This window comes from Oncorhynchus tshawytscha, linkage group LG30 (genome assembly GCF_018296145.1).
Source record: "Oncorhynchus tshawytscha isolate Ot180627B linkage group LG30, Otsh_v2.0, whole genome shotgun sequence".
NCBI classification, from domain to species: domain Eukaryota; kingdom Metazoa; phylum Chordata; class Actinopteri; order Salmoniformes; family Salmonidae; genus Oncorhynchus; species Oncorhynchus tshawytscha.
In genome coordinates, this window is record NC_056458.1 from 8,608,202 (window position 1) to 8,680,290 (window position 72,089).

The 72,089-nt window shown below is 42.9% G+C and overlaps 3 protein-coding genes and 1 pseudogene across 5 annotated transcripts; 1 reads left to right on the forward strand and 3 right to left on the reverse strand.

Moving 5' to 3' along the window:
* The first annotated feature begins 3,056 nt into the window (after positions 1 to 3,056).
* LOC112228136 (insulinoma-associated protein 1a-like) lies at positions 3,057 to 5,047 on the forward strand. Its single transcript, XM_042309762.1, has one exon. It carries the CDS (start codon positions 3,160 to 3,162, stop codon positions 4,603 to 4,605), a length of 1,446 nt encoding a protein of 481 aa, XP_042165696.1. The 5' UTR covers positions 3,057 to 3,159; the 3' UTR covers positions 4,606 to 5,047.
* An 8,366-nt stretch (positions 5,048 to 13,413) lies between these two features.
* On the reverse strand, positions 13,414 to 21,078 carry LOC112228838 (histone acetyltransferase KAT5). 2 transcript variants are annotated; one of them, XM_024394517.2, is made up of 15 exons: positions 21,004 to 21,078; positions 20,830 to 20,896; positions 20,371 to 20,439; positions 19,910 to 20,172; positions 18,635 to 18,703; positions 18,065 to 18,247; positions 17,874 to 17,954; positions 17,052 to 17,117; positions 16,549 to 16,797; positions 16,313 to 16,402; positions 16,075 to 16,215; positions 15,826 to 15,919; positions 14,857 to 15,016; positions 14,676 to 14,757; positions 13,414 to 14,559 (listed from the first exon to the last, which is right to left on the reverse strand). In XM_024394517.2, the coding sequence occupies exons 1-15, from the start codon at positions 21,025 to 21,027 to the stop codon at positions 14,425 to 14,427; spliced, it is 1,773 nt and encodes a 590-aa protein (XP_024250285.1). In that variant the 5' UTR covers positions 21,028 to 21,078; the 3' UTR covers positions 13,414 to 14,424. The 2 variants fall into 2 exon arrangements, with proteins under 2 accessions (XP_024250285.1, XP_024250286.1); XM_024394518.2 differs by lacking the exon at positions 17,052 to 17,117.
* Positions 21,079 to 24,822: 3,744 nt separating this feature from the next.
* Positions 24,823 to 43,962, reverse strand: LOC112228171 (annotated as a pseudogene).
* Positions 43,963 to 46,972: 3,010 nt separating this feature from the next.
* Positions 46,973 to 68,928, reverse strand: LOC112228837 (stress-induced-phosphoprotein 1). Of its 2 annotated transcripts, none has more exons than XM_042309570.1 (14): positions 68,673 to 68,928; positions 67,464 to 67,673; positions 67,219 to 67,360; positions 66,959 to 67,100; positions 66,562 to 66,727; positions 66,133 to 66,259; positions 65,459 to 65,561; positions 65,058 to 65,178; positions 64,833 to 64,929; positions 56,748 to 56,872; positions 56,562 to 56,598; positions 54,847 to 54,950; positions 47,880 to 48,055; positions 46,973 to 47,745 (listed from the first exon to the last, which is right to left on the reverse strand). In XM_042309570.1, the coding sequence occupies exons 1-14, from the start codon at positions 68,679 to 68,681 to the stop codon at positions 47,673 to 47,675; spliced, it is 1,632 nt and encodes a 543-aa protein (XP_042165504.1). In that variant the 5' UTR covers positions 68,682 to 68,928; the 3' UTR covers positions 46,973 to 47,672. The 2 variants fall into 2 exon arrangements, with proteins under 2 accessions (XP_042165504.1, XP_042165503.1); XM_042309569.1 differs by lacking the exon at positions 68,673 to 68,928 and adding an exon at positions 68,378 to 68,505.
* Positions 68,929 to 72,089: the final 3,161 nt, after the last annotated feature.

Consider the following 72,089-nt stretch of genomic DNA (forward strand, 5'->3'; position numbering starts at 1 on the left):
GCTCAGGACGGTTTGTGTTTGAAGAGTCCTCTGTGTTTAATATTATAATTTTTATGTATAGTGTAGTAGAGTTCTTTAGTTATTTAGAATTGTATCATTTTGGGTGTTAAGACAATGAGATGCTTCTGCGTAAGGTGTTCCGGAAAACGACTTTTCAGAAAGTGTCCCACTTTACCAATACTCACCCTATATACACCCCGCGTTTACCCAATTGAATCTGGTTGAAAAGGGATTGGATGGAGAACCATGGCGCTGTAGCTGCATGTTTGTTTATTCTATTGTTATTGGGGACTGGGAGGCTGTGTATTCATGTCCTCAGCAAATACTGTACAGCTGTATGTAAATAAGACAGCACGAACTGCACATGGCTGAGGAACGAGCGATATGGGCCAATCGCTGGCGTTCCTGCATCCTTCCCGGTAGCAACAAGATTACACATTCCGAATTCCTCCTGCCCAGGCTGCGCACTGAACAAAGGGAGGGTAGTCCTATAGGGTGACGTGTCTCTCTTGTAGGCTACTGTAGGCCAGGCAATGGATTTTCTTCGAAATACGTTTCCATGCAATTGCTAAGATTAGTATGTCGAATCATCAGTGATGTGCGTGAGCATGATGCTAGGTGGCATTTATTGGGACGACTCATGTAGGTAGCCCTGCAATGTGGTCACTAGCTGGCGCAGCCACAAAGGCATACAATCTGATTTTTTTAACCTAACCTTAACCACACTGCTAACCCTAATGCCTAAACCTAACCTTAAATTAAGACTAAAAAGTACATTTTTGTTTTCATGAATTTTTGACGGAATAGCCTATTTTGACTTGCAGCTGGCCCATCAAGTGGAAATCGCTCAGATCTGCCCTCAGGGCAAGATTCATGACAATAAACGTCAACCTGCTATTACAGGTCTAGTCGGTAGCCTAATATGGAGCAAGTTCTGACCACGATTAACATTCCAGAGGTGGTTAGCCATTATCTTCATGACTTCTCTTTCTCAAAATGTGCTGCTCTCATCTCTTTGCGACTCATGTCTGAGACGTTTAATTCCCTGGTTGTGATTGTGTTCTTATTAACCTGAATGTTCAAACAAGTTTCTAATTATTCTTATAACCTTTACCTACTGGGGCTGAATTCATGTGTCTAATGTAGCTCAAGATATGGCTCATAAACACAACCTGAGGGGCCATGCAGCGCATTGCTCTTTTTGATTAGGCTACATGTTCAAAACAACATTGGAACAGTGGAACATTGTCTAGTTGTATCAGAAGTATTTAATTTAAATTAACGGAATTAGTTTGAACAGGTTGACGAGTCTATAGGCTATATTGTGCGTGACCATGGCGCCTTTTTAAAACGTGTTATTCTTCATATGCCTCAGTGGAGATAGGTATTCCGTTAGTTTAAAAGCGCCACATTTGTGATTCCGTTTAATTATGCCGCTGCTGAATTGTGCGTCTGAGCCTCCAGTAATGGGGTAAGTCAGGCAGGTCACGTCAAAGAATAGGACCGAAATCAATTCTCCAGCTTTATGCAAATGGAGTGTCACAGAGGTCAGGGCGGGCGCGTGGCTTGTGCCTCCAAAGGCACACGCTTCAAACTTCCAATTCCAACAAAGGCGGAAAGTAAAAGAATTGGGAATGTCCCCCTTCGACCCCCAACACATATACAAATACACGCCCCTCGCCCCTCCATACCGCAATCCTTCTCGCGCTCTAACTTTTTTTTTGTCTCCTATCCCCAAAGGACGAAAAAAAATCCAATAACAATCAACGCTCCCCGGAGACAACAGACCGGTTGGGCGACACCGCACAACTGCTGGGGGATGTGTGTGTTCGTGCGTGCGTGCGTGCGTTTGTGGGTGTGCGCCTTGAGCATATTCCAAATGAGTTTGATGCGGAGTACAAGACAATGTCTGTTTCTGCATGGGACATGCTTATTTTTAATAACGATATTATCTGATATCTATTTATTTTAAATCAGTGGTGACAAGTTATAGGCTAAAGAAAAGAAGACCTATAAGAAAACAGGTAAAAATGTATTATTTTGCCTGAGTTGACAGGCCTAATATCTATCAAAACAGGAAATGGGGATGTTGCAATAACAAATCCTATTGACTTTTATTTCAGGAACTTATAGAATTGTGACAATATGCATACACAAAATGTTGGTGTTAAGCCCAAAAGAGGCTACAAAACATTAATCAATGCAACTGACTTCTTAGATTTATGTGCATTGTTTAAGAGCCAACCTTACCTCTCTCCATAGTTTACAGGAAGATGTTTGGTCTGTGACCGCTACTGTTGATTGATTTCAACCGTTTTGTTGGCCTTTACAATATAACCCTGATGCAGATAGCCCTGCTGCTATTCCCAATGTATCACTAATAATATTTAGTTTAAGAAGGGTGGGGGTTGGGTGGGTCTGTATATGTGATGTGCTTTTGCGCCAGATTGTGGGCATGTGATGGAAATTGTTAATTTCGCTGACAGTGACACGACAGACTGTTTCTATTGTTGAGTCGAGACGTTTGATAGTGGGGGTATTGGTTCTGGGCAGTTTGCCACAACGATGAAGCAGAGTTGATGACGACTATTAAAGTAATTAGGATACCCTTCACACCAGGGACTGAACAAATCATATGGAGTTATTTTGTGTGGAGTTATTTTGCGTTTTCTTCTCTAACATGTTCAAATAGTTGAATGCCCCTGGACCCTGTGTAGGCTAAGGTGCATTTGAGCAGAGCATTGAACACTGATCTGCTTAGATTCACTGGTGCTGTGCCTCGTCTGCTCTGCTTCTTTGCCTCCAAACTGACACAAACCTGACTCCCCGCAGGCACTTTTCCCCTCCTTTTGATTTGTGCGTTTCGATGAATGGACGGACGGCTGTGGCACGTGTGTGTTGAATAGAGTCTCAGAGGACATGGGAAGATAAAGGCTGGATAAGGGTGGTATGGCTCTGTGTAATCTACATAATGGCTAGGAACCGTCAAGGACGGGGCAAGTGGTCGGGGTGGGAGTGGGGCGGGGGAAGACAGGGGCCTAGGCAATGGGGGAGGCTGACATCTGCCGCTGTGCTCCTCAGAGACTCCCGGTGGATCATGTTGCCGGGCCTTTCTATTGACGGCTGGACTGCTGCCATCTGCGTCCTAACTGACGCACAATGACAGCTTGGGGGCTTTATAAAGACCGAGACAAACGAAAGAGGGCCAGTGTGGACAAGTACTGCAGAGAGAACAGGACGCATTACGATTACGCACGCCTCTTTACAATCCCTGGCCTCGACTTTAACAGTGAAGACGGATTGAGGTTGAAGATAACGCATCGTGTGTGCTTTCTGACAGTCACCATGCCAAAGGGTTTCCTTATAAAACGTTCTAAAAAGGCTGGTCCTGTTTCATACAGGATGCGCGAGGAGGACTTGGCGCTGGTCGCCAACTGTTCACCGCTAGTCGAGAATGCCCCGGCTCATGCACAGCCCTCGGTGTGCCACAACTTTATCAGAGTTCAGAGCCGGGTTATTTTCGGTGGAATGTCAGAGTCTCACTGCGCGCCCTCGCTGAGCCCGACCCGACCTGACAGCGAGGGATATCAGTACCCACCAGCGGACTCCGCTCATCAAATGCTCAGCTCTATTTCTCCTGCTCCAGCAGATACCTTTCCAGAGGCAAATTTGGGAAGCTTTGCCATTGATGGCTCCCCAGTGTCGCCGTCTCTTCCGGAGATGACCACCAGACTGGACACCATGTGCGGGAATGCTAAATATGCAGCAGTGAAGCGGCCTGCCTTCTCCAACGCCAGATCTCCCCATACTAATTCTAAAAAGCGCAAGTCCTCAAGCTCCCCAAACCAAGAGAAGAAGTCCAGCGTCCGACATGAGGTAACCACATCTCCCGTCCTCGGGTTGCGCATTACGGAGGAGGCAGAGGATGAGGTGAAGCAGCGCTCCAACACCAGTAGTCCGCTCGGAGAGTTTATCTGTCAGCTTTGCAAGGAGCGGTACGCGGACCCTCTAACTTTGGCCTTCCACAAGTGCTCTCGCATCGTCCGAGTCGAATATCGCTGCGACGAGTGTGACAAAGTGTTTAGTTGTCCCGCTAACCTGGCCTCCCACCGACGTTGGCACAAGCCAAAGGGTTTCCAAGTGGAGAGAGTCTCGTCACAAAGAGAGGAGAGCCGACCTCATACACCAACAGCCAGATATACGCTCCCACCATCCACGCCACCCTCAGACTCGGGCTCGGATGAAGAAATGATGTTCAGCTGCCCTCAGTGCTCAAAGAAATTCAGAAAACAAGCATACCTGAGGAAACACCTGGCCTTGCACAACAGGAAAGCAGCTAGTCATCCCCAGAATCAGACTCCTTCCTCTCCTTTGGCCATAGTCACAGACCAACAACACAGCTGCCCGCTCCAGTCCGGCCAGGAATCACCCCAGCCCTCCGCAACATATGCAGGGACCGAGCGTATCACAAAGGTGACAGGAGAGGTGTTTCCGTGTCGATTTTGTGGGGATAATTTATTCTCCTCCCCTGGCCTCACCAGACACATCAACAAGTATCACCCAACGGAGCGCAGACAGGTGATAGTTTTGTCCCAAACTATTTAATGACCTCAGGCTTTTGCTTCGGCATTAATGACTTCATTCTGTTTGGACAGAGTTATTGTAAACATTTGTTTCACCGCGCAAACGGACAAACCTCTTTGATGTGAAATCACACATGTTCCTCCTGAATAGTCCACTTTTGTGTAAATGTCTTCTCTTTTTTTACATTCTTTTTACATTTTTTTACAAATGTATATTTATCTATAGTCGATTATTTATTTGATATTTATTGATTTGTTAATTTAATAATGTGTTTGTTTATTTATTTATCTGCCCAGATTTGTATTAATCATGTTGCTTTTGACTGGGTTGATGTGAGCAATGACATAAAAAACAATTACGCATTGCCTCAAATGACCTCTGACCAAATGTGTATACTTTTCCTTGAAACACAATACTATCATGCCAACTTCTTCCTAAAATAATAAAGTATAAATCTACTCTGCAATTGTCTATTTATTATATAAAATATCTTATTGTGTTTACTTTTTGTTAGGCTACATCCATTTCTGCAACATCTACTTTCCATACATGCCAACACCAAATATGCCCTTTATTTAGAGTTGATGGATCAGGTCTACTTGTGATATAATAGACAATTGAATAACATGGTCAATGCCATGTCCCCATTTGATATAGAATGGGCCCAACCGACAAATCAATTTCCAACTTTAAGCATCGACCTTGACAGTGGTCATTAGGTTTAAGTTCAGGGGAAGCGGGGCAAGGTGCAATATGATAAAGGTTTGTCTTTAGTTCAGCCTAGTCTTATAGACTAGAAACAACATAGTAAACGTAATCCTGGACACTAAAATGTATATGATACTGTATCATATTAAATGGAGTGTCTCGTATTTACGAACAGTTGCAGCGTTCTACAGACAGAAGGGGCATTCTTATGGTAAAAAAAGAAGTCAGGAATAAGTATTTTGGCTATATTTACGAAAATACGCATGTTTTCATAAAACGTAGTGATTAGCCTATTATCCATTTGAAAATGTAGCCATATTACCATTTCAAATATGTTGGAAATCTGGCACATAAGTAGGTCCTACTTTTTTAACGCTATTCCAAAATAAGTGTAAATGGTTGGAATTAAAATGACTTCTAATAAAAAGCCAGGGAAGAGTCCTTCATCCATTTTGGCCACAAGAGATCCTCTCATATCAACTGAAAACAATTGTTGTAAGCTACACTGGTATCATCCCGCTCCCTTGTGGTACAACAAATAATTGCTGCCGCTTGCTTTACTCCCCAGAAAAGGGAATTCCCCCTCTCCCTGTGTAGCCTGGATACCAGTCTTTTTAGCTAACATTCCACTCCTATCATTTGCCAAAGGCAAAGACTACTCCTTGAGCATAGTGGAGTAGAATTGAATGCATGGAATAGAATGAATGGTCAAAGAAGTGTTGAGCATAAATACATCCTGATGAAGCACTGATGTTTTCCAGTGGCTTTCTGTACCATTACCTCCATGCTGAAGGTTTCATTTCTTTCCAGAGACAATCGGGTAAATGCTTAGCTACTTGTTTGTATTCATGAATATTTGACAGATGCCTTAATTACAAGTGTTTGTAATGAAACTGGTAATTGTTGTGAAGATAAAGTAGTAATGGCATGAAGTAAAGTCTAGCAATACAATATATAATTGTGCCGCCATCAGAAAGTGCTCAAGGTTCCCCACTATGACCCTTTTGGTGGCCACGGCATCAGTAGCATTAGAGGTTGTTACAATAAGAGATTACTGGTTTGATCATGTTTTTATGATACTCTGGTACTCTTCTCTGTGGTGTGTGTGTGTGTGTGTTTAGCCTCGAGTGCAAGATGGAACGTCAACCATCACTAACATACAGGCAGTGACTGGAAAGGTCAAGACTCCCCATAACGCTATGAGCAGTCACTTAGACTACATACAATATTTTACTTTTACATGGAAGAATGACTTCAGAATCCAGTATTTACAATCCACACGGTCATAAAACCTCTCACACTGTTGTGTTTGCATGTCTACTGTACGACCATCATCATTCATGATCTGTTATGCAGGCTCAACAAGCCAGTTCCTGCTTTCCTGGTAATCTATTTCATGGAATGTGTGCTGGAAGCTTGAAAATGCTTGTCTGCGGTCGACTCTACTTCAAAAACCCCCTGATATGACCTGGTTGGTAGCTTTTGCATTGGGGGCAGTCACAAAACCCTCTCCAATGTTTTACAACAAGAGTGTCCCACTGTGTTACCTACTTTTCTATTTTTCTCCTCTGTATTCTCCCTATCTTTCTCTCTCTCCCTCTGACTTTTTCATCATTATCATGACCCTTGTTGACTTACTGCTGCCACTCATTGAGTCTGAGTAGGGAGCTCCAGTGGAGGCCAGGCATCCACAGTCTTCTGCATCCTCAAAATCTTCAAAGAGGTTTAGACCATCTGAGCGTCCTGGGTCCTGCGTACCATCCGGTAGGATGCTGAGTGTCTTCCAGCCTTAACTCATTACTCAGGCCGACCACCCCTGCTTGATTTCTCATCATAGCACTTCAATGGATGTAAATAACCTATAGTACATAACCTAGAGTTGAAGTTGAAAGTTTACATACACCTTAGCCAAGTACATTTAAACTCAGTTTTTCACAATTCCTGACATTCAATCCTAGTAAAAATTCCCTGTTTTAGGTCAGTTAGGATCACCACTTTATTTTAAGAATGTGAAATGTCAGAATAATAGTAGAGATTATTAGTAGTATGATTTATTTCAGCTTTTATTTCTTTCATCACATTTCCAGTGGGTCAGAAGTTTACATACACTCAATTAGTATTTGGTAGAATTGCTTTTAAATTGTTTAACTTGGGTCAAACGTTTCAGGTAGCCTTCCACAAGCTTCCCACAATAAATTGGGTGAATTTTGGCCCATTCCTCCTGACAGAGCTGGTGTAACTGAGTCAGGTTTGCAGGCCTCCTTGCTCGCACACGCTTTTTCAGTTCTGCCAACAAATTTTAGGATTGAGGTCAGGGCTTTGTGATAGCCACTCCAATACCTTGACTTTGTTGTCCTTCAGCCATTTTGCCACAACCTTGGAAGTATGCTTGGGGTCATTGTCCATTTGGAAGACCCATTTGTGACCAAGCTTTAACTTCCTGACTGATGTCTTGAGATGTTGCTTCAATATATCCACATAATGTTCCCTCATGATTTTATCTATTTTGTGAAGTGCAACATGATGCTGCCCCCCCTGTGCTTCATGGTTGGGATGGTGTTCTTCGGCTTGCAAGCCTCCCCCTTTTTCCTCCAAACATGACGATGGTCATTATGGCCAAACAGTTCTATTTTTGTTTCATCAGACCAGAGGACATTTCTCCAAAAAGTACGATCTTTGTCTCCATGTGCAGTTGCAAACCGTAGTCTGGCTTTTTTTATGGCGGTTTTGGAGCAGTGGCTTCTTCCTTGCTGAGCAGCCTTTCAGGTTATGTCGATATAGGACTCGTTTTACTGTGGATACAGATACTTTTGTACCCGTTCCCTCCAGCATCTTCACAAGGTCCTATGCTGTTGTTCTGTGATTGATTTGCACTTTTCGCACCAAAGTACGTTCATCTCTAGGAGACAAAACCCGTCTCCTTCCTGAGCGGCATGACGGCTGCGTGGTCCCATGATGTTTATACTTGCGTACTATTGTTTGTACAGATGAACGTGGTACCTTCGGGCGTTTGGAAATTGCTCCCAAGGATGAACTAGACTTGTGGAGGTCTACAATTTTGTTTCTGAGGTTTTGGATGATTTCTTTTGATTTTCCCATGATGTAAAGCAAAGAGGCACTGAGTTTGAAGGTAGGCCTTGAAATACATCCACAGGTACACCTACAATTGACTAAAATTATGTCAATTAGCCTATCAGAAGCTTCTAAAGCCATGACATAATTTTCTGGAATTTTCCAAGCAGTTTAAAGGCACAGTCAACTTAGTGTATGTAAACTTCTGACCCAATGGAATTGTGATACAGTGACTTTTAAGTAAAATAATCTGTCTGTAAACAATGGTTGGAAAAATTACTTGTGTCATGCACAAAGTAGATGGCCTAACCGACTTGCCAAAACTATAGTTTGTTAACAAGAAATTTGTGGAGTGGTTGAAAAATTAGTTTTAATAACTCTAACCTAAGTGTACGTAAACTTCCGACTTCAACTGTATGAATACATCCCTATCTATACTGAACAAAAATATAAATGCAACACGTAAAGCGCTGGTCCCATGTTTCATGAGCTGAAATAAAAGATTCCAGAAATGTTCCATACACAGCTTATTTCTCTCAATTTGTTTACAGCCCTGTTGGTGAGCATTTTATCCTTTGGGATGGCAATCATGAGGCGATCCTGAGTGGCGCAGCGGTCTAAGGTACTGCGGTGCTAGAGTTGTCACTGCAGAACTGGGTTCGATCCCGGGCTGTATCACAACCGGCTGTGATCGGCAGTCCTATAGGGCACCCCAGCATTGTCCGGGTTAGGGGAGGGTTTGGCCGAGGTAGGTCATCATTTTAAATAAGAATTTGTTCTTAACTGACATGCCTAATTAAATAAAGGTTAAATAAAAAATATAAGTCAAGATACTCCATCCACCTGACAGGTGTGGCCTATCAAGATGCTGATTAAACAGCATGATCATTCACAGGTGCAACTTGTGCTGGAGACAATAAATGGACACTAAAATGTGCTGTTTTATCACACAACACAATGCCACAGATATCTCAAGTTTTGAGGGAGCATGCAATTGGCATGCTGACTGCAGGAGTGTCCACCAGAGCTGTTGTCAGAGAATTTGGCCCTTTTGTGGGGGAAAATCTCATTCTGATTGGCTGGGCCTGGCTCCCCAGTGGGTGGGCCTGGCTCCCAAGTTGTTTGGCCTATGCACTCCCAGTACCACCAATGGTTGCATCCCTGCCCAGTCACGTGAAATCCATAGATTGGGGCCTAATGAATTAATTTCAATTGACTGATATCCTTATATGAACTGTAATTCAGCAAAATATTTGCAATTTTACAATGTACAAGAATTCAGACCCCTTGACTTCTTCCACATTTTGTTACGTTACAGCCTTATTCTAAAATTGATTAAATCGTTTTTCCCTCATCAATCTACACACAATACCACATAATGACATCACAATACCCCATAATGACATCACAATACCCCATAATGACAAAGCAAAAACAGATTTTTAGAAATGTTTGTCCCATTCTTCTCTGCTGATCCTCTCAAGCTCTGTCAGGTTGGATGGGGAGTGTCGCTGCACAGCTATTTTCAGGTCTCTCCAGAGATGTTTCGATTCGGTTCAAGTCCGGGCTCCGGCTGGGCCACTCAAAGACATTCAGAGACTTGTCCCTAAGCCACTCCTGCATTGTCTTAGCTGTGTGTTTAGGGTCGTTGTCTTGTTGAAAGGTGAACCTTCGCCCCATTCTGAGGTCCTGAGCGCTCTGGAGTAGGTTTTCATCAAGGATCTCTCTGTTCTTTGCGCCATTCATCTTTCCCTCGATCCTGACTAGTCTCCCAGTTCCCGCCACTGAAAAACATCCCGCAGCATGATGCTGCCATCACCATGCTTCACCATAGGGATGGTGCCAGGTTTCCTCCAGATATGATGCTTGGCATTCAGGCACAATAGTTCATTCTTGGTTTCATCAGACCAGATAATCTTGTTTCTAATGGTCTGAGAGTCCTTTAGGTGCCTTTTTGGCAAACTCCAAGTGGGCTGTCATGTGCCTTTTACTGAGGAGTGGCTTATGTCTGGCCACCCTACCATAAAGGCCTGATTGGTGGCCTCCCAACTCCACAGAGGAACTCTGGAGCTCTGTCAGAGTGATCATCGGGTTCTTGGTCACCTCCCTGACCAAGGCCCTTCTCCCGATTGCTCAATTTGGCCGGGCGGCCAGCTCTAGGAAGAGTCTTGGTGGTTCCAAACTTCTTCCATTTAAGAATGATGGAAGCCACTGTGTTATTGGGGACCTTCAATGCTGCAGACATTTTTTGGTACCCTTCCCCAGATCTGTGCCTTGTCACAATTCCTTCGAGGTCATGGCTTGGTTCTTGCTCTGACATGCACTGTCAACTGTGGGTCCTTACATAGACAGGTGTGTGCCTTTCCAAATCATGTTAATTTACCACAGATGGACTCCAATCAAGTTGTAGAAACTTTCAAGTCTCATAGCAAATGGTCTGAATACTTGTGTAAATAAAGTATTTCTGTTTTCATTTTGAATATATTTGCAAAAATGTCTAAAAACCTGTTTTCGCTCTGTCATTATGGGGTAATGTGTGTAGATTGACTGATGATTTTTAATAAATTTTATAATAAGGCTGTAACGTAACAAAATGTGCAAAAAGTCAAGGAGTCTGAATACTTTCAGAATGTAACCTTGTGTTCTGTATATCTTTCATCACGGTTCAGTAACGTCATCCTTTCCTTGACATCTTTCTCCAAAATCTCCAGTCCATCATGTCCACCCGCCTCCAGTCCATCATCCTCATGTTCACATTCCTTTTCATGTTTGCTGCCATTTTCCGAGAGATGTTCAATGAGCCTGACCCGGAGAGCTTCACACCCTGTTCCAGCTGCTCACGCTGGATGACTGGGTTTTCATCTCCTCTACCCGCCAAGACCTCGGTGAGGAAACACTACTGTTTGTGTGAAGCATGGTCTAGAAGTTGGGCATCATCAGTCATCATCACTATGTAAATACCTGAGCTCATGAAGTACATTTTCTTTAATTTTTATGAACCCACATTCTAATCTTCCTTGTCCTGTACATTGTGGTGGAATACTTCACTTTCCTCAAGTGAGTAAGCTTAGAAATGTTGCAACAAAGACACTACAGTATGTTTATTGTACATTGTGATTTTCCCTGCATAGTCTATTCATTGCTGTCCTTGTCGACAACTTCCAACTGACAATCAAGAAACGGATAACGTCAAAAGATCCAAAAGCTATTCAGACCATGACAAACAATAGGGCAAGACAGATACTGGAGTAGATTTAGCTGAACATTATTCTTTCTCTATTCTTTTCTACTTTAGAGGACATAAACGTCCCTATTTCAGGACCCTGTCTTTCAAAGATTATTCATAAAAATCCAAATAACTTCACAGATCTTCATTGTAAAGGGTTTAACCACTGTTTCCCATGCTTGTTCAATGAACCATAAACAACTAATGAACATGCAGCTGTGGAACGGTCGTTAACACACTAACAGCTTACAGACGGTAGGCAATTAAGGTCACAGTTAAGAAAACTTAGGACACTAAAGAGGCCTTTCTACTTACTCTGAAAAACACAAAATGTAAGATGCCCAGGGTCCCTGCTCATCTGCGTAAACTTGCCTTAGGCATGCTGCAAGGAGGCATGAGGACTGCAGATGTGACCAGGGCAATATATTGCAACGTCCGTACTGTGAGACGCCCAAGGGCTTGTAGGCCTGTTGTAAGGCAGGTCCTCACCAGACATTACAGGCAACAACGTTGCCTATGGGCACAAACCCACCGTCGTTGGACCAGACAGGACTGGCAAGAAGTGCTCTTCACTGACGAGTTGTGGTTTTGCCTCACCAGGGGTGATGGTCGGATTCGTGTTTATCGTCGATGGAATGAGCATTACACTGAGGCCTGTACTCCGGAGCGGGATCGATTTGGAGGGTCAGTCATGGTCTGGGGCGGTGTGTCACAGCATCATCGGACTGAGCTTGTTGACATTGCAGGCAATCTCAACGCTGTGCGTTACAGGGAAGACATCATCCTCCCTCATGTGGTACCCTTCCTGCAGGTTCATCCTGATATGACCCTCCAGCATGACAATGCCACCAGCCATACTGCTCGTTTTGTGTGGGATTTCCTGCAAGACAGGAATGTCAGTGTTCTGCCATGGCCAGCGAAGAGCCTGGATCTCAATCCTATTGAGCACGCCTGAGACCTATTGGATCAGAGGGTGAGGGCTAGGGCCATTCCCCCCCAGAAATGTCTGGGAACTTGCAGGTGCCTTGGTGGAAGAGTGGGGTAACATCTCACAGCAAGAACTGGCAAATCTGGTGCAGTCTATGAGGAGATGCACTGCAGTACTTAATGCAGCTGGTGGCCACACCAGATACTATTACTTTTGACCCCTCCTTTGTTCAGGGACACATTATTCCATTTCTGTTAGTCCCACGTCTGTGGAACTTGTTCTGTTTATGTCTCAGTTGTTGAATCTTATGTTTATACAAATATTTACACGTGACGTTTGCTGAGAATAAACGCAGTCGACAGTGAGAGGACGTTTCTTTTTTTGCTGAGCTTATATGAGGACGAGATGCAGTCAATGAAGAAGTTAGGTTGGTCCTACAATTTCAAAAGGCTCCCTCCCACATAGCACGTGGGCGAGGCTAAATGCAACCAATAGGCAGAAGACCGAACTGACTCCCCTTCACGTTACCTGCCTGTAGAGCTCCAGTAAACCACAGACGAGAGGAGTTCGTTCTATGAAATTGAGTTCCTCAAATTGACCTAAAGTGACAAGAAGTATGGAAAGAGGTAAGAGACTAAGCGTTCTTTTCTTTGTACACAAAGACAGCAGAGCACACTAGATACATTTTACTTCCATATAATGTATGTCTGCTGCCTAAGAATGTCTAAACAGCCCAGGAATAGATCTTTGATTCAGTTCCTAAACTGTTGTTTTGACCTCCTTTTCAGTCAAACGAGGACATTCAGGGGAATGACATGGACGAAACTTTAAAAAACTGTGAGTGATGACAACTCAGTCAGATTTTATCCTTTGAGAACTCATTAAAGCCATGAAACACAGTAAAAGTGTCCTGGTTTATTAGATGTGCAAAGCCATCTCTCTGTAAGGCTCTTATATCAAATCCCATCTGTTGGTCAGATTTATAGTCTTTTTCAATATATAGCCAAACATCTAATACAACAATTTGAATCACCCATTCCTTAACTCTAAACCACTTACAAAGAGAAGATGACTCCATGTAGAATTTACACTTAAATATGAAGGGAAATAGAATAGCTGTCTAACATTGAACACAATAACAAAGTATGAATCACTTGTTACAAATGAACACACACAAATGTACAGTAAATAGTCTCATTAAATTAAATGACACGCTATTGTGCCAAACGTGTTAGTTTACATTCCATTTTTTTTAAAGGACAAACAACTGTAGAGGTATCCAAATATACATTCTTGTAAGAGTTCAACATGGCTTATTTTCTGTACTGAGCATCCCCGCACATCTCATTTAACATACAGAAATGCATCACACCTTAAAAAAAATCCTTTATAAAACAGTATATCACAGTATATACAATTACTACTGGTCCCAAGCAGTTAGGGGTTAGATCTGTAATTCTCATAGTGCGTTGGATCAATGAGACTGTGGATATGTGCAGTCATTATTCAAGATCACATCCAAAACAATAATATTATTATATGCTTATGTAGGTGAAAAATAACTAACTAATTACTGACTAGTCCAAGAGTGTTGAAAGCTGAGTAAGACAAATGCCAGGAAGGCAAAGAAACAGATGGTAGGAGTCATCTATCCAACATTAATAGATGACAATTCCTACTACTGAGACTAAGCAAATGGATCTACTGTTGCTAATGACAGAGAGAATCTGGTGAGGGCAATAGGATTGACAAGATTCAGAAAAATGATGCTGAATAAACACAGTTCTTGTTCATTTTTAAATCTTTGATCATCTCTGAGGAGACCTGCGTGGTGCTCTTCACCCGGAGTGCTTCAGGAAAGTATGCGGTAAGAGAGAAAGAGAGACCAGGAGAACCAGATAGGGTCCTACCACTTGCCCCTCTTGCTCCAGTCCTTGGGGGTGAAGTGAAGGCATTTGGAGTCAATGCGCAGGTGACGCTTCTGCATTGCCCTCTCATGCCCCTCCACTATGTCCTCCGAAAGAGTCAGGATATACTGGCCCTGAGAAGCCACAGGGAGAGGAGAGGTTCAAATATGCTGATCAAGATTGCCCTTTCATTTAAAAAAAGAAAAAAAAAGAAAAGTGAAGTGCTGTTCCCTGCACTAGTATCCCTCACCTTATAGTAATTAATTAGGTTAAGGTACTGAAGTGTAGATATGACATCCTCTTTCTTCACACTGGTGATCTCGCTGATGTCACTGGAAATACACAAGACGCATGATATTAGGTTACAGAAATAACAGCAGATTGAGCTATAAGAGAGAACAAGCTGGGAGAACAACAGGACAGAGGTGTACTTGATGGTGATCTGCGGCCGCTCCCCGTTGTCAGGCTTGAGGTCCATGAGTATCTCCAGGATGGTCTGGGACCAGTAGGAGCGGTAGGAGAGCAGCCCCAGGTCAGACAGAGGCTTCTCTGGTGTGCCCGTCTTCCCCTCTACCTTAGACAGCTCATAACCTGATGACCAAAAGACAACACCTTCAGTTATGGCATTACTGAATGGCCACATTTCAACACACTCCCACACAGTTAGAACACTGTGTAGACTGTTTATACAGATTTAAAATGTTTATTTCACCTTTATTTAACCAGGTAGGCCAGTTGAGAACAAGTTCTCATTTACAACTGCGACCTGGCCAAGATAAAGCAAAGCAGTGCGACAAAAACAACAGAGTTACACAAACAAACGCTCAGTCAATAACACAAAAGAAAAATCTATGTACAGTGTGTGCAAATGTAGACGAGTAGGGAGGTAGGCAATAAATAGGCCCTAGAGGCAAAAAATAATTCAAATGTAGCATTAATATTGTAGTGATAGATATGCAGATGATGATGTGCAAGTAGAGATTCTGGGGTGCAAAAGAGCAAGAGGGTGTAATAATAAGGGGATGAGGTAGTTGGGTGTGCTATTACAGATTGGCTGTGTACAGGTACAGTGATCGGTAAGCTGATGCTTAAAGTTAGAGCGGGAGATATAAGTCTCCAGCTTCAGAGATTTTTGCAATTTGTTCCAGTCATTGGCAGCAGAGAACTGGAAGGAAAGGCGGCCAAAGGACGTTTTGGCTTTGGGGATGACAAGTGCAATATACCTGCTGGAGCGCATATGCTACAGGTGGTTGTTGCTATGGTGACTAGTGAGCTGAGATAAGGCGGGGATTTACCTAACAAAGACTTATAGATGACCTGGAGCCAGTGGGTTTGAACGCCCTAGATCCAAATTTAAAATCCACGTTTTAAAGTCAGTAACTTCTTTCTGGTTCACTTACTGAACTCAATCAGCAATTTGCCGTAGCCTCTCCTCTGGTAGGGAGGTAAGGTGAGGATACAGGCCACGTTGTAATCTTCCGTCGACTCTTTCTCCTGCGCACAAAAAAAAGAAGAAAAAAAGTTGGCTGCATTTCCAACATGTCTAAGGGTTTGGTTGTAAATGTCAAGTATTACACAGTATTATTGCTGATCTTCATGAGCAACGGGTTTAACTGCAAGCACCAGGTGATAAGAAGCCTTTCATGTACCTTGGAGAAGTAGCCCACTATGTGGAAGCCCTTGGCGTCGTACTCTGTCATGACGTAGAAGAGGAAGGGGTCTGTGTCATAGTACAGCGTCTTGTGGTCCAGGAAACACTTGGCCAGTAAACACAGATTCTGAGAGTATGTCTGGCAAACATGGAAGAAACAAGAGTTGTTAAGCGAGAAACTCATTACAGTGACGAGGTGTGACCAGGCAGCAGGGAGGATCATGGACATTACTCACTTTGTTTTTTCTGCCATCTATTTCAAAAAAGGAGATGGTGCCCTTGCGGTAGATCTCATTGCCAGGTGGATGCCGAAGATTACACTTGGTCTGAATGAGAGAGGAGGAGAATAATATGTGACGACATGTTCTGCAGCTCAAACGCAATACTACGACTGCACAGCAACCCTCTCCCCTCTGGCTCTTGTATTGGTGTTACATACATTTCATTGAGATATTCCAATCTAGTATCTCACCAGATGCCTCTGCAGACACTTGAGGCTCTTGAGGTACTTCAAGCAGAACTCACAGAGGTAGAGAATAGGCAATGTGGTCAGTTCCTGTGGGTAGGGCGAGAAGTACCAGGGCTTCAGCCTGTGGCGGCCCAGTTCAATGCAGTCAATGTTCTTCATACGCGTGACAATGTCGTCATGGCTACGGTCCGACACCAGACTGCCAGTCATGCGAGGGGTGGAGGGGATGCCATCAGAGCTGTCCTGCGAGTCCTGATGCAAGATGGTAGGCAGGGAGCAGCGGAAAGGAAGAGAACGATATTATTACAATATCTGATACATCGCTTAGAATCTTGTCAAAATAAAAGGGAACTAAAAGATGAAATAACTGATTAAAAATAGGGAGAATTCCTTACAAAGCTCTCACATGAGATACCAAAGGTCTGATTGAAGGCCATAACCTTTAAAATTATTCCATAAACAAAGAGAGACAGGCAAACAGGCAATGAGAAGGAAATGAGACGGACCTCTCCTGGCTGCAGATAGACATTGGCACATCGAGGGCTGTTGTTATACTGGAAAACCTTTATTATCTAGCAGAAAAACAGAAGCGGACGAGGGCTTTTGGACACTGATTTAAAAAGGGAAGGAAAATTATTATTGCTTATACTAATTTTATCAATGTGGGAAGATTCAGGAGTTAAAGGTCACCAGGGATATTTATGCATACATTATATTGACCTGTTCTTTATTTCCTTGTTAATTTGGGAGGGATATCTTAACATTAAAACAGAAAGGGGAAGGCAATAATTCACACAGGTCAATAATTCCAGAATTCACACATAATTATGTAAAATGCAGTTCCGCCTTCTCACACTATCACTAGCTACAATGCTGCAAGTAACATTGTTGAAAATGTGCTTGTGCTTATACCAACATTGAATTGACTCGGCTTGCTCAGATTACTGTCTAACTGAAAGCATATAACCATGAAAGGTAAACGTATAGGACTAGGAAAGTACGATCCTGTTAGTCAACGCTAATCTAGTATCCTGGCTCATACTAGTCTAGCATAGTAAGGGCCCTATCACTAACTGGGTATTAGTGACATCTATAAGAAGTTTGTCCTGTATTAAAATCTGTTTTCTTTTTGACCTATTAAAGCTAAAAGGATGCTGACGTAATGTCTGAAAACTTAAGAATGACTTGTTTATGCCAGTATGTCGCTAAAGTGTGTTACTCTACAAATGTGAATGATGGGAGCAGATACGGCAGTCTACAGTTGAAATGAGGGCAAATAATGACTTGGTTAAAGAAGCAATTCCCATAATCCCTAAAGTGTTCCATACCTCATCGGTTCCCCCGCAGTTGGGAGGCTGCTTCCTCTTCCTGCCTGGCTGATTGGGCATGGGGCGACGGGCAGTACCATTCTGGGATCATTTGAAAAGGGGGAGATGAGAAACCAAACACCAACAGAGTAATAGTGGGAGACTAGCGATTGATCATTACTGAAAGGCAAAGTTATCAAATGTTGGTTTACCGTGGTGAGAGAGGTAAGCTGCTCATGGTCATCGCGGGCGTTGGATTTGAGGTTGAAGGTGTTGGTGTCCCTTACAGCAGGGTAAACAGATGCCTGGGAGGCTTCAGCCAAACCTGGCAAGGATGGCACGGGGGTTGCCGGGGACACTTGTGTTGCCAGGGACACAGACTCTGCTTTCCTCTTCTGTATGAGAGATGAGACATGGGCAGACATGAGAAAAAGCTCTGGTGCAACTGAAAATAATGAATATTTAAAGGATTATGTTGATGGGATTTCAAATTCCAACCACACCACAGACATAACAGGTGTTCTAGCTATATTTTACATTACCAAACAGTCATATACTAGGTCCGGGACAAACCCCCCCACACAGTTATCAATATCACTTACTTAGAAATCATCTACTTTAAGATGTTTCTCCTTGATTTGAGAATTATACAACTGTAGGAGTTCTTACATAAATGTGTTTGTTGTCGTTACTATTCAAGTGTAGCTATGAACCCATTCTGACTTTGTGGACCAAACAAGTCTTAATCATGGCTGTGTAGAATGGGTAAATTGATGCTGTACCGGCGTGGGGAGAGTTTTGCCTCTGGAAGGAGCTGTGGCAGTTTGAAGGTTGAGGTCTAGACTCTTCCTCTGAATTTGAACAGAAAGAAGGGGGATTAACTGACAGTCACACTCAAACAATGCGCTGTATTTTCACTTCAACTTATGTTATTCATTGACCATTGTAATAAAAGCCTAATCAATAACCCAGTCAAGACAGCATATACTTGAGTAGATCAAAACAAAAACATATGGTTTACATAGAGTCTGAGCATGATTTAAAAATAGAATGACCTAATAAAAAGGTCAAGACAATACAAACCTGTTTGTTTCATAATAAACTTAGGCCGGACAAAGTTGAATTACTGTTCAACGGATGCCCCGCCTCACTTTCTCCACCCCCCCTCCCCAAAATAGAAAAATAATAAGCAAAGAGGCACTGAGTTTGAAGGTAGGCCTTGAAATATATCCACATGTACACCTCCAATTGACTCAAATTATGTCAATTAGCCTATCAGAAGCTTCTAAAGCCATGACATTATTTTCTGGAATTTTCCAAGCTGTTTAAAGGCACAGTCAACTTAGTGCATGTACACTTCTGACCCACTGGAATTGTAATACAGTGAATTATAAGTGAAATAATCTGTAAACAATTGTTGGAAAAATTACGTGTGTCATGCACAAAGTAGATGTCCTAACCGACTTGCCAAAACTATAGTTTGTTAACAAGAAATTTGTGGAGTGGTTGAAAAAAAACGAGTTTTAATGACTCCAACCTAAGTGTATTAAACTTCCGACTTCAACTGTATGCGGCACTTTGTTTATAATGCACTGTATGTTCTCTCGAGGCTTTCCCAAGTTGATGCCCAAGAGACCAAACAGCCTCAGATCATGATCAGATCATGTGGGACGTCGCTCATTATAAACAAACAGTCAATTAAACCCATCGCTATTGCATCATTTTCAGATCTATTGGAAGCGATTAATAGATGAAACAATGTCATTTCACCAATTGACTGGCCAGAGATTAGGGCATTCATCAGCAAAGGTCTATCATTTCATCATGTTCATTGGTCTAATTTAACTAAAACAACATAGCTCCAAAAGACTGCCGACCAAATGGTGGTGATAACAATTGGGTTGTACAGTAGAGTAGTTGTTTAACAAAAACAGCGTTCCAACATCTCAGCATTAAGTATGAACCACGACTGCAGGAAAAGAACATTGGTTATAATGTAGATAGCAAGCAAACAGGGTACAATTGCCAGGACTGGGCTTAAGACACTACTACCAAACCTGAGCTTGTTGTTGCAACACTTGAAAGTCTGGTAGAGAAGTTTTGGTGGGTATAGACTTCTGCTGGGCTTGCGGCTGTGGGGGCCTGCTGGGGGTATGTTGGGGGCCAGCTCCGGCCACTCTTACCACTTCGCTCTCCGGGGAGCTGGGCCGCGACCCCGGAAGCCCGTTCTTAGTGGGCGTTTTAGCTTCCTTCTTAGGGAACTGGAGCTTCTTCATGTCAAGCCTGTCCGGCGTAACCCACTCATCCAGACGCTTGTTGACTTTAAACAAGCAGAGGCACAAACACATATACACACACACACACACACACACACACACACACACACACACACCTGAGTTGATCTCTAGTCAAATGTTTGCCAACTTGACATTTACCCATATCTGCTTCTTCTGTCAATATCACTGATGGCAATGTTGGAGTTATACATTCACATTTACATGAAGTATAGGCTACTCACAGTCAATATAGTGGACATAGTAGAGTTTTCTCCCAGGGATCTCTTTCACACTGAGAATTTCAGCCAAGGCTGCAAGGAAAACATCACACGACATGACAGATCTCGAAACCTATCCAATCTGTGGGTCTCTACGCTATCTGAATATATACATTGGCTACGAAGCAAGCTAGCAAAGTTTGTCTACAAAACAAAACATCGTTACGTTAAATGTAACTAACTTCAGCATAGCTGCAGAATCTAAATACTTATCTAGCTAACGTTAATGCTTTCGTAACTGATAGACAATTAGTAAACAATTGAAATATCCATTAAACGTCACCAGTGCCTTTGTTTACTATGTGCCACGACCGTAACTAGCCGCCTGTGTTTTCAAACATTCAGTCATGCCAGTTGTTTTATTAAGCAGCTATTAACCTTTGCGCCAGTTACCCTAGTGGTAGCCAAGAGGACGATACTCACGCCACTCATCTTCGTTTTCCTGATTTTTTCGGAGAACAGGAAGCCTACAGCCCTCGACAACATCGACCTGTCGAAAGATAATATATTGAAAATATATATTCACGAAAGTTGAGGGAACACATCTGGATAAAAACGTTGTAGTTGTATAATGACTTGGGACTATCGAGTACCCACCGACGAATCCGCCATTTTGGTCATCTGCGAACGTACAATGTAGAAGCGCGCAAGTAGTTATGGGAAAATGGCCTGCTCAATGGTTATGGGTATGTTCGAGGGAGTCAATTGTTTACGCAGCATTGATGCGGGTCGTTTACTTCACTATCATTGGAAGACTACTAAAAGTACTGGCTACATGTACATAATCACAAGAACCATGTCCGCAGTCTTAAACTTAAACGAATAAATAAAGCAGTGAGTCCTTAACACAAATAGAAACCTTTCTTTTAGGCATTTAGGCAGTATGCATAGTTAAATCAAAGTTTATTGGTCACATACACAGATTTGCAGATGTTATCGCAGGTGCAGCGAAATGCTTGCGTTTCTATCTCTAACAGTGCAGTAATAATTCTTAGCAATATGCACATAATCCAAAAATATATATATATATTTTTTTATATATATCAGAACTAGCAATGTCAGATGTCAGAGTCCGGAATAATACATATTACAGACTCTGACATTGCTGGATGGAAGCGGGGTGAAAAGGCCGTGGCTTGGGTGGCTGAGGTCCTTGATGACCTTCTTAGCCTTCCTGTGATGGCAGGTGCTGTAGATGTACTGGCAGGCAGTCAGTGTGCCCCCAATGATGAGTTGGGCAGACCACTCTCTGCGGTTGTAGAGGGTAGAATTGCCATATCAGGCTGTGATACAGCCCGACAGGATGCTCTCAATGGTGCATCTGTAGAAGTTCGTAAGTGGGCTAATAATTCACTAACTAGCAAAGAATATTAACAAATGTGCACGTGGCTACATGCAGCCTTCGCTTTGATCTCAAAACAAGCTCGTAATAATCACGGGCGCTCATGCTGTAAGACAGTCCAGTGAATGGCACAAATCCATATTGGGCAATGGTCTATTTGCATATAAGCCTACTGCAGCTCTGATTGGTCATAGCGCATTAGTCCGTGTAGAGTATAGGCCTGAGTTGCACCTGTCAATGCAATAGAATCCTATTCCAATGCGCTGTGCTTACAACAAATGTTCTTGCATAGTTAGTTGTGCATACTAAGTCTTGCATAGTTGGTTTTGTTTCGGTATGTTGCATTGAAAGTGGCTAATATTGCGTTGATTCAATCACAATTGCCACAGTAAAGGGAAACATTGATAGTGGGAAAACTCTAGAAAGCTGAGTGAAGTTCTTGTGATTCTCTGCGCGGGCTGATATTTCTTTTGCATGGCAGTCCTGACATGTGCGCTGTTTAGAGGGAACAATGGTTGCAAAGTTGCTAATTAGCTCAAATGTTAAAGTTGTCCGTGATGATATTTGAACACACAACCTTTGGGTGGTAGACTGGTTAGGCTGGTCGACTAGCTGGATAAGCTGGTGATGCTGGTATTTTTACTAATTAGCTAAAATGCTAAAGTTGTCCGTGAGGAGATTCAAACACGCAACCTTTGGGTTGGTAGACTTTCACGTAAGTAACCTTCTGTCTTATGTAACAATACCAAACGTAACATATAATACTCATTTGAATGTCCTGGATTTTCATTTACTTTGTTACATCTAGTCTATGAGGCCAGGCTGGGTAACTAACATGTGCTGGTTTTGCTGGTGACCAGCCTTCATTGTGTTTTAGACACTCTGATGTGGGTATGCTGGTGATGCTGCAGCGTACCAGCTTAAACTGGCCACCAGCAAAACCAGCATCAAAGTGTTTAACCTCTAACCTCTGAGCTGTAGAGGGAGGGGGTATCCAAAAAGGTAGGTTTCCAAAAATAATATTACTAAATTATTTGATGAAATATTGAATTTGGTTGAATTAGCCCATAGAAACGCATTGAATAACACATACATAAATGGCAAAATAGACAGTAAAAAAATGTATCATAAGGAATACATTTTTGAAGTGTCTTTCCTACATTTGTGAATGCTCAGGAAATATATATACTGTATATATATATTTTTTAACACATATTTAACTGAATTTTTGGGGGGACACAAAACTACCTCCATTTGTCTGTATGGCTTACCTTCAGACGAGTTTCGTGACACACGGCCACCTTCCATCGCAGATGCGGAAGGCTGACATAGGAGGCCGAGGTGGATTGAGACGCAGCCCACGCAAAACTGATATCTGTAGCTTAAACTGAAGGATTTTTATTATGTTACTTAGATTGACACAGATTGACGCACCCGCTAGCTGTCTGTGTTACTTAGATTGACACACCAGCTAGCTGTCTGTGTTACTTAGATTGACACACCCGCTAGCTGTCTGTGTTACTTAGATTGACACACCAGCTAGCTGTCTATGACAGTATGATGAAACCATAAAGAGAGTTCCAGAGCTTCATCTCATGGATATTTAGAGGGCTTCATGGCCACCGGTCAGCTTGTAAAAGAGCATCTGGTTCAACACCTCTGTCTGCTCTCTGGTGCATGTGGCAATGAAGATGTAGCCCCCAATGTACACGTGCACAATCTTGCAGGTAGCAGTCACACAGCTGAAGGCATCTAAAAAAAGGAATTATTTAAGACAATAAATGACATACCAGCATAACCATATGGAAAAAAATAGAAGAATTTAACAATATTTTATATGTTCTCCCTGGAACTTGTAAGAAATACATATGGCAGCAAATATACTTACAATATTCATAGGAAATTCTTGTAATATCTGAATTACAGTATATGGGTGGGTAACATTTAGACATAACATACATTTGAAGTGTAATTCTATAAAAAACATACAACAGACATTTTAATTTAGCCTTCTAAGGTCTCACATATGGGACATACACATTTCAAATTACTTGCATGCCACTGTCTGACGTCACTAGCGCACGCAACGACACACTAATTCAAGAAAGATGGAGAGTCCGCAGCGAGGAGGAGCAGGAGGAAGAAAGGGGGGAAAAGAAGAGGAGGAGCAGGAGTGGGAAGGAGGGGGAGGAGAGGAGGAGGAGCAGGTGGAGGAAGGGGACGGGGACGGGGAAAGCAGGATGGGGAGAACAGGAGGAGGAGGAAGGAGGGGGGAGGAGAGGAGGAGGAGCAGGTGGAGGAGGAAGTGGGATGGGGGAAAGTAGGAGGGGGAGGAGGAGCAGCTGGAGGAAGGGGGAAAGCAGGAGGGGGAGAAGAGGAGGGGAGAAGAGGAGGAGCAGGGGGAGGAAGGGGGACACTGGAAAGCAGGAGGAGGGGGAGGAAGGGGACTGGGGAAAGCAGGAGGAGGAGGAGGAGGAAGGGGACGGGGGGAAAGCAGGAGGAGGAGGAGGAGGAAGGGGACGGGGAAAGCAGGAGGAGGAGGAGGAAGGGGATGGGGGAAAGCAGGAGGAGGGGGAGGAAGGGGACGGGGAAAGCAGGAGGAGGAGGAGGAAGGGGACGGGGGAAAGCAGGAGGAGGGGGGGAGGAAGGGACTGGGGAAAGCAGGAGGAGGAGGAGGAGGAGGAGGAGGAGGAGGAAGGGGACGGGGAAAGCAGGAGGAGGAAGGAGACGGGGGAAAGCAGGAGGAGGAGTAGGAAGGGGACGGGGGAAAGCAGGAGGAGGAAGGGGGCAGGGGAAAGCAGGAGGAGGAGGAAGGGGAAGAATGACTGATAGCAGCAGTGAATCTATTTAGATAGTGGTGCTCTCTCAACTATCATTCTCACAATAGCACATTGGTAGTAGTCAGTGACAAATATCAAAGCTAAGCAGGGCTTGGTTAAAACCCTGGATAGGAGGTGCTGCCCAGCTTTAACTATGGAAACTCATACTGGAAAATGTATATACAAATATTGTATTTTTCTTATAGTAATTCTCATGGTTTTTTTACATGTTGACTTGTAAAAAATACTATGTGAAACCCATAAGGAAAGCATTTATTTTGTAGAACATACACCTTTCTTATAATATTCATAGATGACTCATAATTCATATATTTTACTCAAATATGTCATACCATATCTATGTTGTAAACCACAATCATGTATTCAATTGTGTATGTCATATGAGGCATATAACACATATACAAGTACATCACTGACATATAAGGGAAAAACATACAAAATCTTACCAGATCCTTATTAGATAACTTATTAGATATTGGTACAAATACTCTTCTTCTGCCATACAAGATTCTTATTTGATTTTCATGATTATTTTCCATATGGGTAATCAGCTAGACTATGCTGGTAAACCAGGATAGCAAGCTAGACCATGCTGGTCAGACCAGCTAGACCATGCTGGACAACAAACATAACCAGCTAGACAACAAGCATAACCAACTAGACCATGCTGGTCAGACCAGCTAGACTATGCTGGACAACAAGCATAACCAGCTAGACCATGCTGGTCAGACCAGCTAGAACATGCTGAACAACAAGAATAACCAGCTAGATCATGCTGGTCAGACCAGCTAGCTGTCTATGACAGTATAATGAAACCATAAAGAGAGTTCCAGAGCTTCATCTCATGGATATTTAGAGGGCTTCATGGCCACCGGTCAGCTTGTAAAAGAGCTCCTGGTTCAACACCTCTGTCTGCTCTCTGGTGTGTGTGGCAATGAAGATGTAGCCCCGAATGTACTCATGCACAATCTTGCAGGTAGCAGTCACACAGCTGAAGGCAATGTTCAAATTGCCATTGAACTCGATGGCCACCTGGAATAAAGAATAGAGGATTTTGGCAATGAAGCCCTTTCTCAACATCACCAGAGTCATATAAACTCATGGATAAAAAGTTTATCTCGGCATCCAGTATGAAGGAAGTTAGAGGTAGTTTTTCGAGCCAATGCTAACTAGCGTTAGCACAATTACCAGAAGTATATGGTATATATCTACTACCATGCTAGCAGTTACCATAGATTTCCAGTCATTGTGCTAACGCTAGTTTGCAATTGCTCTTATGCTAGTTAGCAACTTCCTTCAAACTGCACGCAGAAGCATAAAAATGGTATCCACGAGTGACTCTGGGAAGTAGATAAAGGGCTTCATTGCCAAAATCCTGAAGTATCCCTTTAATGGTCTTCAGATAAACAGTTAAGTCATAATTAGTTGGGCCAGACCCTAGCATATCGTCAGATGTACATACACAGAGACACTGAACACTGTACACAAGTCATAATATACAGATCTCATTGCAAATGGTGAGGGGAAACCCAGATTTTTGTTGTAAAGAAATTAGTTAAAACCCCAGATCCTTTACCCCCTCCATTGAGCAATGCAACAGTTTCATTTAATTTCCCCAATACAAAATCAAGGACATCTACTGCACTGTACAAACTACACCTTGCTTAGGACCTGCCCCTCTGCTTCAGACTGAGCCTCCTAGCTACAGTTAAAACCAATTCTAATTGACAACCCCAACATCTGTCTCTGAAATTGTCCAAACTATCAAATCAAATCAAATTTTATTTGTCACATACACATGGTTAGCAGATGTTAATGCGAGTGTAGCGAAATGCTTGTGCTTCTAGTTCCGACAATGCAGTAATAACCAACAAGTAATCTAACTAACAATTCCAAAACTACTGTCTTATACACAGTGTAAGGGGATAAAGAATATGTACATAAGGATATATGAATGAGTGATGGTACAGAGCAGCATAGGCAAGATACAGTAGCTGATATCGAGTACAGTATATACATATGAGATGAGTATGTAAACAAAGTGGCATAGTTAAAGTGGCTAGTGATACATGTATTACATAAGGATGCAGTCGATGATATAGAGTACAGTATATACGTATGCATATGAGATGAATAATGTAGGGTATGTAAACATTATATAAGGTAGCATTGTTTAAAGTGGCTAGTGATATATTTACATAATTTCCCATCAATTCCCATTATTAAAGTGGCTGGAGTTGAGTCAGTGTCAGTGTCAGTGTGTTGGCAGCAGCCACTCAATGTTAGTGGTGGCTGTTTAACAGTCTGATGGCCTTGAGATAGAAGCTGTTTTTCAGTCTCTCGGTCCCAGCTTTGATGCACCTGTACTGACCTCGCCTTCTGGATGATAGCGGGGTGAACAGTGAGTTAAACTATCTGCCCCTGTCCCTATTCTAACAGCAATCATAAAATCCAGCCTCATTCTTCTCAGAAAACTGCCTCCATTATACTAACACTGAAAAAACCTGGACTGGACCCCAACACCCTAAGCAATTACATACCAATTTCCAACTTGCCATTTCTATGAAAGGTCCTTGTATGTGTGGTCTCAATACAGCTACATAACTACCGTTCAACCAACAATCTGCATGAACCCTTCTAGACCGGCTTCTGTGCATGGCAGAGAACAAAGGCAGCCCTGGTAAAAGTAACAAATAGCTTGTTGATGGCAGCTGATGATGAAGACACTAGTATCCTTTTACTTCTGGGCATGACAGCAGCATTTGACACACCGAATCATGAGATTCTCATCAGCAGACTTAAGAACTTGCTTAGATTCTCTGGCACAGAGACTGACAGACAAGAATTTGTGACTCTTGGTAATTATAAATCCAACCCTGCCACAGTCACTCAAGGGGTTCCACAGGGCTCTGTACTGGGGGCCACTCTTGTTCTCTATATACATGCTAGCACTTGGTATACTAATCTGAAGATCTGGATGAAACTTTAATATTTATGCAGATGACACACAAAAATACACTACATTAAGAAAAGTATGTGGATCAAATCAAATCAAATCAATTTATATAGCCCTTCTTAGATCAGCTTATATCTCAAAGTGTTGTACAGAAACCCAGCCTAAAACTCCAAACAGAAAGCAATGCAGGTGTAGACACCTGCATGTTGAAAATCATGGGCATTAAAATATGGAGTTGGTCCCCCATTTGCTGCTATTACAGCCTTCACTCTTCTGGGATGGCTTTCCACTAGATGTTGGAACACTGCTGTGGGGAGCATTAGTGAGATCGGGCACTGATGTTGGACGATTAGGCCTGGCTCGCAGTTGGCGTTCCAATTCAATCCAAAGGTGTTCGATGGGTTGTGGTCATGGCTCTGTGCAGGCCAGTGAAGTTCTTCCACACTGATCTCGACAAACCATTTCTGTATGGACCTCGCTTTGTGCAGGGGAGTATTGTCATGCTGAAACAGGAAAGGGCCTTCCCTAAACTGTTGCCACAAAGTTGGAAGCACAGAATCATCTAGAATGCCATTATATGCTGTAGTGTTAATGTGTCTCTTCACTGGAAATAAGGGGCCTAGCCTGAATAATGAAAAACAGCCCCAGACCATTATTCCTCCTCCACTAAACTTTACAGTTGGCACTATTCATTCGGGCAGGTAGTGTTCTCCTGGCATCCGCCAAACCCAGATTTGTCCGTCGGACTGCCAGATGGAGAAACGTGATTCATCACTCCAGAGAACGTGTTTCCACTGCTCCGGAGACCAATGGCGGCGAGCTTTACACCACTCCAGCCGATGCTTGGAATTGTGCATTGTGATCTTAGGCTTGTGTGCGGCTGCTCCATGGAACCCCATTTCATGAAGTTTCTGACGAACAGTTCTTGTGCTGACGTTGCTTCTTAGAGACAGTTTGGAACTCGGTAGTGAGTGTTGCAACCGAGGACAGATGATTTTTATACGCTAAGCGCTTCAGCACTCGGCAGTCCCGTTCTGTGAGCTTGTGTGGCTTACCACTTCGCGGCTGAGCCGTTGTTGCTCCTAGACATTTCCACTTCACAATAACAGCACTTACAGTTGACCGGGGCAGCTCTAGCAGAGCAGGAATTTGACGAACTGACTTGTTGGAAAGGTGGCATCCTATGACGGTGCCACGTTGAATGTCACTGAGCTCTTCACTAAGGCCATTCTACTGACAACCCACAACTTTTCTTTTTTAACTTTCTTTTTTTACCACCTTTTTCTCTCCAATTTCGTCATATCCAATTAGGATCTTGTGTCATCGCTGCAACTCCCCAACGGGCACGGGAGAGGCAAAGGTCGAGTAAACACCTGCTTGCCTAACCCAGTTGAAACATTGTTCAACTGATGACCGAAGTCAGCCTCCCTGCACCCGGCTCACCACAAGGAGTCGCTAGAGTGCAATGAGCCAAGTTAAGCCCCCTCGGCCAAACCCTCCCCTAACCCTATTGACGCTGGTCCAATTGTGCACCACCCTATGGAACTTTCGGTTACGGCCGGTTGTGACACAGCCTGGGATCAAACCCAAGGCTGTAGTGACGCCGCAACACTGCGATACAGTGCCTTAGACCACTGTACAAACTCGGGAGTCCTCATCAACCCACCTCTAACCCACATTGAATCCTGCCTCTCTGCAATAAAAACATAAATGCAACAAAACTTCCTCAAGCTCAACAGTGATAAAATGGAACTCCTCATAGGCACCAAATCCACCTTCACCAAAGCTGGAAACCTCACCCTCATCATTGATGACACCATTGTCTCTTCCTCCCTCCACGCACGCAACCTTGGCATCATCCTGGACTCCACCATCTCCTTTGACCACCACATAAGAGACTGTCAAATCCTCATTCTTCCACCTCCACAACATTGCCAAAGTCAGGTCCTCCCTCTCACGTCCTGCCCCTGAAACCTGCATACATGCATTCATCTCCTTCCGTCTTGACTACTACAATTCACTTCTCTCTGGCAACTCAAGCTCCCTCCATAAGCTCCAAAATCTTCAAAACCCTGCAGCCCGACTCCTCTCCCACAGTCCTGGCAGCACATCCTCCCCCTGTTCTTCCATCAACTTCACTGGTTCCCTGTCTCCCAACGCCGATTACAAGATCCTCTCAGACCTTCATTTCCCCTGCCAACCCACACACGCACTCGGTTCCACCAAAACAGGCCACCTTGTCATTCCCAGGTCGAAGCTCCAGAACTTCGGCGACAGGGCCTTCTCCAGGGTTTCTCCTAGGCTCTGGAACTCCCTCCCTCCAGCCATCCATGAGTCCATCACTATCTTTCAGTCTCTCCTAAAGCCCCACCTCTTTGATAAGGCCTACCCTTAAGCCCCCTCCCACACACACACACACACACACAAGCTAAGAAATACACTACAAAGACACTCCTTTCTTCAACATACTGAGCAGCACCTAACCCTTACCCTAAACCGGGTTCGCATCCTAATGACCAATCCCGCCCCTTATCCTAAACCAGGTTTGTATCCAAATCCCAACACTCTTCTCCCCATACTGACACATCACACTCTTTCCCTTCTTTGAGCCAGCCCCTCTCTTTACTCATATTCTGATGTTTTGTTTTGACTCCTGTTTTTCATTTCCTTTCTACAACTGTAAAGCGATTTCGGGCCATTGAAAAGTGCAGTAAGTCCCATGTATTATTATAACAGCTAAGTGAGTTGTTAGATGCATTTTTCCCCTTACCGCATCACTTTATACACAGAAGATCACTGATAAAACATAAAATAAATGTGTTTATCTGTCTCTCTGTGATCACCCGTAACTTCACAACGAAGTCGACTACAAATACAAAGCTGCCAATGTCTTTGCAATTGTTACGAACAAGAGAAGCACAAAAATATGCTTCAAATGAAAAACTGAGATCACTGCATTAAAATATAAATAGCCTACTGTCATGACGTTGCCCTCTTTGGGTACATCGAGCACCATCCCCCGCTCTCTGCTTCTACAACCAGACTGCTGTGGTCAGAGAGAGGTCATAAATTCCTGAGGAGAAGACCCTGCCTCATGGCCACACAGTATAAGAGACAGAGTGAATTTTCATAGAGAACAAAACTTGAGGTCCGAACAAATTTCATGTTCCGGAGAAGGTATAAAAGATCGGCGAAGAATCCAGTTACAAACTGGTCTGTTTGTTACAACTTGGGGAAGCTCATGGAAGACAGTGTGGCCACATTACCATAATGCTGTTTATATAATAGCCTCAGATATGAGGTTTATTTCTAATTGTTGTATAAGATGAATGAGTGAGTATGAAACTGTTTGTAAAATTGTGTCATGTGATTTTGGACTGTTTAATGAAGGAAACTCCAATTCCCTTTTGAGTTTAACTAAATCAGAGGACCGCCCATGAGCCCAGTTGCAGTCAGCCATCCTGGGACAGCCCCTTTTCTGCAATTCCGAATAAAACCCAACTTTGAGAAATCCTCAGGCAGACCATGTTTCTCTCAATCACGGGAGTACAAAGGTTGCAGACCATTGCTGAATCTTTTAACCATACCACGTGGTTAAACTTTTAGACTATCGATACCGACAGAATAAGAACAAGTCTTTGATATTAATTACTAGTCTGCAGCTAGGAATTCGGTATCATTGAACGCGAAGAACGACAACTGCTGAAACATCTATTCTACAACAACATGAATGAATGTCACTCTGAACTATCCACTATAACCACGACAGAGAGAGAGAGACGGACAATTCTACAAAATAAACACATTTTTCAACAGCGATCAAGACGACACACTGACAGTAAATATATATATTGATTGCAATTGTTCCTGAATGAGTGAGTGTTCATGTGTAAAGGATTAGCATTTCAATTGTTAGAATTATTAACTCTGTAGTGACTTCTTAGTCGACCCCCACTTCCCTTTTGTCTAACGAGCCGCGATGCCGGTTTAGCCCACTAGGGCACATTCTCCTATCATTTCTTGTAACCATATTTACCTCGTTGTTTTGTTTATGCATTTCTGTGAATTACTTAGTTAGTAATAAATAAATGATTTAAGACAATTGATGTATGGATGACTCATAGTGAAGACTGGGTTCATGCAGATAACCAACCATTTGGAATGAGACTGACGTGAGGTAAAATAAAGAAGACTATTGATCAGATATGAAAATATCTGAAAGGTTATATTGGGAAATTATACCTTTGTAATCTGAATATTTTCCTTGGTGCCCCGACTTCCTAGTTAATTACAGTTACATGATTAATCAGTTTGATCGCGTAATACTAATTACAGAGATTCTTTGATAAAAACTAAGTCTTCAATTCAATGATAGTAAAGACACGACACTACCTACAGTACAAGCTACATAGGCCAGTATTTCATGTTCATTCAATTTTGTTTTATTTATTATTTGGCTACTTTCTGTCATTTTAGCCTCAATATATTTCATGATATGTAGCCTAATGTGCGCAATGATGTGCCAAATCTTGATTAAGGGCATTATTACAAGGTTAGCATTAGAATAAGCCGCCTCAATATTTGCAGCCATAGGTGATAATATCTCTCTAGGAGCTGATCCATCGTCATTATTGTGGAATAATATTAAGGTAAAATTTAAATGGAGAAAGCGGATCTGAGAGCAGCACTGCTTTTCTTTCGAACCTATCAGTATCGACACATGCCTTAATGACGCACGTAGCGACTGACCGTTCTCTCTGCATGGTGTTTTGGGTAACACATGTTACATCTTTGGCCGTTATAGGAAAGCTGCATCGTTAAAATACTCGTAAGGCTAAGTTCCATTGCTATCGGGAAACCAGGCCCTGGTCACACCAGTCCACAAATCTGTGCAGCATGGGTGACAGGCCCTGGACACACCAGTCCACAAATCTGTGCAGCATGGGTGACAGGCCCTGGTCACACCAGTCCACAAATCTGTGCAGCATGAGTGACAGGCCTTGATATGGCCTCTCGGCTCTGGAATGTTCTACCTGCACATTCATTTTTGTGTGTTTTGTTTTATACCTTATGCACATTGAGCCTGGGAAATGCCCTTTACAAATGAAATATTATTATTATTATTACATATTTGATAGAATACAGACCAAGTAAGAGATACATGAAGAAACATAATTAGGTAGAACGTGAGACGTGTAGCTGCTGGATATCCCAGTTGACATTCCACTGCTTCATGGTGTTGTATCTCCACGTCTTCACCACATCTCCGGTGCCGAGGTCAATGCGGGTGAGATGGTTGTTGGTGACACCAAGGACCTCATCTTTACGGCATCCCTTAAACCTGTGTTTATACACGAATTTGGGTAATTTCAAGTGAGATCAGATTTAGTGCTATGTTGACAAGGCAGATAGATATCTGTAAACTATTCCCCCTCAGGAGACTGAAAAGATTTGGCATGGGTCCTCAGATCCTCAAAAGGTTCTACAGCTGCACCATCTAGAGCATCCTGACTGGTTGCATCGCTGCCTGGTATGGCAACTGCTCGGCCTCCAACCGCAAGGCATTACAGAGGTTAGTGCATACGGCCCAGTACATCACTGGAGCCAAGCTGCCTGCCATCCAGGACCTCTATATCAGGCAGTGTCATATCAAGCCCTAGAAATTGTCAGACTCCAGCCACCCAAGTCATAGACTGTTCTCTCTGCTACCGCATGGCAAGCAGTACCGGAGCGCCAAGTCGAGGTCCAAAGGGCTTCTTAACAGCTTCTACCCCCAAGCCATAAGACTCCTGAACAGCTAATCAAAGGGCTGTTACACCGCTACTACTCTCTGTTTATAATCTATGCATAATTTATGCATAGTCACTTTAACTCTATCTACATGTACATACAACCTAAATTACCTCGCCTGACCGGTGCCCCCGCACATTGACTCTGTACTGGTACCCCCTGTATATACCCTCGCTTGTTATTTTACTGCTGCTGTTTCATTATTTGTTACTTTTATTTTCTACTTATCTATTTTATGCAAAACACTTTTTTTTCTTAACTTCTTAAAGCATTGTTGGTTAAGGGCTTGTAAGTGAGCATTTCACTGTAAGGTCTACTACACCTGTTGTATTCTGCGCATGTGACAAATACAATTTGACTATTTGACAAAAAGACATGTACTCACCTCACCACAAGATAACACACCCCGAATTCAGGTAGAGCCTGCCAGATCTGAAGAAACCTGAGGAGAGCATCTGTTAGAGAGAGCTGGGCCACATTCTGATAGGCTTCCAGGATGCGAGGAGTTAGCTGACAGAGCAGAGGAATGGTTAGAATCCCTGGAGACGGAATCTTATTTTTTGCTTCTCTTACCATACATTCGAGTTCCGCCCAGATCACATGACTCTTGCCTGTTTGGACTTGTACTTTTTGTGGTTGCGTGGGGATACAAGGCCGTGTGTGTTGATGATGTCATAAGTCTGAGCAGCATTGACCCCGGGGGTGGTTCGCTACATGGCCAGGAAGGACTGGATATTCTGCACCTCATTAGAGAAGGAGCTGTCTGCTAGGGTCTTCCCCTTGGAGGCTAAACGGCAAGCTGCCATCCACCTGCTGTACTGCAGCTCCTAGTGGAAGGGGGAGGAATGGACATATGGAAAGATGGAAAGAAACCATAGCATAGTGAGATATAGTACATTTATATGTAGGGTCAGGGTGACACTGAAGAGGAAACTGTTCTCATAGCAGTTGGGTCTATTCCTTGGGACAGGTTTCCATATCCACATTTGATTTGATTTGATTTGAGGTTACAGTGGGGCAAAAAAGTATTTAGTCAGCCACCAATTGTGCAAGTTCTCCCACTTAAAAAGATGAGAGAGGCCTGTAATTTTCATCATAGGTACACTTCAACTATGTTAGACGAAATGAGAAAAAAAAATCCAGAAAATCACATTTTAGGAATTTTTATGAATTTATTTGCAAATTATGGTGGAAAATAAGTATTTGGTCACCTACAAACAAGCAAGATTTCTGGCTCTCACAGACCTGTAACTTCTTCTTTAAGAGGCTCCTCTGTCCTCCACTCGTTACCTGTATTAATGGCACCTGTTTGAACTTGTTATCAGTATAAAAGACAACCTCAAACAGTCACACTCCAAACTCCACTATGGCCAAGACCAAAGAGCTGTCAAAGGACACCAGAAACAAAATTGTAGACCTGCACCAGGCTGGGAAGACTGAATCTGCAATAGGTAAGCAGCTTGGTTTGAAGAAATCAACTGTGGCAGCAATTATTAGGAAATGGAAGACATACAAGACCACTGATAATCTCCCTCGATCTGGGGCTCCACGCAAGATCTCACCCCGTGGGGTCAAAATGATCACAAGAACGGTGAGCAAAAATCCCAGAACCACACGGGGGGACCTAGTGAATGACCTCCAGAGAGCTGGGACCAAAGTAACAAAGCCTACCATCAGTAAAACACTACGCCACCAGGGACTCAAATCCTGCAGTGCCAGACGTGTCCCCCTGCTTAAGCCAGTACATGTCCAGGCCCGTCTGAAGTTTGCTAGAGAGCATTTGGATGATCCAGAAGAAGATTGGGAGAATGTCATATGGTCAGATGAAACCAAAATATAACTTTTTGGTAAAAACTCAACTCGTCGTGTTTGAAGGACAAAGAATGCTGAGTTGCATCCAAAGAACACCATACCTACTGTGAAGCATGGGGGTGGAAACATCATGCTTTGGGGCTGTTTTTCTGCAAAGGGACCAGGATGACTGATCCGTGTAAATGAAAGAATGAATGGGGCCATGTATCGTGAGATTTTGAGTGAAAACTTCCTTCCATCAGCAAGGGCATTGAAGATGAAATGTGGCTGGGTCTTTCAGCATGACAATGATCCCAAACACACCGCCCGGGCAACGAAGGAGTGGCTTCGTAAGAAGCATTTCAAGGTCCTGGAGTGGCCTAGCCAGTCTCTAGATCTTAACCCCATAGAAAATCTTTGGAGGGAGTTGAAAGTCTGTGTTGCCCAGCAACAGCCCCAAAACATCACTGCTCTAGAGGAGATCTGCATGGAGGAATGGGCCAAAATACCAGCAACAGTGTGTGAAAACCTTGTGAAGACTTACAGAAAACATTTGACCTCTGTCATATAAAAAAAGTATTGAGATAAACTTTTGTTATTGACCAAATACTTATTTTCCAACATAATTTGCAAATAAATTCCTTAAAAATCCTACAATGTGATTGTCTGGATTTTATTTTCTTATTTTGTCCGTCATAGTTGAAGTGTACCTATGATGAAAATTACAGGCCTCTCTCATTTTTTAAAAGTGGGAGAACATGCACAATTGGTGGCTGACTAAATACTTTTTTGCCCCACTGTATATACATGTACATTAATCAGTGGTCAAATTCGAATAGCTTTTTACTTATAGGAAGAGTGCTTCGAACAGAGTGAGCTGAGCATTTAGTTCCTTCCATTCTCACAGCGTAGGTAGACCTCATTCATGCCCTGAGCCCCAGGAATCAGCAGTCTGATGCAGAACTTCTGACCAGCCACACTAACGTCTGGGACCACCTCACAGCCTGGGGAGCACAGCACTTCCTTATGGGACCTCATTTGGCTTGTTAATAAAGTCACCAGTGAAGAAATGTCATTATATCTAGAATGTCCTTTCTGATGCTCTACGTACTAACCATCTTCGTGTCAACTTGTGTGGTTGTGGTTCTATGTGAAAATGTGGTCTGAATGTAGAGTATGTGCACATGGGTGGGCATTTTCACCACAGTGAATGTCAGTACATATGACCTTTGAGGTTCATCTGCTGAATGGGCTCCGTGAGGCTCTCCTCTTTACTCTTGTAATAGGAGATGGATGTGTTGTTGAACGTAAACCAGAACTGCTTATAGCCCTTTAGTGTCAGTCTCTTTGGTCTAGGAGAGAGTGAGATGAAACAAACTAGAATTCTAAGGGTTTTCAGCAACATTGGAAAGGGTACGCAGTTGTATGTCTGTGTGAGTGAGCATGTCAATATAACCGTAGCTGCGGTTAGTGTGTGTTTGCTTGTGTGTGTGTGTGTCTGTAAACACTCATCCAGACTATCAGTCTCATATATCTTGTGTGATCGATATCCAATCTAAAATCCATGGCAGGAAAAGCAGAAAGATGGATGTGAGTCAGAGGGCGTTCAGCCAGCCAGCAGTGATGTATGTTCTCAACCCATCTTACCTGAAGATGTTCAAGTAGTCATGCAGCTCTGGTGCTACCCTCATTGTTTCCTGTGAAGAGATAAAACCCTGTGTCTATTTTTTGTCATGTGCGGTTACAATTCAACTTTTTCCATGTCACTTTTTTTGTTTCCTTTACAAACCAGCCCTGATCACCATTACAGACTGCTACAGTATGGTGGAGAATCAGAGGGACTAACAAGCATGTCTTCAGCGCTGCTCTCCTCTGCATCCATCTTCACCTCCAAACACTGAAGGGCAGAGTCAATGTCATCCATGGCAGGACATGATGTCATCAGCCGGGGCTCTGACAGAGACACCTTTACCAATCTGGTCCTGAGGATAGCACACGCACAAATGTATAACCGTGTGAAAGATAAGGGAAGCTATGTGTCATAGACAGAGAATAACCTTTGGGGACAGTTCTTGTTTGTTTACCTGAAGGGCAGCAAAGAGCATCATCTCTTCCTCTGTGCAGGCAACATCCTCCAACAAGATGGCCCAGCGAGCCTGCTCAAACATCTGGGTCAGACGGACTGCGTCATACTGGAGACGGAGACAAGGTAGATAAAGTGACCGATTACACACAGCACAGTTCATGGCCACCATGAGGTAGAAGAAGGAAATAATCGATAGCCCCTCAGAAAGCATGTTGCAGGCCTACCTGTCATGCTCCTGCACTCATGCTCCTGCACGGGGCATCTTGGTGATAGCCTCAGGAGCAGGTAGGCTGACAGACAACATCTTATACACAGCCTCAGTCTGGGGTGAGTCAGCAAAGTGCACAGGCATGCCATTGGACAGGGTGTGAGCTGGACCTGTCGTTATTACACATGCAGTTAGGATATGTTACATGACATTTGATATGTACTGTACAGCGAAAGCTATTGTACTTAATGTTGCCCATCCATTTTGAAATTTGATGTGTACCACCAATTCCACTGGACCTACCTGATGAGATACGAAGGCTTGTTAGATCATATACTACTACTTCCTCCTCCGTGTCTTTCTTCTTTTTCTTCTCCTCCACCGGCCGTAACAACGACCGCTCCTCTGGGTGACGCATGTCTGAGAATGAGCAGTGCGAGGGAATACTGATTAACACCTGCAACAATAAACCTCTAGTTAGAGAGCTCGGTATAGCCCAGATGCACTTCTTCAGGTACTTGCAGATTCGCAACTTTACAAAAAAGATTTCTTTCCCATCTCTCCCACCCACCAGCTGGCTTGATGAATGTTTGAACCTGGATCCGCATGTAAAGGGACATACAGTCTTTCTATGGTGTATGACATTATTCAGAATATGATATGCCCCACTCTTGACAATGTAAAGCATTCATGGGAGGTGAGATTGGAGGTGAGATTTCTGAGTAAAGGTTCTGAATACTTATGTCAATAAGGTATTTCAGTTTTTTATTTTTAATACATTTGCAAAAATTTCTGAAAGCCTGTTTTTGCTTTGTAATCATCTGGTATTGTGTGTAGATTGATAAGGGGGAAAAAATATTTAATCAATTTTAGAAAAAAACTGTAAACATAACAACATGTGGAAAAAAGTTGAGGGATCTGAATACTTTCCAAATGCACTGTATTCCTGTATTCCGGTAATGACTAAAAATTATTTCAATACCATGGACTAATATCGAATTCATTTAGGTCATTTCCAGACCATATGTATAAGTTGTCCATAGCCCCTACAACAGTGCCAACATTTTTCAGACACAGAAGGTTGCATGAGTTTCAATTTCCTAGGGGTCAAATATTCTCTATACAGAAATTTGAAATGGATACAATTATTCAAAACATAATTTTTTTCCAGATATGTTCCCATGTTTCAGAAGAAAGGTGGACACCTAAATCATTCTCCCAGCACAATTCTACACGTGGCATACACAAGATCTGGAGTGAGAAAGGATTTGATCAAATTGATTAGCTAAGTGACTATTGTACTTAACATTTCAGTTTTCCAATTCAGTAGACTTTGGAGATCTTCTCTCCCACATGTTTAGAAAAATGTGACCTTATTTGTAAGTAGAGTAGGAAGACTTTATTGGGAAAATGTCATTAATTTCTGATTTGTTCAAATGATCCCATATTGTTCTCATCAAATAAATTCTCTATTTACCACAATGTTTTCCATTATTCAACAAACCCCAATTTTACCAAAGAGGGGCTTGGGGTGAATGATTCCAACACAGCTAAAAATTGTATGTATGTATGTATAATCTCACAGAAAGATTTTAAAATGGGATTCTTTATCCCTTCCCAGTACTTTGGATTGTACCACAGGGCCCGAAGAGACAACGAACATTTGTTAATGTCAAAGACCTCTTGTTCTATGACCTCCCAAGGAGTGGGATTGTTGTTATAAGCCCATTTAAGAGGGTACCTTGCAATAAATAACCAATTGTTTTTTCTGAATATCAGGAAGGCCCAGGCCACCTCTATTTCTGTCCATTGATCATTTTGAATGGCTGACTCAAGGGGGTTTGTTTCTCTCGCCAATGAAACTTCCTGAAAAAAGTAATGAACTTCTTGAACCATTCTCCTGAAAAGGGGAGAGGGATTACACTGGGGAGGTATGTTATAGCTGGGCTAGACAATCTGGACCCTCTCTTTCTAAAATTATCCACCGAAATTGTTGCAACCGTTATTACTAGCCTGTTCAACCTTTCGCATCGTCTGAGATCCACAAAGATTGGAAAGCTGCCGTGGTCATCCCCTTCTTCAAAGGGGAGACACTCTAGACCCAAACTGTTATAGACATATATCCATCCTGCCATGCCTTTCTAAAATCTTTGAAAGCCAAATTAACAAACAGATCACCGACCATTTCAAATCCCACCGCACATTCTCCACTATGCAATCTGGTTTCCGAGCTGGTCATTGGTACACCTCAGCCACGATCAAGGTCCTAAATGATATCATAACCACCATCGATAAAAGACTGTACTGTGCAGCCGTTTTCAGCGACCTGGCCAAGGCTTTTGTCTCAGTCAATCACCGCATTTTTATCGGCAGACTCAATAGCCTTGGCTTCTCAAATGACTGACTCGCCTTGTTCACCAACTACTTCACAGACAGAGTTCATTGTGTCAAATCGGAGGGTCTGTTGTCTGGACCTGTTGCTGTCTCTATGGGTGTGCCACAGGGTTCAATTCTCAGGCTGACTCTTTTCTCAGTATATATCAATGATGTCGCTCTTGCTGCTGGTGATTCTCTGATCCAACTCTACGCAGACGACACCATTCTGTATACATCTGGCCCTTCTTTGGACACTGTGTTAACAAACCTCCAAACAAGCTTCAATGCCATACAAAATCCATACTCCTTCCGTGGCCTCCAACTGCTTTTAAATGCTAGTGAAACTAAATGCATGCTCTTCAACCGATTACTGCCCACGCCCGCCCGACTAGCATCACTACTCTGGACGGTTCTGACTTAGAATATGTGGACAACTACAAATATCTAGGTGTCTGGTTAGACTGTAAACTCTCCTTCCAGACTCACATTAAGCATCTCCAATCCAAAATTAAATCTAGTATCAGCTTCCAATTTCACAGCAAAGCCTCCTTCACTCATGCTGCCAAATATACCCTCGTAAAACTGACTATCCTACTGATCCTTGACTTCGGCGATGTCATTTACAAAATAGCCTCCAACACTCTACTCAGCAAACTGGATGTAGTCTAATACAGTGACATCCGTTTTGTCACCAAAGCACCATATACTACCCACCACTGCGACCTGTATGCTCTCGTTGGCTGGCCCTCACTACATAATTGTTGCCAAACCCACTGGCTCCAGGTCATCTAAGTCTTTGCTAGGTAAAGCCCCGCCTTATCTCAGCACACTGGTCACCAGCAACACCCACCTGTAGCAGGTATATTTCACTGGTCATCCCCAAAGCCAACACTTCATTGGCCGCCTTTCCTTCCAGTTCTCTGCTGCCAATGACTGGAACGAATTGCAAAAATCACTGAAGCTGGAGTCTTATATCTCCCTCTCTAACTTTAAGCATCAGCTGTCGGAGCAGCTTACCGATCACTGTACACAGCCAATCTGGAAATAGCACACCCAACTACCTCATCCCCATATTGCTATTTATCCTCTTGCTCTTTTGCACCCCAGAATCTCAACTTGCACATCATCATCTGCACATCTATCACACACAGTGTTAATACTAAATTGTAATTATTTTGCCTCTATGGCCTATTTATTGCCTTACCTCCCAACTCTACTACATTTTAACACACTGTACATAGATTTTATATTGTATTATTGACTGTACGTTTGTTTATGTGTAACTGTGTTGTTGTTTTTAAATCACACTGCTTTGCATTATCTTGGCCAGGTCGCATTTGTAAATGATAACTTGTTCTCAACTGGCCTAACTGGTTAAATAAAATGTAAAAATATGTGGAAGAATGTTAATTTTTATTTTGTCTATTTTACTCAATGTTTTATATATACACTAGATTTCTGACAGACAGCGCTGTTTTGAAGCCACCGCGCCTCCATCTTGGCACTCCCCCATCAAGCTATGGAAATGCCTTTATTAATGTCTATTTGTTTTTGCCACGTTTATTCTATTGGACACCTTAATGCATACTTTTACATTATATTAAACAAACAAATAATACATGAAAAAACGTACACATATTATGTGATCTAAAAATATAAAAAGTAAAGTGTTAGTCCCATGTTTAATGTGCTGAAATAAAAGATCCCAGAAATGTTCCATATGTTCAAAAACCTTATTTTGCTTGAATTTTGTGCACAAATTTGTTTACATCCCGGTTAGTGAGTATCTGACAGGTGTGGCATATCAAGAAGCTGATTAAACAGCAAATTTGGCAGTACATCCAACCGGCCTCACAATCGCAGACCACGTGTAACCACGCCAGCCCAGCACCTCCACATGCGACTTCTTCACATGTGGGATGGTCTGAGACCAATCACCCAGACAGCTGATGAAACTGTGGGTTTGCACAACCAAAGAACTTCTGCACAAACTGTCATAAACCGTCTCAGGGAAGCTCATCTGCCTGCTCGTCATCCTACCCAGGGTCTTGACCTGACCGAAGTTCGGCAATGTAACCCACTTCAGTGGACAAATGCTCACCTACGATGACCACTGGCATGGTGGAGAAGTGTGCTCTTCAAGTATGAATCCCGGTTTCAACTGTACAGGACAGATGGTGTCATGTGGGCATGCAGTTTGCTGATGTCAACATTGTAAACAGAGTGCCCCATGGTGGCGGTGGGGTTATGATATGGACAGGCATTTTACATTTTATCAATGGCAATTTGAATGCACAGAGATACCTTGATGAGATCCTGAGGCCCATTGTCGTGTCAATCATCTGCCGCCATCACCTCACGTTTCAGCATGATAATGCACGGTCCCATGTCATGAGAATCTGTGCACAATTCCTGGAAGCTGAAAATGGCCCAGTTTTTTCATGGCCTGCATACTCACCAGACATGTTATCCATTGAGCATGTTTGGGATGCTCTGGATCGACGTGTACAGCAGCGCGTTCCTGTTCCCGCCAATATCCAGCAACTTCAAATCACATTTTATTTGTCACATACACATGGTTAGCAGATGTCAATGCGAGTGTAGAGAAATGCTTGTGCTTCTAGTTCCGACAATGCAGTAATAACAAACGAGTAATCTAACCTAACAATTCCACAACTACTACCTTATACACACAAGTGTAAAGGGATAAAGAATATGTACATAAAGATACATGAATGAGTGATGGTACAGAACGGCATAGGCAAGATGCAGTAGATGGTGTTCACAAAGCCATTGAAGACATTTTTTTAAAGGTATCTGTGACCATTAGATGCATATCTGTATTCCCAGAAATGTGAAATCCACACAGTAGATTAGGGCCTATTGAATTTATTTTAATGGACTGATTTGCTTATGTGAACTGTAACTCAGTAAAGTCTTTTAATTTGTTACACGTTGCGTTTATATTTTTGTTCAGTGTATAAAAACATTTACCAGAATATTTTGTTTCCTATATAACTAATTGGCCAATACATACGTAGCATCAGCAATCCAGGGTTTATATACATCATTGACTTCACCACAATTTTTATGCCTTCTTGTTTTTAATTGGAAGTCCGATACCAAGCCATCACATGCTCACTGGGTTATGGAATGTTATGGCCTATCTCAAAGCTAAAATATTTCACCCGTGGCTCCACTCAATAGTTAGTTTTACAAGGTCTGGCAGCCATTCCTCAACTACTTTGAGAGTAACCTCTCTGCTGAGAACTTAATGTAGCCTCTGCACCCCCTGTTGCCTTATTATATTTGGTTGTTTCTCTCCTTAATTTCCACCAGCGGTTCCATAGGATAGTACCCATGTAATCTTAATTGATGCGTCCAGGTGTAACAGGGGAATTTAGTTATTGTACCTGATGTTGTATAATGTTTGTTACTGTAGATAATGTTCCGCTTTTATGTGTTCCAATTACAATAATATCTGCAACAATAACTTCTTACTTTTATTTAGGTAGGAACTCCTCATACATGTACTTACTCAGCAGACGACAGACCCCCATAACAGTTTGGAAGACTGGACGAGAGAAGCAGGCCTGAAGCCTCAGAGTGGTCCCGTTGTGTAGGCCCAGTGTCAGGGTCTTGTGCTGGGGGAGGGGCTCAGGCGAACATCGGCATGGATCTCATACCACTCAAGAGTACACGAGAGCTGGAGCAGCTACTGCTGCTTCTGCTCCCACCACAGGGCATGGTCTGACCAGTCCTGCTTTATCTCTGGGGTGGACAGAGGAGTCTGTCACTGCTTTATATTAACACATTTATGGCGTGTCTCATAGACACTTTGAATCTTGTTTTGAAATCAATATTCATGTTCTGATTTACAGATTGTGGAGTACGTCTATAATCACTTACTACACCCCACGATTAAAAGATATCAACAAGCCTGAGAAATAACAAAATAGATACTCATATGCAATCTAAAAATATACTGTATCTTAAATATAGTCCCAAGATGGAAGTTGAAGTGTATGTTGGTAGGGAACTCGCGTGTCTTCTCCACAATTCTGAATAGACACCACCAATGTGCAGGTCTGAGGTCACGCTAACTTTGAAGGGTGTAGCCTCAAGGCCAAGCTCCTCCACTGTCACAGACAGATCCCAAGCAGCCATACTTACAGAGGGAAAATATAGCACTCATCTTTTATTATTGGTATTAATTGTGATAAGTGATGCTACATTATGGCTTTAACAATAAACTCTCGTTTGAAGTCGCTGTATTACAATGTGATAATACAACCATCGGGTTATGCCACATTAAAGATAGTAACACACATTAACACATTTTTTCAATTAAAGCAAAAAGTAAAGTAAAATGCTGAACTCTGATAGTGTACGGTTATTTATAAACAGACAAAACTGGGGAACATGGTAATGCCCTGAATCAAACTACAGGTCAAATCTTAGGCAACCCAATTCTATTACTGGCCTGTGCCTCAACATCACCCTGTCTGTCTCCATTTTCATAGAGTATCTCTATCAGTGTCTCTATAGTCTCTGCCCCGGGAGGACATTGTTGTTCCCTTACCTAGTTGTAGTCCCAAACCAAATGTTCTTTAGAGTCAAACACCAGGTGCCCTCAGTCTCTACCACTGTTGGGTGGTCATTGCAGCTTGTGAAATATCTCGGTCACTTCCTCCTGTCTATCTCCCTCTCGGTCTTTGTGGCTGCGGTCATATCCTGTGTAAAATGTCAAGAGATAGAGGACTGTTCCTCTTTCACATACCATCAGGGCTGTAGGTGGTTGTTTTAAAGGGGGAGTTATCAGATACTGTTGCTGAGCAACTATTGTTTTGACAAACATGCAAGAATCATTTTCCATATGTGTAAACACATATTGGTATTGGGATAGTTATAAGAACAACTTGATTAGTTGCCATCTAAAAAATGTATATTCTACAAAAAAAATTGGAGAGAAAAAAATTGATAGTTAAAGATGCAATCCAGGATTTTAAACACTCTTCTACATTTAAAATATTGTACGAATTGGAAATTGCAACATATTTTATGCAGGACGTAACATATCATACGAAATGGATGACGTAGCACACAATGTTCAGGGACACGTTTTTGACTCGAGCACTACTTACAAAACTACTGGAAAAAATGATACCAAAGTTCTAGTGCATCACTAACATAGTCTGTTAATGGGTTGGTGGAGTTTAGACACTCCTGAGGAAGACCCTCTAGTGATCAATTACAGGTTCATCATGAGATGCAAGGTTCGTTTTCAGGGCATTAGGGAAATACTTTCCGTACATTTAGAAAGAACGGTAACTTTTTTTTAAACCAAGCAGTACGAAAAGCCCCAAAGGGGGGGTCAAAATCAAAAGTAACAGTCAGTATCTGGTGTGGCCACCAGCTGCATTAACTACTGTAATGTAGCTCCTCCTCATGGACTGCGCCAGATTTGCCCGTTCTTGCGATGAGATGTTACCCCACTCTTCCACCAAGGCACCTGCAAATTCCTGGATATTTCTGGGGGAATGGCCCTAGCCCTCACCCTCCGATCCAACAGGCCCCAGATGTGCTCAATAGGATTGAGATCCGGGCTCTTCGCTGGCCATGGCAGAACACTGACATTCCTGTCTTGCAGGAAATCACGCACAGAACGGGCAGTATGGCTGGTGGCATTGTCATGCTGGAGGGTCATGTCAGGATGAGCCTGCAGGAAAGGTAACACATGAGGGAGGAGGTCTTCCCTGTAACGCACAGCGTTGAGATTGCCTGCAATGACAACAAGCTCAGTCCGATGATGCTGTGACACACCGCCCCAGACCATGACGGACCCTTCACCTCCAAATCGATCGTGCTTCAGAGTACAGGCCTCAGTGTAACAATCATTCCATCGATGATAAACACAAATCTGATCATCACCCCCTGGTGAGACAAAACTGCGACACGTCAGTAGAGCACTTTTTGCCAGTCCTGTCTGGTCCAGCAACGGTGGGTTTGTGCTCATAGGCAATGTTGTTGCCGGTGATGTCTGGTTAGGACCTGAATTACAACAGGCATACAAGCCCTCAGTCCAGCCTCTCTCAGCCTATTGCGGACAGTCTGAGCACTGATGGAGGGATTGTGTGGCCCTGGTATAACTCAAGCAGTTGTTGTTGCCATCCTGTACCTGGTCCCGCAGGTGTGATGTTCGGATGTACCGATTCTGTGCAGGTGTTGTTACACGTGGTCTGCCACTGCAAGGATGATCAGCTGTCCGTCCTGTCTTCCTGTAGCGCTGTCTTAGGCGTCCCACAGTACGGACATTGCAATTTATTGCCCTGGTCACATATGCAGTCCTCATACCTCCTTGCAGCATGCCTAAGGCACGTTCAAGCTGGGACCCTGGGCATCTTTCTTTTGGTGTTTTTCAGAGTCAGTAGAAAGGCCTCTTTATAGCGTCCTAAGTTTTCATAACTGTGACCTTGACTACCGTCTGTCTGTAAGCTGTTAGTGTCTTAACAACCGTTCCACAGGTGCATGTTCATTAATTGTATATGGTTCATTGAACAAGCATGACAAACAGTTTAAACCCTTTACAATGAAGATCTGTGAAGTTATTTGGAATTTGACAAATTCTTTGAAAGACAGGGTCCTGAAAAAGGGACGTTTCTTTTTTTGCTGAGTTTACATTGAGATACATTTTGCATAACAGGATTAATTTCACTTGTACACCATGTGATTAACTTTGTGTGTGACTAACATCATGTGTGAGAGTGCCACTTCTGAGAATGGGCGAGTTGTGTAATCATAGGACTAAAATATGATAAAATCTCCCATATTTCTACTCTAGTTCAATTTAGTGGCATCCGGTGTCATGAACTCCAGCAGACCAATGGCTTTGGTGAGACGCTGAAATGAAAATTTAAAAAAATAAAAGCTTGAAGGGACCGGTACATATATCTTAAACACAATCCTCCCCCCATTACTCTTTGAAACAAGACAAAACATCCATGGGTATGACGTCGCAGACCTTCAGGAAACGGTGTCCTGCGGTTGTTGGCTAGCAGCCATTTTGTGCGCCATGTGAAGTAGAAGAGCTTTTATACAAAACACCAACTACAGAGGCTACTTCTCCCAGCTCTGTTATTGTCAGTCAAAGGGGTTTAATTAATGAAGGGAGAAGAGATTCAACGTTCAATCACCTTTAATCCAGTTTGAACACCTGATCCCAAGATCAGTACTTACAAGACCGAACAACATTTCATTCTAAAGATCTGGAAAGCACAGTAATGTGAGATTGTAAGCCCGTCTCTGTACACCGGTAGCAAAACTACATTGACCTCAAGTTATGAAAGATATCCTGGGGGGGGTCATCATAGTCAGGCGCCCTACATAGATATTGACTGGCTATCTGATCCAAGCAGGAACCGGCAGTTTTAAATACGCAAAGGAAGTGAAAAACGAAGCAGTCATATTGCACCTTGACATTGTTCGAACACCCAACAGAGACCACAAAATAGAGCATAACTTATTTTGTTATTAGCTGAAGTACTTTTGTTATTAGCTGGAGTATCATCGTACCAAACAAAGCTCTAGCCTTGTCTTCAGCTACTTCAACAGGGCTTTGATACCTTTTCCTAATTCAATTATTTGTTTCAGAAAGTTCTCTGATGAGGAATAGATTAAGTACAATTTCATTAAGGCTATAAGATGGACAAAGTAAAAATGAAACCCTTTGTTGGTTGAAGTTTCGGTAAGATGGCGTACATTATAATTTTGAGGGTGGGAGGGAGAGGGGGGTGTTGTTATAACTGGAGGGAACGGAATCTTGATCCACTGTGGTCTTGCTGTTCTTCATGGATCTGGGCCTGTTTTCTCCTTACTCATCACCGGATGGCTATAAGTCCCACATCTATCAGTTTCTGGATCTTCTGAGCAATGCCTGGATTCTTAAGGTGACTGAGAGGGAGAAATAAGGGAGGGAAAACCAATTTATAAAAGCCAATTAGTGTGTGATTATGGTGCATGTGCTGTATACTGTGTAGTGAGTGTGTACATGTGCGTGTGATGATGCATAGAGCTGGCCCGCTTACTCGCTGAGTGCCTGTGGATCCTTCTGCATCTGCTCCAGGATCATGCGCATGGCTGGGTCACTCATGATCTGCTGCACTTCCGGGTCAGCCATGGCCCTCCTCTTCACATCCTCTGGACTGTCGTCGTTCCTCACGTGCTGGCTCATCAGGCAGCGCTGAATGCCCTCTGTGGCCTCCTGCACCCAGAATGGAGCCAGATAGTTCAACGGTTAGCCTCAGCTTGGTCAGTGACACCAACAAAAAAAAAAAAAAAAGGTAGACGAACTAAAAGCCATGGAGTCATATTTAGATATTTCTAGGGCTCTACTTTCGCCGTTAAGTCGGCGCAATTGTCAAACGCACGTTAGTTTGCAATTTTCAACCAGTTAAAGCCAGCACTCCTCATTTCAAACCCTAGTGCCAGGATTTGTTTTTACTTGTTTTATAATGAGCTCGCTTGCGCTGAGGTGGGAGGGGTGGAAATATCTAAAGGTGTGTCCTTAACAATCATGCGCCAAAGTACCAATTTCAGCATGCACTGGTGGGGGTATTTAACACCAACCGAAAGCTGGTCTGAGAGGGAACGCATGGATTTTGACAACAGAAGCGCAGCCTATCCAGCCGCGACACACATGGAATAGACAGGGATATAAACTGCCGAGGGCCCAAAAACGTGACACTTTTTTTTGCACTGAAACATGCAAAAAGATCCCTGCTAGGGGGGAAATGCAGGTTTTAACTAATTAAACAAAAGAATATGATCTACATGATCAGTCTGTGTAAAATAAAAAGTGGTTCATGTGAACCTAACTCACAGCTAAAAAATGCTAAGAAAACAACCCGATGTTATTTGTTTCCTAGACTTTACTGCAAATGACGCTCAAGTCTTGAGAAAAAAAACACAATACATTATTGCAGTTAGCCATGACAGCCTTTGTAATAGAACGCTTGTGACCACACACATCTACATATTGCACTTGGGGGAAAAAAAACATTTTAAAGTAGAAATAGAATGAAACAAACAGGCATTCTATTTTTGCTCTATTATCGTGGCCACTATAGTAGACATCAATCAAGTGCACAAGGCTACATGTGCGCAAAAATAAAGGTCACTGAGATTTATTATAAATTATAATCCCCTCCTCACTCACACGTGTTAAGGTCAAGTTCAACACAACAAAAACTATGTCTTTGGGCTACACTGCACATTATACACTTTCTGCCTGTGGACATCTGTTCTACTGTACAATGTGCCAGTAGAGCATGATACCCTTTGTCAGCATAATAGATCTCTTTCAGGCAGAGAGTACCCTTGCATACCCCTTTTTATCCACTGTATTGAAGAAGAGGGAAGTGTGTGGTGTTCCTTTCAACTCTACAGTGGCATCCAGCTTAACCACATACTGTTGAGGGAAAACATTTAAGTGTCTTACATACAGTGCCTTGCGAAAGTATTCGGCCCCCTTGAACTTTGCGACCTTTTGCCACATTTCAGGCTTCAAACATAAAGATATAAAACTGTATTTTTTTGTGAAGAATCAACAACAAGTGGGACACAATCATGAAGTGGAACGACATTTATTGGATATTTCAAACTTTTTTAACAAATCAAAAACTGAAAAATTTGGCGTGCAAACTTACTCAGCCCCTTTACTTTCAGTGCAGCAAACTCTCTCCAGAAGTTCAGTGAGGATCTCTGAATGATCCAATGTTGACCTAAATGACTAATGATGATAAATACAATCCACCTGTGTGTACAATCCACCTGTGTGTCAAGTCTCTGTATAAATGCACCTGCACTGTGATAGTCTCAGAGGTCCGTTAAAAGCGCAGAGAGCATCATGAAGAACAAGGAACACACCAGGCAGGTCCGAGATACTGTTCTGAAGAAGTTTAAAGCCGGATTTGGATACAAAAAGATTTCCCAAGCTTTAAACATCCCAAGGAGCACTGTGCAAGCGATAATATTGAAATGGAAGGAGTATCAGACCACTGCAAATCTACCAAGACCTGGCCGTCCCTCTAAACTTTCAGCTCATACAAGGAGAAGACTGATCAGAGATGCAGCCAAGAGGCCCACGATCACTCTGGATGAACTGCAGAGATCTACAGCTGAGGTGGGAGACTCTGTCCATAGGACAACAATCAGTCGTATATTGCACAAATCTGGCCTTTATGGAAGAGTGGCAAGAAGAAAGCCATTTCTTAAAGATATCCATAAAAGTGTCAATTAAAGTTTGCCACAAGCCACCTGGGAGACACACCAAACATGTGGAAGAAGGTGCTCTGGTCACAGCTCATCACCCTGAACACACTATCCCCACTGCCAAACATGGTGGTGGCAGCATCATGGTTTGGGCCTGCTTTTCTTCAGCAGGGACAGGGAAGATTAAAATTGATGGGAAGATGGATGGAGCCAAATACAGGACCATTCTGGAAGAAAACCTGACAGAGTCTGCAAAAGACCTGAGACTGGGACGGAGATTTGTCTTCCAACAAGACAATGATCCAAAACATAAAGCAAAATCTACAATGGAATGGTTCAAAAATAAACATATCCAGGTGTTAGAATGGCCAAGTCAAAGTCCAGACCTGAATCCAATCGAGAATCTGTGGAAAGAACTGAAAACTGCTGTTCACAAATGCTCTCCATCCAACCTCACTGAGCTCGAGCTGTTTTGCAAGGAGGAATGGGAAAAAATGTCAGTCTCTTGATGTGCAAAACTGATAGAGACATACCAAGCGACTTACAGCTGTAATCGCAGCAAAAGGTGGCGCTACAAAGTATTAACCTCTTGAACCTCTAGGGGCAGTATGTCATTATTGGATAAAAAAACATGCCCGTTTTAAGCGCAATATTTTGTCATGAAAAGATGCCCGACTATGCATATAATTGGCAGCTTTGGAAAGAAAACACTAAGGTTTCCAGAACTGCAAAGATATTATCTGTGGGTGCCACAGAACTCATGTTACAGGCGAAACCAAGATTATACTTTAACCAGGAAATGGGCAGAATTTTCGAAGCTCTGTTTTCTATTGTCTCCTTATATGGCTGTGAATGCGCCGGGAATGAGCCTGCCCTTCCTATCGTTTCTCCAAGGTGTCTGCAGCATTGTGACGTATTTGTAGGCATATCATTGGAAGATTGGCCATAAGAGACTACATTTACCAGGTGTCCACCTGGTGTCCTTTGTGTAAATCAGCGCGTAATCTTCAGTTGTGGGCAATTTCTCCTGGGATTCAGAGGGAAAGCACACTTCGACGATCGATGTATCATCGAAGAGATATGTGAAAAAGAACCTTGAGGATTGGTTCTAAACAACGTTTGCCATGTTTCAGTCGATATTATGGAGTTAATTTGGAAAAAAGTTGGACATTTAGATGACTGAATTTTCGGGTTTTTTTGGTAGCCAAACGTGACGCACCAAACGGAGCGATTTCTCCTAAACAAATATTATTTTTGGAAAAACTGAACATTTGCTATCTAACAGTCTCTCCTCATTGAAAACATCTGAAGTTCTTCAAAGGTAAATTATTTTATTTGAATGCTTTTCTGGTTTTTGTGGAAATGTTTCCTGCTGAATTGCTAACGCTAAATGCTACGCTAGCTATGAATAGCTATGAATACTGTTACACAAATGCTTGTTTTCCTAAGGTTGAGAAGCATATTTTGAAAATCTGACATGTGTTGTTAACAAAAGGCTAAGCTTGAGAGCTAGCATATTAATTTCATTTCATTTGCGATTTTCATGAATAGTTAACATTGCGTTATGGTAATGAGGTTGAGGCTGTATTCACGATCCCGGATCCGGGATGGCTCGATGCAACAGGTTAACTTAAGGGGGCTGAATAATTTTGCACCCCCAATTTTTCAGTTTTTGATTTGTTAAAAAAGTTTGAAATATCCAATAAATGTCGTTCCACTTCATGATTGTGTCCCACTTGTTGTTGATTCTTCACAAAAAAATACAGTTTTATATCTTTATGTTTGAAGCCTGAAATGTGGCAAAAGGTCGAAAAGTTCAAGGGGGCCGAATACTTTCGCAAGGCACTGTGTCTTATATCAGCTGAAAGCTTAAATTCTTGTTAATATAACTGCACTGTCCAATTTACAGAAGCTTTTACTGCGAAAAAAATGGCATGCTATTGTTTGAGAGCTCCTAACATCAAAACACTTTTTCCACCGCGATAGGTTTGATAAATTCACCTCTGAAGGTGAAATATATATTCTGAAATCTTGTTCTGATTTATCCTCCAAAGGGTCCCAGAGATAACATGAAGTGTCGTTTTGTTAGATAAAATATGATCGATTTTGTATTTCCACTCGTTCAATTTGCAAAGAAAGGAATCGGTGAAAATCGAAACGTTGTTTCAACCAGTCAAATCACATTTGTATGTATTCCTCAGAGATCCTAGAATGTAACCAGACTTCACTATATCATTAGGGGTGTAGTATATCCTATAGGACACCAAATTTGGTCAGAGAGCGATGCCTTCATGGCACGCCGATGACGAGGGTGGTCTTCACTTGATCGACTCTAACTTTGTCAAATAAGCTCCAATCGGGGTGAAACAATGCGAGCTAGATAGCCAATGAGCTGGGCTTTACGGGAGTATCTGGAAAATGTAGCTGCTAACCATGTGCGACAGCATGCCTTTTCCTTTTGGACAAAAATGATAAGAATATTCAGAGTTATGAAAACTGGTTGTTTTGCAAAAGTTGAACTTATAATATGGCTACTAATACTGGAAAAGCCAAATCAAAGTCCAAGTTTACAGATTTGACGATATTCTTGCAGATTTTTTTTTTATATGAATGCAAATGTCTCCTTCACGATTTACCCTAATGTACCTGGGTGACTTCACACTAAATGTCATGTAGCTCGCTCATACTTCAAGTTATCCATCTGAAACCTTGCACATACACTGCTGTCATCTTGTAGACACCATTGGAATTACAACCAGAGTGATGGTTAGAATAGGGACCTTTGTTGCATTTCAAAGATGGTGGTACCAGATCTATTGTGTTATATTCTCCTACATTCAATTCACATTTCCACAAACTCCGAAGTGTTTCCTTTCAAATGGTACCAATAATATGCATATCCTTGCTTCAGGGCCTGAGCTACATGCAGTTAGATTTGGGTGTCATTTTAGGCAAAAATTGAAAAAAAACAGAGCTACCCCTTAACAGATAGTGGGTTAGTTCGTTTCACACAGATTGCCAGGGTCCAGTAAGCAACTAACGAGTTAGAACTTGAGGAAGGGCAAGGAGTCGTATACCAGTTAATACTATAGCGAATTGGTTAGGTTACTAATGTTAGCTCATCTGACTTTATTAGCAAGCTAATTTCACACCATAAACTCAATTATTTGATCCGTTAAATTGGCTAACGTTGCTCAACATTACTCTGGCTAGCTAACGGATAATTCAATCCAGCTAGCAAGATACTTAACAATGCTAATACTTGTTCCACCATACTTTCTCCCTCACCTCAAACTTTCCAAATGCCAGTTGTTATTCAGTTACAGCTCATGACGTAACGTACGCTAACCCCATTCCGTACAAATGTGCGCAACCGCGACATTCAAACGAGGCTGCAAAGAAAACGAATGGGACTGTAGCGACTGTGTTGACATCAAAATCTGGGGTGTGAACAAGGTTTCTATTCAAGCGTTGACTGACATGGTAATGGCTCTATAGTATAGGAGAAAAGTTGAAAAAAAACTGACGCTGTACGTTACATCGTGACGTGTCATGGCGTAACATGCAGCACGCATAAAGCAACTAATTCTGCTTACAGCCTCTCTCCACCAGGTGTAGCACTTCTCTCACCATTTAAAAACAATGGACAGTGACGGGGGTAAGGTGGGATACCTAGTCATTTTTTGCGTCATCACGGCAAGCTATCATGACTCTCAAAAGCCGCTGTTTACTTCTGAAGATCACTTTAGCGCTGCCCTTAAATACCCGATTCAAATTCGACACAAACCTTAAAATAGGTATGTAACGACACATGATAAACTCTTTATCGCCTCTAAAATGTAAATAAAACACTATAAAGTGATAAGTTGGACAGATCGAGTGAAAAAAGGCAATTTTCCCACACGACATCTGTCCTTCTCACTACCACGCATTAGGTTTAGCTTCCCCACACACCGTTTTTAAAAAGACCAGACGGAGCTCATTGCCTTCTTGAATCATGTAGAGATGGGCATCATGAAGGTCTCGTCATTGATTTTGTTGGAAAGGGGAGAAATTGTGCTTTACAATGGTATTGATATTACAGTTGATCTAGAAGTATTACGTTTTTTGGGGCCACTAAAATAAAGGTCAATTGTACGGACCAGAGTGATGTACAAAAGTGAGTTAGCGCGCACTTATGCTGTAACTAGTAAATTAGTTGTCTCTTCTTTCTTCAGTCGAGTGCTGCTCTGCATTCTGTTGTTATGTGAACGATTGGCTGAGCCTTGGATACAGCCACTAGTATTGCTCCAAACGCGCATTACTTGTTCGCTTACAGCCAGTAGTGATCAACACTGGATGTTTTTTTATTTTAATTACTTGTTACTGTAGCCTATGCTATTAAATAAACTGTCATATCAGTCCACAGTGGACTAGGACGAGAAAATTCCGTGCCCGCAGCCGATTTGAAATTGATTGACAACATATAGCCCGTCAATAACCTACAGAGCTTGAGACGAGCACATGCAGTATTAAGCCATGGAACACCTTGACTGACCAGTGAGTGGCCAAGCCCTCGTCACACCTACAACTTGTTTATTCATCAGAACCCAGCTCTTTCGCACCACCAACAGCGATTGTGCTCATAATAACTGGCTGTGAAAACTACTAAAATATTTCTGACACACCCCCGCGGACCTATAACGCTACTGCCAGCACTTAGATTTACCGTTGCGTTATGTTTGTTAAAATAGAGTAAAGGAGATCCTGCTAGTGTACCAATATAAATCTGTCATACTGTACCTTGGAGGTAGAGTCAAGCTCCAGAGCCTTCTCGTAGGCAACCATCGCTTTAGTGAAATCTTTCATGGCCTCCAAAGCTGCTGCCTTCCGTGTGTATCCCTTTACTGTGGAGAGAGAAGTTAAACGAGGTCTATGGTTTTAAAGGGCCCCCGTTCGAATACAGTTCAAAACAACAGCATTCAAGTACTCAAGACACAGCCTATTGCTTTCAGTCTCCTGATGCCCAAAATCAAGTAAGAGCAAAAGGGACCTGTATGTGCAAAGTAAAAGAATGGTGGACCGACAGGAGTTTGAGTAAAATACTACTTTAAAAAAGGAGGTATTATGAAGGTTTGAAATCAACTCAAAGCGAGAATAAATCAATATAACTATATGAAGGCATCCAAAGTTGAACGCATCACAAATTAACAGTTAGATATAGTAGACCTTGACAGTTAAGTGACGTTATCTTTCAATGCATTGATCCGGAAACAAAGTAGCCCACTCAAAAAAATATGCTTTTTGGACCAGCAAATATGTAGGCTACAGATGAGTTGGCATTTCAGCCGCAAATACATTAGAAGATCGTTTCAACCCGATCAGAAGCATTGTGGTCACAATCTTGCTTCCTAAATGGTATCACTGACATGTCTTGATGAATTTGGGTGCTAAGGATTTTGCTTACTTCCATCCATTTAGATAACCCGTTCGCAACACACTGTTATTCGCGCCATACATGCATTGGCTATAGAAGTGTTTCCCCCCCTTTATAGATTATAACATTGTGGCCTACCTTCCTGTAATGTCAATAACCCAAATCAATAATTGCATTTGTCCTTTGTGAGTTTATCAACACCAAACGGCTATCCAATGGTAGTCCAAAACAGCCATCGATTACCCCAGCTGTCCATCATGTAGCCTAAGGCTTATCTACAATAGATAGGCTACCGAACTTGCAGAGAGTAGGGTATTTGATGCAAACATAAAGTAGCCTATAACTTTTCCAATGTAGCCTACAAAATTACATTATCACATTGACAACTCCGAGTCACCTCGCTCGTTCGCTGGCTAGTACCCTACATCAACCTAACCTGATGGAATAATGCACAATGAGGATGCAAGGTTAAAGTTGGCCGAGTATGGGACCTTCCGGGTGGCGCAGTGGTTAAGGGCGCTGTAGGGCCTAGCGTCGTCTGGGTTAGGGAGGGCTTGGCCGGTAGGGATATCCTTGTCTCATTGCGCACCAGCGACTCCTGTGGCGGGCCGGGCACAGTGCACCAAGGTTGCACTGTGTTTCCTCTGACACATTGGTGCGGCTGGCTTCCGGGTTGGTGACGCGCTGTGTTAAGAAGCAGTGCGGCTTGGTTGGGTTGTGTATCGGAGGACGCATGACTTTCAACCGTATGAGAGTTGTAGCGATGAGACAAGATAGTAGCTACTAAAACAATTGGATACCACGAAATCGGGGAGAAAAAAAGGGTAAAATAAAATACAAACATTTATTTAAAAAAAGTTGGCCGAGTATTGTCCAATGAGGTTGTGGGGTGGGCCCAAAACATCTCATTGTGCATACACCGACAGGGCTAGAGAGCCACGACGTGTTACACAAAATTCACAATTTTCAGAGACTCTTTTTGGGTCTTGAGTGCTACTTTCAAAACTACTGGCTTAAAGTCTACAAAACCTTAACGCATCTTTAACACAAATATAAAGCCGTTTCAAAGCTCAATACATACTGAAGGCAGGGTCAAGTTTGATACAGTCCTCGCAATCCTAAAAGATAGGAGAAAGGAAATATCAGTCAGTCCTTTTTGATTGATGAAGTACTACAGTGGATATAACATAATACAATAATCAAGCTGAGTAATGGCGAGGATGAAGCTCATACATGCATGGCACGACTGTAGTGAAGTGTGCTGTACCTTCAGGGCAAGCTGGAACTCCAGCAGCTTCGTGTAGCAGGCAGCTCTGTTGCTGAAGAGCTTGGCGTCATTGGGGTTCCTCTTGATGGCCTCTGAGTAATGTCTCATGGCTGAAGGATAGTCTCCTGTAGAACAGAGAGGATAAACGCATCATGTCAGATATCCTCACACTACCAGGGAATCTTTGGATCACACGCACAACTCAGGGCTGCCAACATTTGAAGAAAGTTTGGAGTGAGATTTGCTATGTGAATTTCATTACCCTCTGGCACAACCCCTAGACCAGAATATTTTACTGTGTTAAAGCGAATTTCCTGCAATTCTATATATTTTAACATGGCTTAGGCCCATGACCAGGGTGTGTAATATATACACACACACACACACACACACACACACACACACACACACTGCTCAAAAAAATAAAGGGAACACTTAAACAACACAATGTTACTCCAAGTTAATCACACTTCTGTGAAATCAAACTGTCCACTTAGGAAGCAACACTGATTGACAATAAATTTCACATGCTGTTGTGCAAATGGAATAGACAACAGGTGGAAGTGATAGGCAATTAGCAAGACACCCCCAATAAAGGAGTGGTTATGCAGGTGGCGACAATAGACCACTTCTCAGTTCCTATGCTTCCTGGCTGATGTTTTGGTCACTTTTGAATGCTGGCGGTGCTTTCACTCTAGTGGTAGCATGAGACGGAGTCTACAACCCACACAAGTGGCTCAGGTAGTGCAGCTCATCCAGGATGGCACATCAATGCGAGCTGTGGCAAGAAGGTTTGCTGTGTCTGTCAGCATAGTGTCCAGAGCATGGAGGCGCTACCAGGAGACAGGCCAGTACATCAGGAGACGTGGAGGAGGCCGTAGGAGGGCAAAAACCCAGCAGCAGGACCGCTACCTCCGCCTTTGTGCAAGGAGGAGCAAGCAGGAGGAGCACTGCCAGAGCCCTGCAAAATTACCTCCAGCAGGCCACAAATGTGCATGTGTCTGCTCAAACAGTCAGAAACAGACTCCATGAGGGTGGTATGAGGGCCCAACGTCCACAGGTGGCATTTGCCAGAGAACACCAAGAACACCAAATTTGCCACTGGCGCCCTGTGCTCTTCACAGATGAAAGCAGGTTCACACTGAGCACGTGACAGAGTCTGGAGACGCCGTGGAGAACATTCTGCTGCCTGCAACATCCTCCAGCATGACCGGTTTGGCGGTGGGTCAGTCATGGTGTGGCATTTCGTTTTGGGGGGTCGCACAGCCCTCCATGTGCTCGCCAGATGTAGCCTGACTGCCATTAGGTACCGAGATGAGATCCTCAGACCCCTTGTGAGACCAAATGCTGGTGCGGTTGGCACTGCGTTCCTCCTTAATGCAAGACAATGCTGGACCTCATGTGGCTGGAGTGTGTCAGCAGTTCCTGCAAGAGGAAGGCATTGATGCTATGGACTGGCCCGCCCGTTCCCCAGACCTGAATCCAATTGAGCACATCTGGGACATCATGTCTCGCTCCATCCACCAATGCCACGTTGCACCATAGACTCTCCAGGAGTTGGCGGATGCTTTAGTCCAGGTCTGGGAGGAGATCCCTCAGGGGACCATCCGTCACCTTATCAAGAGCATGCCCAGGCGTTGTAGGGAGGTCATACAGGCACGTGGAGGCCACACACACTACTGAGCCTCATTTGGACTTGTTTTAAGGACATTACATAAAAGTTGGATCAGCCTGTAGTGTGGTTTTCCATGTTAATTTTGAGTGTGACTCCAAATCCAGACCTCCATGGGTTGATAAATTATCAATGGAAATCAAATTTTTGCATGATTTTGTTGTCAGCACATTCAACTATGTAAAGAACAAAGTATTTAATAAGAATTTTTCATTCATTCAGATCTAGGATGTTATTTTAGTGTTCCCTTTGTTTTTTTGAGCAGTGTGTATATATACCATAAACAATTAATGAACATGCACCTGTGGAACGGTGGTTAAGACAGTAACAGCTTACAGACAGTAGGCAATTAAGGTCACAGTTATGAAAACTTAGGACGCTAAAGAGGCCTTTCTACTGACTCTGGAAAAACACCAAAAGAAAGATGCCTAGGGTCCCTGCGTGAATGTGCCTTAGGCATGCTGCAAGGAGGCATGGGGACTGCAGATGTGGCCAGGGCAATAAATTGCAATGTCCGTACTGTGAGACGTATAAGACAGCGCTACAGGGAGACAGGACGGACAGCTGATTGTCCTTGCAGTGGCAGACCACGTGTAACAACACCTGCACAGGACCGGTACATCCGAACAGCACACCTGCGGGACCAGGTACAGGATGGCAACAACAACTGCCCGAGTTACACCAGGAACGCACAATCCCTCCATCAGTGCTGAGACTGTCCGCAATAGGCTGAGAGAGGCTGGACTGAGGGCTTGTAGGCCTGTTGTAAGGCAGGTCCTCACCAGACATCACTGGCAACAATATCACCTGTGGGCACAAACCCACCGCTGGACCAGACAGGACTGGCACAAAGTGCTCTTCACTGATGAGTCGCGGTTTTGTCTCATCAGGGGTGATGGTCGGATTCGCGTTTATCATTACACCGAGGCCTGTACTCTGGAGCGGGATCGATTTGGAGGTGGAGGGTTCATCATGGTCTGGGGCGGTGCGTCAAAGCATCATCGGACTGAGGTTGTTGTCATTGCAGGCAATCTCAACGCTGTGTGTTACAGGGAAGACATCCCCCTCCCTCATGTGTTACCTTTCCTGCAGGCTCATCCTGACATGACCCCCCAGCATGACAATGCCACCAGCCATATTGCTCGTTCTGTGCGTGATTTCCTGCAAGACAGGAATGTCAGTGTTCTGCCATGTCCAGTGAAGAGCCCGGATCTCGATCTCAATACCATTGAGCACGTCTGGGACCTGTTGGATCGGAGGGTGAGGGCTAGGGCCATTCCCACCAGAAATATCCAGGAATTTGCAGGTGCCTTGGTGGAAGAGAGGGGTAACATCTCAGAGCAAGAACTGGCAAATCTGGTGCAGTCCATGAGGAGACACTGCAGTAGTTAATGCAGCTGATGGCCACACCAGATACTGACTGTTACTTTTGCTTTTGACTCCTCCTTTGTTCAGGGACACATTATTCCATTTCTGTTAGTCACATGTCAAGTTTGTCTCAGTTGTTGAATCTTACAGTGCCTTGCGAAAGTATTCGGCCCCTTGAATTTTGCGACCTTTTGCCACATTTCAGGCTTCAAACATGAAGATATAAAACTATTTTTTTGTGAAGAATCAACAACAAGTGGGACACAATCATGAAGTGGAACGACATTTATTGGATATTTCAAATGAAAAACTGAAAAATTGGGCGTGCAAAATTATTCAGCCCCCTTAAGTTAATACTTTGTAGCGCCACATTTTGCTGCGATTACAGCTGTAAGTCGCTTGGGGTATGTCTCTATCAGTTTTGCACATCGAGAGACTGAAATTTTTTCCCATTCCTCCTTGCAAAACAGCTCGAGCTCAGTGAGGTTGGATGGAGAGCATTTGTGAACAGCAGTTTTCAGTTCTTTCCACAGATTCTCGATTGGATTCAGGTCTGGACTTTGACTTGGCCATTCTAACACCTGGATATGTTTATTTTTGAACCATTCCATTGTAGATTTTGCTTTATGTTTTGGATCATTGTCTTGTTGGAAGACAAATCTCCGTCCCAGTCTCAGGTCTTTTGCAGACTCTGTCAGGTTTTCTTCCAGAATGGTCCTGTATTTGGCTCCATCCATCTTCCCATCAATTTTAACCATCTTCCCTGTCCCTGCTGAAGAAAAGCAGGCCCAAACCATGATGCTGCCACCACCATGTTTGGCAGTGGGGATAGTGTGTTCAGGGTGATGAGCTGTGTTGCTTTTACGCCAAACATAACGTTTTGCATTGTTGCCAAAAAGTTCAATTTTGGTTTCATCTGACCAGAGCACCTTCTTCCACATGTTTGGTATGTCTCCCAGGTGGCTTGTGGCAAACTTTAAACAACACTTTTTATGGATATCTTTAAGAAATGGCTTTCTTCTTGCCACTCTTCCATAAAAGGCCAGATTTGTGCAATATACGACTGATTGTTGTCCTATGGACAGAGTCTCCCACCTCAGCTGTAGATCTCTGCAGTTCATCCAGAGTGATCATGGGCCTCTTGGCTGCATCTCTGATCAGTCTTCTCCTTGTATGAGCTGAAAGTTTAGAGGGACGGCCAGGTCTTGGTAGATTTGCAATGGTCTGATACTCCTTCCATTTCAATATTATCGCTTGCACAGTGCTCCTTGGGATGTTTAAAGCTTGGGAAATCTTTTTGTATCCAAATCCAGCTTTAAACTTCTTCACAACAGTATCTCGGACCTGCCTGGTGTGTTCCTTGTTCTTCATGATGCACTCTGCGCTTTTAACGGACCTCTGAGACTATCACAGTGCAGGTGCATTTATACGGAGACTTGATTACACACAGGTGGATTGTATTTATCATCATTAGTCATTTAGGTCAACATTGGATCATTCAGAGATCCTCACTGAACTTCTGGAGAGTTTGCACTGAAAGTAAAGGGGCTGAATAATTTTGCACGCCCAATTTTTCAGTTTGATTTGTTAAAAAAGTTTGAAATATCCAATAAATGTCGTTCCACTTCATGATTGTGTCCCACTTGTTGTTGATTCTTCACAAAAAAAATACAGTTTTATATCTTTATGTTTGAAGCCTGAAATGTGGCAAAAGGTCGCAAAATTCAAGGGGGCCGAATACTTTCGCAAGGCACTGTATGTTCATACAAATATTTACACGTCAGGTTTGCTGAAAAGAAATGCAGTTGACAGTGAGAGGACACTTCCTTTTTTGCTGAGTTTATATTTTTAACCACAGGTCAGGTGTATTCAGAATACTTTGAGCATTAAATGAACAAAAACGTTTGACAACCTTGTTACTTTTAGATTTTTGGTGGATAAATAAAATATATATTTTTTCAGGTGGTTTGACATTATATTCAGATAGTAATGAGAAGGGGGAGACCGGCAAATGCTAGAAAAAGTGGGAAGGTTGGAAGCAGGAATTGATCCCCGTTCTCAGGTGGAAAGTTGTATGCGACATGTCCCGGCAGTGTTACCACTGTTACAGGCTTTGGTTGGACATTTGCACTTGGAGCTCAACAATTGGTGTTACCTCGTTAGTCAGTATGTGTTACACCTGTGCTGGTTTGTCATCTCGTTAGTGGGAATGTGTTTCACCTGGGCTGGCCCAGGGGATATTTAAGAGTGGCTGGCCAGCGCTCCAGTCTTGAGAGCTGTGGAGGATTAACACCTATAGTTGGCGCTCCCAATTTGATTTCTAGAAAAAAAAATCCTTCATCTGATGTCTCCTGTTGCTTCCATTTCTCCTGTCTAAGTTTGGTGTGGATTTTTCTTTTGTTTGCCTCTTCTTGGGCAGATTTAGTGGGTGTCTTTTCAATCCCAGTTGTTGCTAGGCAACTTTCTTTACACTTCAAAACCCGTGTTTTGAGAGACATTTGGTTTTCTTGCTGGAGAATGTAATACCACTACACTGAGGCTCTGCACAGGAAAATGGTTGATGGCAGTTGGTAACCAAATCATAGATTGCAGTCTCCTGGTCCGTAGACTGCCTTCAACACTTAGTCATTTGGCTGAACTCTTAAATTAAGGCTTCAAGAAAATCCTGCTAGCTCTCCAGGAGGGTTGGCCACCCCTGATTTGTTTCCTTAAGTGCTGGGTGTTTGAATAAGTTTCTCAATCAGACCAACCTTTCTCAATCACTCAACCCAACCTTGGTTGAGAGCTTCAAGTTCCTTGGTGTCCACATCACCAACAAACTAGAATGGCCCAAACACACCAAGACAGTTGTGAAGAGGGCACAACAAAGCCCCCCCCAGGAAACTAAAAAGACTTGGCATGGGTCCTGAGATCCTCAAAGTTCTACAGCTGCAACATCGAGAGCATCCTGACTGGTTGCATTGCTGCTTGTTATGGCAATTGCTCAGCCTCTGACCGCAAGGCACTACAGAGGGTAGTGTATACGGCCCAGTACATCACTGGGGCTAAGCTGCCTGCCATCCAGGACCTCTACACCAAGTGGTGTCAGAGGAAGAATTGTCAAAGACCCCAGCCACCCCAGTCAGACTGTTCTCTCTACCGCATGGCAAGCGGTACCGGAGTGCCAAGTCTAGGACAAAGGTTTCTCAACAGTTTTTACCCCCAAGCCATAAGACTCCTGAACAGGTAATCAAATGGCTACCCAGACTATTTGCATTGTGTGTACCCCCCCAACTCTTTTACGCTGCTGCTACTCTTTATCATATGCATAGTCACTAACTATATATTCATCTACATACTACCTCAATTGGCCTGACCAACCAGTGCTCCCCGTACATTGGCTAACCGAGCTATCTGCATTGTCCCGCCACCCACCATACTACCTCAATCAGCCCAACTAACCGGTGTCTATGTAGCGTTGCTACTTTTATAGCCTCGCTACTGTTATTTTTTTACTGTTTTTCTTTACTTACCTATTGTTCACCTAATACCTTTTTTGCACTATTGGTTAGAGCCTGTAAGTAAGCATTTCACCGTTGTATTTGGCAAACGTGACAATTTTGATTTGATTCCAGAAAATATCAATATTCAGGTGGTTGAGGCCTTTTAAGTTAAAGATCCTTGTCCTCATCTTATTCCACAGACAAAATATGATGCGTGTATGAGTTGAGTCCCCTTGCCATCTCTGCCTAGCATGTGCACACCACTAAAATGTCATTCTATTTGATTCCTGGAGCATTTGATATCCAATGCTAATTAGTATGACTTATTCAAAAGGGTCCAATGAATGGCTGCAATAATGCGGCCTCAATTTTCAAAGGCAAGTAGGCATATCCGATTTCAAATGTGATTACACTGGCAAAATTGGGTAGTGGCATAATAAGACAAGTGTGGGGAAGTGTTCTTGCTGACAATAATTACCCTATATTTTAGCTACCCAGACAGCTGATGACAGAGTATTTGTTTGTAAAAATGCCCTTTTGTGGGGATGAAGTCATTCTGACTGGCTGGGCCTGGCTCCTCAGTAGGTGGGTATGGCTGTGCCCCTGCCCAGTCATATGAAATCCATAGATTAGGGCCTAATGGATTTATTTCAATTGACTGATTTCCTTATGAACTTTAACTGAAATTGTTACATTCATGTTTTTGTTCAGTATAGATAAATCTCCTGAAGACAAGATTACTAATCTTCCCCTACACCTAACCAAATTATTTGTCCATTTATCCCTCTATAATCAAACTTACACTTTTGGGTTCACAATGTTTGACAAAATTATTTTCATTGTTCCAAATCGGGTCACTCTGCCAAACTTCCCTGCTAAAACATACTGTAGGTCTGTTTGCTGCCTTTTCATTGTCACAGTCTAAAAGCCATTCTCGAAACGAGGGGACTAATGTAAATGAGAATTAAACTGGCTTTAGTACATGCTGTCAAAACGCTGCATTCTGCAATAGGGACGGGAATTACAGCAACCTCATTTTGTTGACAACAGTGTACATAAAACAGCGCTACCATGCTCCCCTTTTTGCAGTTTTATAAACTCAGCAGAGAACGTTTATTTTCTCCATTAAATTCCACTAATCTTGAGGGACGTTTCTTTAAAACGTGCGTCCAATCCCATCGATCCCTTACACAACTAGACCGATCATATTATTCAATGTGCAGCGGTTCACAATGCTGTGGCAAGACAGGACAATGAGAGGATCTGCTCGTGATGTTAAATTGCAGGAACAAATGCAACGATTTTAGAGCACAGTTGAAAAGTTAAAACGCACTATATACAATGGACTAATTAGAAAAATAAAAAAGCAGTACTTTCCAATGCGTGCGATAGAGGTGGCGTGAGAACGGTCAAACGTGTGTCACGGCCAATGCGTGAGAGTTCGCAGCTCTGCACAACTGCTCGTTGATAATCTAAAATGGTACGCAGGCAACTAAAGAAACCATACCACTAAGCGCACCAATAGGAATGACATACTTTCAACCACTGTAGCTCAAAACACACCTTTCTGGAAGGACTCGTTGCCCTTGTTCTTCTCTTCCAAGGCCTGCTCTGGGTTGATGTAGGCCAGCTTCTCCTGCTCCTTCAATACCTTCTCCGCCTGCAGACACAACGACCGGATAGTGAGACAGTGAGGGGCTAGTGAGCAACGATTGGTGGGATTGGTCATCTACCCCAGAACAATGCATCCCGTCAGCCCTCATTCAATACGGGCAACACGTTCTGTACCTGCTGGCACTTCTTAAGGACATCAGGAGTGCGATGCTCTGTCAGACTCTTGTTGTAAAATTGGACTGCTTCTTTGTATTTCTCCTGCTTGAAGTATGAGTTGCCAATCCTAGCTAAGGCCCTGAGAGAGGAGGATGGGGATAAAGAGACATTAAGCATTGAGTGTATGCACTTAAAATTAGAAAGCTGGATGACTCATGCTGACATTTACATTTCCCTGGTTTGTAGCAGAGCCCACCGTTACCCGGCAATAGTGAATACGACTTAATTGGCTGCTTATTCAGGAGACCTCATCTTCCCTCATCCCATGATTGTTTGTCCCCAGCAGACACCTAGCAGTTTATACCCTAGAGGGTGACTCGCATGTATAATTACTTTCAGTGAATTGAGAAGGAACTCACTTGGCAATCTGTCTGTAGTCCTCCCGGTTCTCTCTGCCCACCTCGATGGCCTTGTCACACAGCTCCCTACACTTCTCATACTCTGCCTTCTCAAAAAACACAGCTGGGAGTGACACAGAAAGAGAGGAGACACTTTAGAAACCAATGCAACTAGTTCATTATCAATCTGATTTTAAAGATTACAAAAACAATCATACTGCATTACATTGACTGTATGATGGTGCCATGGTAGGAAAAGCTCTCACTTGGAAAGTTATTGAGTACTGTTTAGCCTTTTGACAATTATTCGTATAAACCAGACAACTATTCTGCAAAATCACTTGCTGAGGATCCACATAAAGCAGCATAACATTTAATAATTTTATCTGCCCTTGATCACATGGAAATACATTTACCCAGGATTAAGGGGTAGAAATGTTCACTCAGTTAATCAATTCTGATTAAGCCAAATAATTTCACAGCTAATTAGTTATAGCATGGATAAAATGACTAGACTATAGACTTCAGAAATGCATCACTGTGGATAGTTAAAATGGTAAGTACAGCAAGTAATGAAATATTAACGCCTCTCCTAAAACCATATGAGTCTAAGGCGGCAGCTAGAGCGAGTTGTAGAAGATTCTAGAATTCACTCGCACACTATCGTCTCGGTCTGTGTAGTGATGATTCTATACCTGCTTGGTTTGAAATATACGTCATGTTGGTTGGGTCGTGCATGAGGGCTTCTTCATAATGTTTCAGTGCAGTGGCAAAGTCTTTCTTCTTGTATGCCTCGTTCCCCAGGTCCTTCTCCTTCAGAGCCTGTGAAAGCAGAATGGACATTTAAGCTGTAAAAGACAAAGTGCTGAGGGCAATAAATACTGCAAATCAGTGTGTGCAGAGAGGCATGAATTACTATTTCCCCCAGACTGAAGGTCTATAGCCCTCAACTCTGGACCCCGAAGCCAGTTCCACTAGATTTTTTAAATTGTTACACTCTAATCAGGGACTGCTTTAGACCTGGGACTCCAGGTGTGTGCAATTAATTATTTGGTAGACCAGAAAAGCAGCAGGCTCCGGAACTTGTAGGGTAGAAGTTGAATAGCCCTGGTCCATCTACTTACCTGTCTCTTGTTCTCGGGTAAGTCTTCCTCCTTGGGAGGAGGTGGCTGAGTCTCTTTGGGTTTGGGAGGAGGGGGTGGAGTGGGCTCGTCGTCTTCATCCATGCCTGCCAAGTCTAACCCCAGCAGGACTGACAGGGTGGTCATTACTCTCGGGTCCTGGAGCTTCCTACAGGAAGAGGGAGAGAGGCAAAGAGTATTTGATTCAGATCACAGAAAAGTAATAGGAGCTACAAATTAATTTAGTGTTCTGGGGCATATTACTAGTCAGACCGTCTGGCATGATCTTTGTGCTGAATTAATTTTGCATTAGGAAGGGGACTGCATCAAAGTATGCAGTATATTTCTAAATGTACAGATGTAGTGCAACAAGACCAGTGGTATCCATGGAAACACTCACGAGCCAAGCTCAGACGGTTTATCCCTGAGCCTCTCCAGTAGCGCTCTGTACTCTGGATCTTTCATCAGGGCATGGGTTCGAGAGTCACTCTCCAGCTTCGCAAACATGTTGGGCATGGCAAAGGGGTTCATCATCTTTTTTTCTGGTGAGGCAAGATGAGGTGAAATTCACTACAGGCCAAAAAGAATGGTGCGCAAACAAGATCCCATTGTGTTTTCGTTATAATCATGTGAGGGAGTGTGACGTTCAAATGTTTCTACCTGCTAGCCGGGCTTCTATGTTCTGCAGTCCCTCCTTGAGCTGCTGATTAGTGGGTTCTTGTCTGAATCCCTCTTGGTAAGTCGCTTTGGCATCCTCAAACCTTCCAAGGAACTCCTGGGCTGCTGCTTTCCTCGAGTACCCCTGTGCAAGCAAAGATCATGGTAATGGAGGCACGTCACTTTTGACAACAGCTAGTACAAATCTACGACGCCCTCTCTGGACAACTGCTGTGATGTCGTCTCACCTTTCCCCAGTCAGGTTTAATCTTGATGGTCTGGCAGGCGTCCTCCAGAGCGCTCTCGTAGTTACCCTTCTTGGCATGGGCAGCCGAGCGATTGCTGAAGAGGACGTGGTTTGAGGGGTCGAGGGCCAATGCTTCGGTGTAGCAGCGTATGGCCTCGTCGATTTTCCCTGCACTCAGTGCCTTGTTGCCCTGATCTTTCAACTGTGACACCTGTGAGTGGAAAAAGGGACTTTGATAAATTCACTTTAGCAAAATTGTAAACATATTTCCCGGTATAGTACTTATTTACTTGTCAGCTTAGTGGAAAAAAAACGTAATCTTGTTTTGGCCTATTTGAGATCTGTAAACACCAATCTGATTCCTAAAGCAGACAAGGTCTGTAGGAACTAGCTGTAAGGTTTAACCCGTTCGAAGCCAGTCACCTGTTCCTGACACTTTTATATGCCATGACGATGAACGCAGAAACCTATCCTTGACCATGATGCACATTAGCCATGTTTCAGCTAAACCGTGTAGGTTAACGCACATTTGAAAGATGATTTCCTGAGGTGAACTGCTATTTGATAGCTAACTAGTAAATGTGATTTCTGACTGTCTTGTAGTCCTGCGCAACGCGAACTGTTAGCTAGCTGGTTAATTTGTCAGCCATGTCCTCTTGCTCGCTAAACAGTACCCTAGCTAGCTTGATATATATATATAGTCGTGTTAAACGTTAGTAAACTTGAATTTGCGAGCTACCTAGCTAGCAGTAATGTTAGCAATTTCAGAGCATGGTCATCGTGGCCGCACCGGATCGACAGAACAGGCCTACGTTAGCTAGTTAACGTTATATTAGCTAGGTACATACATAGTTAGCTAACTAACGTTACTGATAGTTTAGCCAGCCGATTAGATAGCTGTCTGGTTATACTCACTGTAAATGATACTCGCTGTGGACAAAACATATTTGCCGTCTAAATTAGATTCGATTGTAGATACAATTGAACTCGGTTGTATAGCCAGCTAATAATATAGAAACATTACCGGTTAGCTAGCTAACAATAGCACTTGAGTCCGCATAGTAAAATATCTAGCTACTGCTTTCTGTCAATCGTAAAATAAGTTAAACACCCCTTATTGATCACCAATATCGTTAAACGGTGCGACAATACTGTAAATCTCGCAGAGAAAATAGTTTGACCATAACATTGACAATTGCTAGATACTCACTTTCTCCATGTTGTAACCATGAGGTTCCAGAAACTACTGTGAGACGACAGGATGAGAGCTCCACCCCCTGCAGAATATGAATCTTGGTTGCCAGATTCTATGCAAGATAATTTTTACTTGTTTAAATCCAACAGTCTCAGTTTCTTCTAATTGGTTTGTCTTATTTATATGGTATGTAGCTATGTATTAGAAAATGTATCAATATTAGTGTTTATAAAGATGAGGTTGAGAACCAAACTGTGCTCATACACTAACCTTATGATCACTCTGGTATGCATTGTAACGCTATTGCTTTCCCATATATTTCTGGAATATTGCGTTACGATGTGTGATTGGTTTAGTTGAGTGAATCGAGAATCTCAGCAAACCAGAGGCTAGTTCGCGTTGAGTGCGACGAGTAAAACAAGCGTCAAGTTACCTTGTTCTAGAAGGCTCTGTAGGTTTTTATTTTTATTTAACCAGGCAAGTCAGTTAAGAACTCATTTTTATTTACAATAACGGTTTACCCCGGCAAACCCGGATGACGCTGGGCCAATTGTGCATAAGTGTTCAAGTATTTACTAAAGTAAACAAATAATAACAATAGAAAAATCACATTAACGACTGTTCACTAGATGTTTTCTATTGATATTTTATTTAGGGATCTAGAACCTCTTCACTAGTTGTACCGGATAGGAGGGAGGTGAAATGGGGTACACGTTTGCTTTCTGGTGTTTTTTAATGTTCCCTAAACGGGTTAATATCCTAATAATTTCTAGATAATTATATCTAAACGTATTGCTAAACACTGGTTGTTCTTATCAATCATCAGTTGAGTGTGATATGTTGTCAGTTGTCCTGATATGACAAATGGACAAAATAATTTAGAGCCAAATCTCCTCTTAGAAAGCCCTGAGTATATAATAAAGAATGGCATGTACATGTGATGCAGGAAAACTTCAATTCGTTTTATCTCATTTCTACGAGCATGTCACATGTGCAACCAGATGAAAAAAACTCTAGATCACATTTACTTCACACACAGAGGCAAATCTGACCAGAATTCTATCCTGACTCCTGTTTACAAGGACAATCTAAAGCAGGAAGTACCAGTGTCTCGCTCAATACGGAAGTGGTCAGACTACAGGACTGTTTTGCTAGCACAGACTGGAATATGCAGTGGTGTAAAGTAAATAATTTAAAGTACTACTTATGTCGTTTTTTGGGGTATCTGTACTTTAATTTTTTTGACCACTTTTAATTTTACTTCACTACATTCCTTGAAAATAATGTACATTTTACTCCATACATTTTCCCTGACACCCAAAGTACTCGTTACATTTTGAATGCTTAACAGGACAGGATAATTGTAAAATTCATGCACTTATCAAGTGATCAGCCTCTGATCTGCTGGGCTCAATAAACACAAATGCATAATTTGTCTATGTATGGGTGTGCCCCTCGCTATCCGTACTTTTTAAAAACAATAAATGGTGTCATCTGGTTTGCTTAATATAAGGAATTTGAAGTGATTTATACTTTTACATTTGATAAGTATATTTAGAACCAAATACTTTTACACTTTTACTCAAGTAGTATTTTACTGGGTGACTTTCTATTAATTATGGTATCTATACTTTTACTTAAGTATCACAATTTGTTATGTTTCCCGCCACTGGGAATATGTTCCGGGATTCTTCCGATGGCATTGAGGAGTATACCACATCAGTCACCTGCTTCCTCAATAAGTGCATCGACGACGTCGTCCCCACAGTGACCATACGTACATATCCCAACCGGAAGCCAAGGATTACAGGCAACATCTGCACTGAGCTAAAGGCTAGAGCTGCCACTTTCAAGGAGTGGGACTCTTATAAGAAATCCTGCTATGCCCTCTGACGAACCATGCATGAGGGCACCACCTGATCTGGACGACTGTATTATCTCACACTCTGTAGCCGATGTTAATAAGACCTATAAACAGGTCAACATTCACAAGGCTGCAGGGCCAGATGGATATCCAGGATGAGTACCTAGAGCTTGCGCTGACCAACTGGCGAGGGAACAGTCAACATGAAACATGTTGACTGAAAATGGTGCTGACAGAGGGCTGCTGTGCATATAGCTCTTAGGAAACTTTGCAAAATTTAGTTTTTTATGTATTATTTCTTACATTATTAGTCCAGATTTTTTTTGTGTTACGTACAGCTGGGAAGAACTATTTGATATCAGAGTGGCGGTAACTCACCAACACGACCAGGAATACGACTTTCTAGGATCGGATCCTTTGTTTGCAACCCCCAGGGTAATTGAACTGATTCCAGAAGCCTACTCAAAACACTGCCGGTGGAGGAGAGGTACTTGGAGGGGATTTCTAGTCCGACTTAGAGGCGTGCACACTACCCACCGCTTTCAAGTATAATACTCGCCAATGTTCAGTCTCTGTTTCATGGAAACATGGCTCTTTCGGATATACTATCTGAGTCCGACCAGCCAGTTGGGTTCTCAGTTCATCGCGCAAACAGAAATAAATAGAAGGGTGGGCGTGTATGTTTCATGGTTAATGACTCATGGTGTTATTGTGATAGCATGCAGGAACTCAAGTCCTTTTGTTCACCCGACCTAGAATACCACACAATCTTATGCTGACCATATTATCTCCCAAGAGAATTCTCTTCGGTTAGTCACAGCCGTGTGGTATCGGCTTGAGGGGGGATATACAACGGCCCTTAAAGAACTTCACTGGACTTCATGCAAACTGGAAACCACATATCCTGAGGCTGCATTTATTGTAGCTGGGGATTTTAACAAGGCACATTTGAGAAAAAGTCTGCTTAAGTTCTATCAACACATTGACTGTAGTACTCACGCCCCTCCCCCACCCTCCTTTCTGGAAATCTGTCCACAACTCCATTTTGCTCTGCCCTTCCTATAGGCAGAAAGTCAAACAGGAAGTACCTGTGCTAAGTACTATTCCAACGCTGGTCTGACCAATCGGAATCCACACTTCAAGATTATTTTGATAACGAGGACTGGGATATGTTCCGGGTAGCCTCTGATGATAATAATACTGACGAATATACTGATACGGGGACTGAGTTTATCAGGAAGTGTATAGGAGATGTTGTACCCACTATGACTATTAAAACCTACCCTAACCAAAAACCGTGGCTAGATAGCAGCATTTGTGCAAACTGAAAGCACGAACCACCGCATTTAACCATGGCAAGGTGACTGGGAATATGGCAGAGTACAAACAGTTATTCCCTCCGCAAGGCAATCAAACAGGCAAAATGTTAGTATAGAGACAAAGTGGAGTCGCAATTCAACAACTCAGACACGGCTCAGGTGTATGTGGCAGGGTCTACAGACAATCATGGACTACAAAAGAAAAACCAGCCATGTCCCGGACACCGACGTCTTGCTTCCGGACAAGCT

What these genes read in the sequence shown, in the direction of transcription:
- LOC112228136 (XM_042309762.1), top strand. Translation starts at nt 3,160, where the DNA reads ATGACAGCTTGGGGGCTTTATAAAGACCGAGACAAACGAAAGAGGGCC.
- LOC112228838 (XM_024394517.2), bottom strand. Translation starts at nt 21,027, where the DNA reads ATGACCAAAATGGCGGATTCGTCG. An exon ending in CTATGTCCACTATATTGACT is followed by an intron (nt 20,173 to 20,370) that starts GTGAGTAGCCTA and finishes GCTTGTTTAAAG; the next exon opens with TCAACAAGCGTCTGGATGAG. An exon ending in GCAAAACTCTCCCCACGCCG is followed by an intron (nt 18,248 to 18,634) that starts GTACAGCATCAA and finishes TCTCTCATACAG; the next exon opens with AAGAGGAAAGCAGAGTCTGT.
- LOC112228837 (XM_042309569.1), bottom strand. Translation starts at nt 68,407, where the DNA reads ATGTTTTGTCCACAGCGAGTATCATTTACA. An exon ending in AGCTTGACTCTACCTCCAAG is followed by an intron (nt 48,056 to 54,846) that starts GTACAGTATGAC and finishes TTCTGGGTGCAG; the next exon opens with GAGGCCACAGAGGGCATTCA. An exon ending in GATCCACAGGCACTCAGCGA is followed by an intron (nt 47,746 to 47,879) that starts GTAAGCGGGCCA and finishes TCTCCCTCTCAG; the next exon opens with TCACCTTAAGAATCCAGGCA.